Below are 71699 nucleotides of genomic sequence, written 5' to 3'. Positions count from 1 at the left end.
GTGCTTGTAGCTGCTAGCCACAGAATTTTTAAGTCAAAGTATCAGGTGTAAAAGTGTTTGCAAGCTGAAGCCAAAAAAAGCACCCACACACACACGCACATGATGTAACATGTTACCTGGTCTGTGCTCGGCGTGTCTGAAATATCATTCATGCTTCTGCTCTGGGCAGGATCTGTAAATGAAACACACAACTGAATTAACATTTCTGACATAGTTGGTAAAACAAAGAACTGAGAGGCTTCAGTGTCTCACTGGAATTTTATTAAGTAATAGCTGACTAAGGATTGTGATATCGCAGGAACAGAGAGATCATTCAAGTATGACCAGTATGTGTGCTGGGACCAGTTGTTTCTGTGGGGGATTAAATTCTAATGACTCATTTCCCTTTTTTTCTCCTCAAAGCAGATTTGGGAACAAATAAAATCGAACAAAGAGAGAACAACAACATACCACACAGAGCCCGAAATCTCTTTCATAATCCTCTACACACTGAAAATAAAGTTGCACACAATAAGACCAAAATCTCTAATGTAAACACACATTATGACCAATGCGTTGTAGTTATGGTAAGAATACGTACACACATGCAAAGTTTTGTAATCGAATTAGCTCAGATCAGTGTTATTGATTAAAAACAGAAGAAAGCACAGAAGTTGAAGAAGTGAATTGAATAGAGTTGTAAATCTGAAGGCCGGTCCATCCCGGCTGATCGGAGCCACGCTTTGTTTGAAGAAGTCAAGTTGCTTCTGTCGGGCTGCAGATGCAGTTTGCTAAGACGAAGGAACAGTGGACTTTAAAACTCTTGGTCCCTGCTGCTACGGGCCTTCAGAAAAACTTTGTGTGATCGTTATAGATTGTCTTCATGGCATATCTGTGTTTATCGTCTGTAGTTTGCCTGTTGTTTATGGCTGTGCAACAGATTGCCCTTTAGGGATAAAGATATCCTTGAGCCTTGATCCTTGAGTTAGCTTGCGTAGTCAAGTGATTCCAAACCTAGTGGTCCACCCCCATAAAGGGTCGCCAGGTATATCTGAGGCTTCATGAGATCATAATTGCCACTACAGGTTTGTAGGTAGTTGTATAATGGGAAGGAATGTGTGTGTGTTTATGTGGTGTATTTAGACTCACGCAGGCGGCCCAGACTGCCTGACTGCCGAGAGCGCAGGTCTTCTGTGGAGCGGTGGATCCCAGAGGCTGAACTAGTGCTACGATTCAGATTAATATGAGGACTACGGTCTGACAGAGCAGCAGCGGATGTGAAAAAAAGATGAGCACAGAAGAGGAGATTTTACAAGGAAAGTTAAACAGGTGGCAGAAATCAAAGGAAGAATTGTAGAATGTAATCAGAAGGTTTGATTCCTTTGCTGATTGCTGATTGGTAGTTAAAATGTAAGAAAAACGTACTTGTAGCTGTGTTCGAGGACTTTCCAATATCCGCCAGCGAGCGGTGGATCGGTTTCTTGGTCTGGTGACGATGCTTCCTGAGCAACACAAAGCTGATCTTTTCCTTCAGCTCAGGTGCAACCAGACCGTCAGCGATCTGCCGATCCACAATGTCATCTGTAAAGTTAACAGCAGTTGAAAAGTTGAAAACACATGAACAATTAAGGAGATGTCCCTCTTCAGGGGTCGTACTTAGTGTTGGGGTTGCAGCTTTGAGCCATTTTGATTGGTGGAATACTTGCAGCAATGTATTTCAGACCACTTTTTAAAAATCAGCATTTATGAACCAGTATTTTTGTCTTTTGTTCCTCTTTTGAAGCATCTACATATTACCTGCAAGCACCAAAAGGCTGACAGACAATCAAGTGAACAAACGAGCATGTAACTGCTAAAGAGCCACATATCGTCCTCAGGAGTTGGTGGAGAACAAAAAAAGAGCTAAAAGAGTGGACTCAGATTCATCAGGAGGACACAAACGAAATGTAAATGAATAAATGAGCATTGCTCTGTGTGTATGCTGGATGTGTAACTAGGAAACTGTTTGCTAACATGTTAATGAGTGTTTCCTAACATGGCCAAAACAACAGCGACAATTTGTCAATGTTTTCAGCCGACTCAGCTGAGCGACTGTACACAATTAGAATCAATGGTTAATGTTTAATGGGCAGTGGTAAAACCACAAAGGGATTGATGTCCACCATTACATGCATCACATTATTTGCTTTTAGTACAACAGTACATTGACGCCTCAAAATACAACAACAGGGTTCTCTCACGTTACATGTTATCAACTGTTGGTGCATAGCATGAAATTGGGGCACAGGTTTTGTTGCACATCTAATCTTTCAGATAACAAAGTTCATCACTGCTGTCTCGGGTCTGTACGTACTTTAACTGTATGAAATCAGACCTCAGTGAATAATGGTGTTTTCTTCTAGCAGCATTGATTTGTTTAGTTCTGATGTGTTGATACAATCTGTCAGACTCACCCACTATCTGTGGCAGTGAGTAGCCCTCCAGGTCGAGCAGAATGCTTCCTGTCTGCAGACAGGTCCTGAGCTCGAACAGGCTGTGCAGGGTCAGCGTGGAGACATGAGGCTTGCTCCATCTTTCTCCTCCCTCTTCAACCTTTTCCTCAAACTTCACCCACCTGCAGAGGTAATTCAAGGGGAAAAGATTGATAGATTCATCCAACTTCAGGAGTGCAAACCAGCAGGATACTGGTAGCTTTAATCACACGTAGTGTTAAAGGCCTGTCACACGGCACCAGTGAAGTCCCCCCCTAAACCTCTAAATCCTTTCAAAGGTGACCCCAAATCCTAAACTAATGAAAGCTTTGAGGCCTGCATGTTTGTGTGTATGTCAGTGTGCATACCTTGCAGACTCTTTCCACTCTAACTCGTCCCCCTCATGCTGTAGTGTGTCCATCTCAGTGAATATTGTGGGTGTTGGGGTGCTGTCATCCTCCCCCAGGATGTGGCGCAGCCTCTCTGCTGCAGGTGATACTGCAATAATGGAGCCAAACAGGAGACATTAAATCCACATTTGAGCAATGTCGGACGGAAAACAACCTGACGTGGACATGAGCAAAGATAAACGCTAGAGCAATCATGCTAATCTAAGATTAGGCAATTTTATGAGACGGTAACAACATTGTGATCCAGTGAGTAAGATAACCAACAACTGTTCAATCAATATATCAATATGAGAGCATCATACTTATGACAAATTTTCCATCTTTAGTCTGGGCTGGCCTCGTGGACGTAAATGTCGGTTGCTCCACCACTTTGGTTTATGCTGAAAAATCTCAACAACCTTTGGTGGGATTGTCTTAAAGTTTTGCAGACATTTGTGTCAGGGGACCTCCGGTTGTTTCCTCTGTCGCTAACACCAAGTTTTCACATACTCACTAAAATAGCTTGATGTACTGAATATCAGGCACAAATATTATACATCAGACCATCATGTCATGTTACAGAGAGTAGAATTGCATTAAACTGATTTAAATCATATTTATCAGTTTGTAAATGCTACAGGTAGGACCCCAAAGTTAGTCACAGAGTTCCACCAGGTACGATCCTCAAATCAATTCCATTTAGCTTATACATGCTTCCTCTCGGTAATATCATCAAGATATCCTCCATAAATCTTCTTTGGTATGCAGACGATACCCAATTAAACTTATGAATAAAGGCTGATAAACCATTTATCTTTTACTAAACTCAGACAAAAGGGAAGTTATGTGCTTGGCCCCAAACACCTAAGAGACACTTTATCTAATAATACTCCCATAGATAACATCACCCTGGCCTCCAGAACCACCATAAGGAATCAGGATATGTCCCTCATCTCCACACAGAACAAATATCGAAGACCACCACATTTTGTCTCAAAACGGTGCAAAACTAGTCCATGCATATACTGCTTCTCGGCTGAAATATTACAATTCCCTATTATCAGACGGCCCTAATAAGTAGAGAATCTCCAGCTGGTCCAAAATGCTGCTGCACATGTACTGACAAGTACTGGGGAAAGAGATCTTATTTCCCTTTTATTCTGCCAAAACACAGTAAAAGATTTGAATCAGTTTTCCATTTCCTTCGAAACATTGGACATTTTCCAAAAGTCCTTTGTTGAATTACATCCCACGACATTAAAAATAAAAAAAGAATTGATAACACAATGTCAATATAGATTTGCTTTTCAAAGCCAGACATGATAAACAGCTCTGTATAATACAAATAATCCATATTAGCATTTGTTAACAAGCAACCGGGGAGTCAGTTCATCTAATGACGATCTGATTTCTAATCAGCCAGCACCTTTTTCTAATTTTACTCGCAGCAGATCAATCCCCATCAACATCCGAGCCCCAAGGCTCTTCTGGCTTGGATTGGTTTGTTTTTTGTCTATGAGCACACAGCAGCATTTTGGTTTCCTGTTTCTCAGTTTGTTCTTTTTGTTCCCAAAGATTTCCAAAACGACAAAAACACACAAGCTCATAGATCTGAATGGTTCCAGTTTCAACCTCAAGTGTCAGAAGCGCCATGTGACATGCACAATATCAATCAACGCTTCTACTTTCAGGGGACAATTATGTAATCTATGTTAACAACACTGGGTGTTTATTTATAATACAATACAATGTTCCACCATGCCCACCACACTGCTGCTGTTTCCATCACTCTCTCTGCTCCATCACATCAGGTCAGGTCACATCAGGAGGTCTGCTAAGGTTCATAGTTTGAGTACTTATGCATGTCTGATCTCAGACCAGCCAATGTAATCCCAGGGGGGGAGGTCGTGATGTGTTGTTTTTGCACTGTTTCAGATCATTAGCGGGCCATTAGTAAAACACAAATGCCTTCCTGACATTAAGACACTTTCTGGTGTAATAAACCTGGGCCCTTTTTCTACATATTGTAAGGTCTAAAGGACGATTAGATACAAATAGTTTTAGAATTGCTCCTGTAGATTATTTCAGCTCTGTAAAGGCAGCAAATTAATCTTTCAGGACAAATGCACCCGGTCATAATACATCAACTTAAAGTGCTTGTTTTTATCACTCTAATAACATTATAGAACAGATCCCTGCATACATAGACCTTTTAGTTACGGTAAGATCTTTTTCTTTAAACAGAGACACCTGTTACATTTCTCTCATCAAGGCACCTGAGTCCATAGGAATAAATAGTCTACCTTCTTCCACACAAAAATGGTGCTTGTCTTACTGCACTTTAACGATTGGTCAGCATGCTTGTGATATTATGTTGTGTTTGATCAGAGCACCAAAAAAGAAAGGTAGTGGTAGCTTCACACCAGCAACTCCTGTGCTCTTGAACAAAAAAGGTCTATCTCTGCAAGGATCTACTGGAGCAAGTCTTAAATGCATTGATCATGTACCAGCAAAAAAAGATCGTAAACATTTCATGTTTTCAATCATTTATCTGTTTTCAGTACATCTATACAATTTTGGGATTATAATCACAGCATGTCACAGGAATGAACTCTAGTTTACATGTAGCTAGTGATCATTGTTTTACCAGCCGCTACACATTAGTACAGCATGTATCTACTCTCCTCTTTCAGGCTTTCCAAACTTCTCTTTTGCCATTTTTACCTATATGGGAACCAGGTAGGGTCCAACGGGACACCCCGGGGTCCTCCATGGTCACTGGATCCTCGGATGCAAAAGAATAAGACCCACTGGAGAAAGATCTTAGGTTTGCTTCAGCCGAGAAAAAGAACAAGACGTGTAGCTTCCTGTCCTCTTGTTGAGGCTGAGTGTCCTTAGCTCTTCACCATGAGTGAAGAAACACAATTTCACCGCTTCTTACATTCGTCCTTCCTGCTTGTTTCTCCACTTTGATGCTTCAGCGCTGAATTCTTTGAGTAGAACTCCACAGCCAGTTTTGTTTTTTCAATTAGCCATGTATGATGTGTGTGGGAATAGTCATCTAAGGGGTCAGACCTGCGCCATTCAATCAGTCCTCTGAAAGCTGTGGCAGAAATCCACTGAAATCTCCAAGGCAGCAAAGAGCCAGAGGCTTTAAGAGGGTTGACACACACCACAGGGCCCTCTAGTACTCTCCTCCGAGAAGTCCATGCGCACACACACTCTCACACTCACACACTCAGACAAACACACACATGCAAGAAAAGCAAGGCCATCCTCACCAACATAGTTCAACTTTCTTGCTCTGATGACCCCAACAGTCCTTTTTGTAATTATCCATCCCAGGCCTGGTTTACACTCTTGGTATGACTCCTGGCTCGATTAGGAAATAATACAAAGCATACCACACACAAAATACTCACAGTCACCCCAAATAACACGCACACACACATGCACACACAGCTTGGAGTTCCTCAGCTCTAATCAGCTTACAGGCTTCAGACTTCATGGCCCCCTGGGAACGCTGACCATGCTGCAAAATATTCATCACATACGTGCATGCAGTAGGAACTTCTGACTCACAGTCTAACACTAGAGGACCTTTGATTATTTACCTATATGGGAAGATCAAGTCTGGTCATATACCTCTAACCAGTGTGTGTGCAGCACAGAAGGTCCAAGTAGGTTTGATGTGTATTTTGTTTTACTGAAATAAAAAATGTTATTAAAGTTGGAGGTTTATTACCAGAGCTACAAGAATGCAGTCAGGCTAGCTGCTCATTGAGGCTGTATTTAAACACAGCTTTGTACCAAATGCTAACAGTAGCATTCTGAAATGGTCACAGTGACTGTTAGATTAAATCAGGTTTTTTCGTGGTAGCACGCTGATGTTTGCTAAACAAGTGTATTTGAGGCTGATGGGAACTCAGATGGAAAACAAAGTTCTGGACAAATTGACAATAGCTTAGCACGTACGGGAAAACCACAAAGTTATTGCATGTCCATACAACCATCTGTCCATTTTCTTCTACCTATCTCGGGCCAGGGTCGAGCTGGCTAAGCAATGCAGTTGCCTTGGCTGTTAATGCAGAAGCAAGTTTTCCAGGTTCCCAAGGCCTTCCCATTTAAATTAGACATGTAATCCCCAAAGGGTGTTCTGGGTCTACCTCGGGGTCTCCTAGCTATCTGATGTGCCAAGAAACCTCCAGAGGCATCCTAATCACATGCCCAAATCTCCTACTGTTTTTTCTTTCAACACAGAGGAACAGCAGCTCTTCTGTGAGCTGTATCCAGATGTCAGTTCCCTAACCTATCTCTGAAGCAGAGCGCAGACACCATGCAGAAGAAACCTGTTTTCGGTTTATCTCTGTCTTTTAATTACTAACCAAAGTTAATTATCATATAGAGGGGATGGAAAATGATCTGAACTTGTAAGTTCAAAGCGTTGACTTCCAGCTCGGCATCCTCTTCGCCCTGAAAAGCTGGTTCAATGCCAGCATTACTGCTGTTGAGCATCAATCCCTGACAATCCCAAGCTCATTTTACTCACTTGAGAACCCTAGATATTTACTTGAGGACAATCCTTTATTTCCTGATGAAGAAACATGGAATTTACACTTAGCTGTAAACTTCCCCAGTGCCTGCCTGGAAGTTATTGCAAAGAACAGAGACAATTCTGAAGTCCCTAAACTGGATACTCTCCTCCACCAGGCTGCACCTTTAGAGAGACCCAACATCCTCCGAAAAGGTGTTGGACTTTGTGCCAGGGATACAGACCCATCTCACTATTTGGTGTATAAGAATGGGATGACTCTTAGCAACAGCTCTGTTCCCCCATTGTCCCTGGAGGACATGGTCACAAGCCTACTTCAAGTCCATAAAACACAAGGATAAATGTAGACTGGATGGGCAACGTAAAGTCTACTCAGCGACCCTTCAAGTGTTAGAGAGGTGGTTCACCTTTTTCACAGCCAGAACGGAATCAACATTGTTCCTCCTGCACAATGCCTGCCAGTGCCCTCGCATACATTTTCCGGGGGAGGTTGAGCAGTTTGATACCCTGATGACTATAAAGCACTTGATTTCCCTGCCTAAAAATGGGAAACACCACCCTGGCACTGTGCTCAACACCCATGCAACAATGAAGAGTCAGGTTAGGGAAGGCCATACAGTGTCCAGACCTTTCAGCCTCTCAGGGGGTATCTCATCTAATCTTAGTACCTTGCTAGGATTAGCAAGGTAGGCAAGGACTAGGATTCATTCTCTGAACCATGAATGTCTGTTGAAAATTATCAAAGGCATACTCTCGCGCATAACTTTGTCAATAAATGGAATGCTTATCTTATACAGACATTCAGCTTCTAACCTGAGGGGTCGGAGTGCTCCTGATGCTCTGTGCTGCCCTCGTCATCGTCAGAGCGCTCCTCTCTGTCATGGTAATATCCCCGGTGCGAGTGTTCACGGTGTGTGTGGCGCTCATAGTGTGTGTGCCGCGTGTCGCGCTCAGCATCACTGACGTGGGAATGATGTCTGCGCCTTTTTCGTCTGTGGGAAACTGGAACACCAATATAGACTGGCTGGCCGTCTGAGGAAAGGACAGAGAGAATGTAGGTAAGAATGTAAGTGCCAAATCAATGCAGTAACAGATTCTGGAGGGATGTGAAAGCAGAGTCAGACAGAATATCACAAACAGAGGAAAACAGAAAGGTCTACAGTTCTTCAATGGTTTAGAGTGAGCAGATTGCTAAGCCCCGGATGTGCTGCTTGTAGTGTTGTCCAGAACAGCGGTATGTGCTGAGCTCATTCAGAGTGCATGCCAATTTGGAGCAACCAGTTCCTTGTATACTTTGCCATACATTCAACATTACGGCTTTTTTACTGGGGTTCCACTTTCTCACCGTCCTCATCATCGTTGCGCCTGTGACCTCTACTTCTCCCTCGCTGCCAGTCATGGTGATCCATCCTGGAATAGACGTGCAAGGAAAATCAGAGGTTTATGGTTTTAATAAGCATGCGTGTACGTAGTCATTTCTCCGGACAGGGAATCCTCCCGGCCTCACAGTGACTCTGTAAGTTTCTGGTCCACATGGCAACACATGTGCCAACACATGTGCCACTGCAACCTCAACAGATCAATGTATGACAAGAGGAAAACTCAATGGAAAACCCAAGCAGCCCTTCAGGGCCGGACTGCAGCTCAAACCATGGAAACCTCAGGAAGCAGTTAGCATTACCACCTAACCCTTTCACCTTACCTTAGACAATACATCCTATCCAACCAGAGCCACCTGGGACCTTTAAGACATTTATAATGTTCTTCCTCCTTATCATAGTACTTAACTTACTAAGCTAAATATAAGAGTATCAGTATTAAAATGCACTGATTACCAAAAGTAATTAGGCTCAATTTCAAAATTGTTCTTGTAATACGATCAGATAAATGTAGTGGATTAAAAAGCACAAAGTACAATGGAGAATAATTAAGTATAGTGCATTGCAGGAATTGAGTAACTCATGTTACATAACACTAAATTTAGGTTCCAGTTGCACCCATGATGAAAAAACCAAAGCAACTTGCTTCTTCTGTTTCCCCACTCAAACAACACCTGGACATGTTCTCTTAAATATTATGTGCACATGGCGACAGTAACCGAGCACACATTACGCACGTTTCTCCCCCTAAAGCTGATTTGGGGGGAGTTTTCTAGGCTGATCAATAGATGTCATTTCTGATTGCTAAGTAGTCCCTGAAGCCTGATCAGTGACTGTGAAGGTCAGTCACATGAGTGCAGTCATGCGCACACACACTAATGGGCACGCGCACATGCACACAGACACATGCACACACACACAAACTTAGAGAGCAATGAGAACCATTCTTAGTATATGATTATTTACACATTTTCTAAACTAGTTAACACTTCAGAATACAAGGTTTCAGGAAGTAGTGTTCTGCTCAATTCAGTCCCCTTAAAATGATCTTAATGCTTATTTTTCTGATCTTTTTTTTAATTATAATTATTGTGTAGAACAGCCTCTCAAACCTCAGAATGCCACGGCCCAATTTCAAATCTAAAAATCTCCTGTTGCCCACCCAATCCTTTAACCTGTAAATCACAACACCTGAGACCAGGCGAATATATTTTTGTTTTGTAAGCAACAGAACAGAACAGAACATGTGCAAACTCCTAAATTGTTTGACCTCTGACTGCCTACACTCTGATCAATCACCTGACAGCTCTGCGCCTAAATGTCTGAGAGATTCTGGCATGAATTTTATAATGCAATGTCCAAGGTCCTTCAGTGTACACATATTCTTTAACATGGTATTCATTATGTATTGCATCTTATTACTACAGCTTTTGTCAACTAATGGTCACTCCATTGGTCACTCCAAGTGTTCTTCCTGCTATGTGTCCTACACGAGTCCTTTGATGGTGCTGCGTCCATGAAGCCAACGAGACTCTGCACAGACCATCAGAGCCGCCTTCTCCAGAACACAAATGGAGGTAGCTATCTTTTATTACAGGACCAACAAGGAAGCATTTAACATCCTACGTTACACTCTGAGCCCAACTTTGTCCCATGGTTAACAGCCAAGGCCACCTCTGAAAGGGAACAAGTAATCGATCTTCGTCTAGGCCCTGGCTCGTGAATTTGGCTTGGGAAGAAGCCAACATCCTCTGGTCAATAATTCGTGGCAAATTAGCCTCCAAGTTTCCTGATGTAACTCAAAGAGGCGACATCTCGCTTGATTTAAGATCAGACCGAGGGAATGAGCAGCATTTAGCAGAAGTCTTGCCTAAATATTTGAACATGTTTTGTTTATTCTCATGCGTGTAATGAAAAATAAACTCATTATTTTAACTCATTTTGTTTTCCTAATAAAACGAATATGACCTTTGTTCAAAGGTGGATGATATTTGGGATATACTAAAAGATATACAGTTAATATCAAAGTCTTAATAGGTACCTTCAAAAACAAAATAATCAGTATGAGGGGAAATAAATGAGCATACATGGTTTAATCAGAGAGCTACAAATCAGTGTCAGAACAACAATAGAAAGTTTAACTACCATCTTAATAAACTGAGTTGTAAATGTTTCTTACCTGACTTGAAAGACGAAGTGAAGAAAACCAAAATAAAGACGTGACTGAAGTAATTTTATGATGTTAAACTTAAGTACACTAATAAAGCAAAAAGAAAATAACAGATCGCAACAAGATTCAGTTTTAATCTGTGGAGCAAAACCCTGCAGACCAACAAGCTGCTCTCAGTGACTGTATCGGCAATCTGAGTATTGGGTACCGGATGTGGCTGGGCTGTCACTTTGTGTGTGTGTGTGTGTGTGTGTGTGTGTGTGTGTGTGTGTGTGTGTGTGTGTGTGCGTGTGTGTGTGTGTGGAGTAACAGTGTGTAGAGTGTGATTGGTGTTGGGCATCCATTCACATTTCCCCCCGGCCTCGATTTGGAGGACACCACTGATGATGATCAGCAGTGGAAAGAGACAAACATTTATTCCACTGCAGTAACTAAAGTGTAATTTTGAGATACTTTAACTTCACTTGAGTAATCGTACAGTATTTTATACTTCTTCTCCAGTATGTTTCAAAGGAAATGCAGGCTAGTTTACTCCACTGCAACAATTTAACACCTGAAGTCTCCTGTAACCTTCCAGATTTCACAGGTTGAATATTTTCCATACAAGAGAAGAAATCTGGGCTGCGTGGTGGTGCAGTTTTTAGTGTGGTGGTGCAGTTTTTGGTGTGGTGGTGCAGTTTTTAGCGTGGTGAAGTTAAAAAGTTCTAGACTTGTAGTTTAGAATAAAATGGTAAGTTCATGGTCTGTAGGCTTATACTGTTTATATTTGATTGGGGATAAAAACAGTGTACATTCATTAGAAATGTCATAAATACTGACTAAAATCAAGTCATTTAAAATAATTAAAATCAGTTATATGTAAACAAAAACAGCTAAGATGCTAAAAGAGTGTTTAATATTAATGATTACTTTTAATTAAGATGTAGCCATGTTTATCTGTAATCTACTAAGTGATCTGAGCTAGATCGTCTGGGATCGATTGTTTTTGTCTCCGCCCACGTACCTGGGAGATCCGCTGTGTTTTCCTCATTCTACTAAACACTACTGTTGAGGAAACATCGGGGGGTGTGACACTGTCGCCTCACAGCTAGAAGGTTCCTGGTTCGAATCCCGGTTCTGACGTAGTGGGCCTTTCTGTGTGGAGTTTGCATGTTCTCCCCATGCATGCGTGGGTCCCTCCGGGTACTGCTCGTTAGGTTGATTGGTGACTCTAAATTGCCTGTAGGTGTGAATGTGAGCGTGAAAGGTTGTCTGTGTCTGTCACCCAATGACAGCTGGGATAGGGTTCAGCCCTCCGCGACCCTGAACACGATAAGCGGTATAGATTCCACTTATGAGGGTTTTCGGAGGTTAGTTTTGTGTCTTTATTTTGCATCAAGCAGAAAAGGATTGAGAACAAAACTTTCAAATTTGGGATCATAACTTTTGCCTCATTTGCAAACTTTTGGTGGCGTTTGAAAGCAAGTTTGTTTAATTGAAACAAAACAAATTGAAACAACATTTGATGGCCTTGTAGATTGTTTGTCTCCAAATTAATTTTCTTCCTGCTGTGTGAAATGTTTTGCAGAATAAAGACACAAAATGAACCGAATTATAAACCACTTTCACAAAACACAACAGTATTTCAGATTACAGAAAGGTGAGACAACACTTCCTGTTTGTGATTGGACAGAACCCAAGTCTGTTTTGTGAAATGTTTTTGTGTTTTGACCTTCAGGGCCACCGTACCAGCCACCACTTAAACCTTTGATGCACCCTCTTCCCCTCTGCCTAGACACAGACAACTAATCTGCTAAACAAAGTGTGGCTTCGTAGAGTTTGTGCCGTCAGCTTTAACTGCTCCAAACCGCCCTGTGTTGCTTAAAGTTCCTGCCTCTTTGTGCTTTGATTTGAATGTTTTTCTGTATGAACAGATTGTGTAAACAAATTCCCCAAAATGAGGCTTGATGAGGCTTCAATGGATCCACGCTCACATATCAGCCACATGATGGAGCCATGCTCAACGTGGCTGCATCAGTCAAACCAGCTGAGTGCAGCTGACTCCCGCTTGAACAGTAACACCACACGTCACCACTAGATGGTGCTAATAAACTGTTTTCCTGTAAAGTAGATGGAGCAGTCGATGGAGCAGTAGATGATTAGTGTGGGTGCTGCAGTGAAACCTGGCTCTGATGTTGACAGTAATCCTCTTACTTTTCTAACCAGCAGAATAAATTAGATGCATTAAAGGCTTTGTGTGGTCTGCTGCAGAGAGATGATCGGAGTGAAAACAATCCAGGAAGGAAAAAGACAAAGAGAAACATTGATCAGAATTTTAAAAGAAGTTCTGGTGTTTTTAAAATTGAGCCTTATTTTTTTACACGTTGACTAAAAGGTACAAAAAACTTTTGGGATTGCTCCAGTAGATTTCTTCAGCCAGAAGCCACATAACAGACTGTGAAGGCTGCAACGAACGTCCACTAAAAGTTCTTGTTGTTTCCACTGACAGGCTCAGATTGTTATTCAAAGTGTGTGACAACATTACAGAAAGGATCCCTGCAGAGATAGACCTTTTTGTTACAGAGGAAGATGATTTTTTGAAGCCAGAGACAGCTGTTGCATCGCTGTCTTCAAAGCCACCAGACTCCATTAAGAAAAACAGTAATTTTACCTTCTTTTAAATCTGAGCCTGTCAGTAGAAACAACAAGAACTTTTAGTGGACGCACTTTGTGTTCATTTTCCTGCTAGGATTACGTCGCAGCCATTACAGCTTGTTTCATATCTAAATGACATGACTGTTACACACAGTGGAGTGTTTTTATACTTAAAGTGACGATCTCAAAGATTTCACTTCCCAGTTTAACCAGACGTCCACAGTCGGCTCCGGTCGTATCTCTTGATTTTCCTGGCTGACGGTCGCTTTCCTTTTCAGACTGTTTGCTTCATCTGAGCGTCGAGTTTGTTTCTTCTTCTTTGGATTTTCACTTCTTGTTGAAGTTGTATCTGTAGTCATCCATCTTTTCTTTGTTTGTTCAGCCATAGTAGATTACTGTTTACTCGCAACACTTGCAGAGAGCGGAAAAGCAGCCGCTTAGCTCCGCCTACCCTCTCTGGCAGACCAACCACTGCTGGCTGATGGAAAACGCGTCACTAACTGGGCGCCGCCACAGACACCCAGCCCATAATAATACTATATACTGCAAATGCAAAGGCTTTCATCAGTGGGCCGTCGGCTCAGTCACCATGTGTTACCTCATTCAGAGAGAGAGAGAGACTTAATCTCGAAGATTTCATTAAAATAAATGTCTGTTATTACTTTAAGTAAAGGCACTGAACACGTCATCGATCACTGTAGGAAACAAAAGGTCCAAAGATAAAGATTATTTAATGACATCAGTATGGACTCTTTGGGCGTATGAATTATCAATCCTCTTTTTTCATTCCTCGTTTCTTTGTGCATTAAATCATTTTTTTAATGCATTCATCCGAGTGTCGGGACTGAAAATATTCCATATTCCTGCCTTTCGCTCTCCTCTCCCTCCGTCAGTGGATCTGTTCATCACCTCGGTGTTCTTTATCGTCGCTCTTCAACAGGAGCTCTTTCACATGGTATTAATCTCTGCGCCTCTGTTTAATGAATCAACCACTTTGCATATCAGATAGATAAGGCTCCATCCTTTGTTTGAAGAGTCTTCTGGAGAATAATCGGATGTGACCGTGTCAATCTGACTCTCTCACACACACACACACACACACACACACACACACACACAGTTTTTCATATCTGATGCTACATGCAGAGCGAGGATCGACACCTCGGGGCAGCTGATTTCTGTTGGTTTGCTCCTCTCTCAGTCCCCGCTCATGCATGTGCACAAACCCATGTGAAGCACAGTGTGATATCTTTAATGAGAAATGTGGCTGATTATTTTCTGACGATTTTCAAAGTTTAATTTCACCAAAGCTTTTTAACTGTTCTGGTTTAGTCTCAAACTGTTTATTCATCATATTTTCTCCCAGATGACTCAGAAGTCTCAGAAACACGTCGCAGTGCTCGTGTTTTATTCACTTATAATTAAGTCTTCATCTCATTAAGTATATAAAAGCACGACTGCAGGGCACTAACTTCATATTCTGCAGCGTTATACTTCTGCTCCGCTACATTTCAGAGGCAAATATTAACTAAGGTAACTTTGCATATAAATGATACAAAATATATAAACCTCATCATGATGCATATTTATAGGTTAAGATAGAAAACACTTTATTGATCCCTGAGGGTAATTTAACAAGCTACCCAGCTAATTATTAGCCCTTTAAATGAGCCTGACCTCTGCCAGATACTTACAATCAATTACAAATAATGAATGAAGACAACTTTCATGATCACGTGCTAATGCATGCTTTAATTTAGGATAAGATTTATTCAAAGAGTTGAGCAATACGGGATTTTAAAGACGGACACTGATTCCAATGTAAGCCAGCGTCCTGGAGTCTCCTTGCTGTGTCCTTAATAATAATTAATAAAATAATAAACGTCGATGTAACAGTCAGAACTGAGCGCTGCCATAACACACACACACACACACACACACACACACACACACACAGTACCTCAGGAACAGGATTGTATGTCTTATTAAATATAGAACAGTCTGTTACAGCAGTTATGAAGGAGGAAAGATCCTGAATGAATTCAGTCTGTTTATCAAACTCGGTGCTGACAAATTTGGAACGATGTTCGAGCGCTGCTCGGACGGAGACGGGCGGAGTTTGTAGCTGTGATAACAAGGAGATGCAGAAGTTACCAACGGAGCATAGCATCATGCTGGAAAGGGGGCGGAGATTAGTGTGTTGGCACGTGTTTCGTGTTCCCATCAATGCCAATCGAAGCCGAGGCGATAATTACCCGGGTCTACTGCAGAGTCATGTGACCCGGGTCTGAATGCCGATTGTAACCTTTCCCACTAAGCAAAAAAGCCGGATGTTAGCCGGTGTTAGCGGGTTTTTTGACCATGTGAAAGCGGATATAGAAACAGGCTTAACTGACCTTATGAGTGTGGGCGTCGGCAGCATGGCATGTCCTGCTCTGTGATATCACAGTGATCAGCCTGTTAACACGAGAACACCAGCTTTGTTATCTCGAGATTAATAAATTGAGATCTAAAGAAAGCAACTGAAGTGACTCGATATCACGGGAACAGTAAATAAAATGTATGGATGCATGTCCGCTCAGGGCTTCCGTACAACAACAACAGTCAGACCTGCTGTCCAGGGTGTGTTGTATTTGAAGACCTTGCGTTGTTTGTAGCGAATAAAAATACAATAAATGATATAAATATATTGTTTTTAGTGTTATCTTATCTGACTCACTTTGTTCTGAACTCTCATCTCATCTCATTTGAAAGATGCTCTTCGTCCTCCTCTTCCTCTCTAACCTCCTCCTCTCTCAGATTACATTCACAGCCGTCCTGCTGCGTCGACACGTTCTCGTTCAATTCTCACTTTTTAATTTGAGTTTGAGATGAAAGCAGCTGCTGAGGCGGACAAATGAAGCGCTGAAGGAGGCTGCCTGTCACTCTCCTGTGATTCTGCTTCTCGTCGCTGTTAATGTCACATCGTCTCGTCGTCACCTGCTCAGACTTGAGTTTGCCTACCTGCGCCGTGGTGTCACATACGGCAGCTGGCTGCGAGGGGAGCAGGTGACGGATGAGATTGAATTCCTGTTTTCCCTGAAGAGGAGTCTAATGAGTCCGATGTGATGCGACAGACAGGCGGGTTGTAGTTGAGCTGATGAAGCCACATATCTGTTTTTCCATTACTTTAGTGAGCCGACGCAATCTGACCACACGGACCCAATCTACTGACCTCATCGTCAGTCTGCCTGTGATTCACTGCAGACAGAGACGCTCCAATAATTAGCTTTAGATGCATGTTTGCTAATCTTGATTTGACCATTGAGAGACTCGATGCATCACACGTGGAAGCATCAAATCAATAAACACGAGACAACGAGCCAATTAAAAAACAGAAATAATGACAGAGGTGGAAAATGTGCGCTCAGCATGTGTTGTCCTCTGGATCATACTGTCCTCCACACCTCGACTCAGGGTTTAGACGCAGTAAATGAAAGTAACAATCTAAAACTTTTTCATGTAAATAAATGTCTGTAAGTCTCTATGGCTGAATAAGGTAACACATGGTGACTGAGCGTATGGCCCACTGATGAAAGCCTTTGCATTTGCAGTATATAGTATTATTATGGGCTGGGTGTCTGTGGCGGCGCCCAGTTAGTGACACGTTCTCCATCAGCCAGCAGTGGTTGGTCTGCCAGAGAGGGTAGGCGGAGCTAAGCGGCTGCTTCTCCGCTCTCTGCAAGTGTTGCGAGTAAACAGTAATCTACTATGGCTGAACAAACAAAGAAAAGATGGATGACTACAGATACAACTTCAACAAGAAGTGAAAATCCAAAGAAGAAGAAACAAACTCGACGCTCAGATGAAGCAAACAGTCTGAAAAGGAAAGCGACCGTCAGCCAGGAAAATCAAGAGTTAGGAGCGTGACAGAGGGAGCCAGACGTAGACGTCTGGTTAAATTGGGAAGAGCTCTCTTATTTATCAATTATTGCTGGTAGGAGGCACTCAAGAGCATAATAAATGGAAACTTTGATTTCGTATGTTTAAGGGGCATTGTTTACAGGGAGCAGAGTGAAGGGTTTCTGTCTCATCATAAAGGCTTTTATTTCTGCTACAACACACTGGATATTATGTTAAATACAATTATTAAAATAATGTAAAAGGAAAAGCAAAAAATCCGACGTGCTGTGTTTTTAACCTTCTGATAAAGCCATGACAGCCTGAGTTGCCCTTTCTACCTGTTTTGTCCGTCCCATTCGCTGGCTGTTTTCCTTTGTTTCAGGTGGTTGTGGACGGAGCTCAGACCTCGTCAGGAAGGCTGCATGCCCGAGCAGGAGGACTCAGGAGGCCGTAAAGCAGACTGCAGGTTGTTCTCAGTTTCTTCCCTGTCCTGCAGACGTCGTCTGGTCTCCCTCTTCTGTCACATTCAGTTGAACCAGGTTGCGACGCTAGCTAAATCAAATCTGCCGTCTTCAGGAGTCATTTCAGCCGCTAAACTCAGCCAGAAATGAGCAGCAGCTTTTGTTTATTTTTGCCTGAAATCAAGATCAGATTATTTTCCAAATGAATTGATGAATTTTGATGGTAAATCTGTAAAATGTTACATTATAAGAGTACAAGAACGGAAAGTTTGAGCGTAGCAGCACAAGCTAACTGGGGCTAACAGACCACAAGACGTTACAGTGTGTGTTAAACATTCATTGACTGTTTGAAATACACATTGATGTAAAATTTAAAGGTTAGAAACATTGTTAAATTCAAATCTCACAACAACATGATAATTAATAACTCTCAGTCCACTGACTGGGTTTCTTCCGGAGCTTTCAGCCCCGTCTCGTGTCCCTGATCAGCAGGTGTAACAGACACTGAAGAATAGAATTAATGAGGCTAATAAGCAGCAGCACAAATTTAGGCGAATATAATGTTATTTGTTAAATAATGATATTCTAATCTTAATATTCTCATACTCAGGACATGAAAATCCATCTCATTATATAAAGCATCCCATAAATCATCAGATTGACTCAGAGCGCTTCACACTAATCCTGCTGAGATCGTATTAGGAGGTCCAGATAGATGATGCTGCGTCTCAGGGTCACACGGAGTGATTTACAGCGGCTGACACCGGCCAGACAGGACCGGGACTAATCATGGGGAAGGGGTGTGTGTGTGTAGTGGGTGTGTGAGGGGGGAGTGAGCAGTGAGGGTGGGGGGGAGTTGTTGGGAGTCACACAGCCTGAAGAATGAACGTCCTGTGAGCTGCGTCGTGCGTTTTGGTGCGGGGAATTCTCCAGGAGCGCGCGCGTCTTCACGGTGCGTAAAGACGGTTCCAACGGAAAATTATGGGAATTCCGCCTCTGACATTTACACCAGAGCTGCTCCTTTTCCTCCTCGAGCGGAACCCGTGCCAGTAACAGGACACTCATCTATTTATAACATCCAAATCGCCGTACGAGCGGATGCCAAAAAGATGGACACTCTCTATAACGCCTCCGATTTGAGCCCCACGGACGGAACAAACGTGTCCGTTAACGGCAGCGACGGCTTCAACCAGTTCGTCCAGCCGGTGTGGCAGATCACTCTGTGGGCTGTGGCTTATTGCAGCATCGTGGCGGTGTCTGTGGTCGGTAACATGGTGGTGATCTGGATTATTCTGGCGCACAAACGCATGAGGACCGTCACCAATTACTTCCTGGTGAGTATTTAATCAGGTGTTTGGTTTGAGAAGATGATCAAACTTTTGAACTCTTTTGGTGGAATTACCTTTGATTTAAGTGCATTCATTAAAACCATCTTGAACTTCCTCCCGCATGAAAGAAAACGTGTTCAATGAATCTTCTCCAGCAAGAATCAGATCCAACATCCGAGGCATCCGACCTGCTGCAGAGAGGCTGATGGACTGCATCAGTCTTTAATTTAAACACATCTTCTATTCATTAACACACCAAATAAATAAACGGTATTGACTTTCTGCCACATGTAGGAGCCAATTAAGTGAATTAATGCAATCACCCCAACTCTCTGCTCCTGCAGGAACGCAGAGAGCTAATTTTCACCCTCTTAAAGAGCACGGATGATGCATTAAACATGAACGCTGAGAAAACGTCTTTCAACAACTTTTTAAGTGAAAGTAGAGAAAAGTGTGTGTTGACTTTGATTAGCTCAGAATTGAACTCATTGGTCTGTTTTTATCAATAAATCTGTTGTTTTCTTGATCATTTATTTGGTCTTGAAAATATGAAAGTGATAAATATCCAACGTCACAATTTTACAAAGCCATAAATCATGTCTGAAAATCAACTCAAAATCCAAACATGTTGGTTTACTGCAGCAATACGGAAGCCCTGAGTGGACATGCATCATACATGTTATTTACTCTGTTTCCCAACGTTTTCTGAGATCTCGACTTATTTACACTGAACCACCGTAAGATGATCAGAACTCGTATCCTCAGAGATGCAAAGCACAAAACAAACACAGAAACAGGCTGAAGTGACCTCATCAGTGTGAGCATGTCCTGCTCTGTGACATCAGTGAGCAGCCTGTTGGTCTGTTTCTACATCGACAGAAAATGATCACAAGATATCTCAAGATAAATAAGTCAAGATCTCGAGAAGGAGGAGGAAGGAGAGGAAAACAGAGTAAATATAATGTATGGATGAATGTCCAATTTGGGCTTCCGTAGTGCCAGAAGTCAGAAAAGTATAGAATGATTCCATCTGAGGATCTGGAGTCAGATCAGTTTGCAAATCTAAACTCAGACGATTGACTGTCAGAGAACCATCAAACCTCACACATCCTCTGCGAGCGAGCGGGACAAACGCTCCAATAAAGCTGTCTATTGGCTAAACGAGCTGTTTGTCTTCTTACATAACTTCCTGTCGATCCGTGACAAGAGGCCAAATAAAGTGTGTAAAAACTGAATGACACTGAAGTCAGTTGGCATGAAAGGCTCATTTTGCTCTGCACGCGTGCATTCATTCATTATGCTGGATTCACTGTGTGAATGTGTACAGTCTCCTTAGAGACTCTGTGGTCTGAGGCCGGATTAGGAGGCTCATGAAAGGGAGACGATTACACCAGAGCTTCGTTAGAGCCGTACGATCTGATAGTACATCTCCAGCATGCAGCGCTGCAGAGAGATTGAAGAGACAGTGAAGATGCCCTGTGTTGTTTAAAATCAAATCAATATGTTGAATATCCAAGAAGTCAGTTTGGGGATGTAAGTGACTTAAATCGTGGAGACTTCACATCTTCCTGGAGGCACTGACTGTCTGCCCTGAATTCAATCTCTGAGGCAGCCTCCATCAGTGCTCTGTCCTGTCCCCAACAAACAATCAGATCCACTCGAGTATTTAAAGCTTCTGAAGAGTCTTAAAAAAACATTTAATTCAGTTTCCTCAATAAAAAGACCAAAGAAGACAAAACATGTCTATGAGCCTGTTACGTTAACTCTTGTTTGCTGCAGGCATTAATGCCGGCTTTTAATGTTTCTGTATGCGGCTCACGCTGCTGGGAGACGCGTTACATCCATGAACAGGATTAAAGGATCATTGTGACAGTGAGTTTGAGCTGCGGGGGGGCGTTCGATCGTGCTTTTGTTTCAGGCGGCATCTAACGCAAACACTTTGATTCCTGCAGCCTGGAAGCTCCTCAACTCCTCGTGCACCAGTGATGATAAGAGCTTTTCTGCAGCTTCTCTTATCACCACTTCAGCTGTGCTTGTATAAACTGTTGGGTCATTTATAAGAAAACAGCTCATTTTATAAACTCTTGTATGTAAAAAGTCATTAAGACGAGTACCAGGTTCAGTATTTCCACCAGAGATGTACAGTGGTGACGTAGAAGCAGAAAGTACATAAATGAATAAGTTGTGCTTAATTAGAACGACTGAATAACCAAGTACAAACATGTGAAACTGTCTGCTCGTGTGTGTCGAGGTGAGAGTGTGCTCAGTTACTCCTGTGACTCTCCTGCAGGTGAACTTGGCCTTCGCAGAGGCCGGCATGGCAGCGTTCAACACAGTGATCAACTTCGCCTACGCCGTCCACAACGAGTGGTACTTTGGTTTGGATTACTGCCGCTTCCACAACTTCTTCCCCATCGCAGCCATATTTGCCAGCATTTACTCCATGACGGCCATCGCTCTGGACAGGTGAGTGGAGGGTTATGGCTCGAGGTCCTTTATGTCGCATGTTGTCGCAGCAGGTACAAGCACAGTGAAATTAATTGGCCTTCATCCACCAGCTGCACTTGTATTAGCTAAAGTGCATGTGGATGTTTAAGAACAGCTCGATGCAGAGAGAGAGAGACGGTCATTCAGGAGTTTATGAGTTAATTGGCTTCAGTGCAGAAAGCTTCTCCTCATCCTCTCAGTCCTCGCCTGGAGGGAGAGACTCCGGCGGCCTGAGGCAGCCACTGGAACAGACCGTGATCTGGGTGGTGATCCGGTCCGCTCTCTTTTTACACCGCCTGATGTAGATGTCCTGGAGGGTGAAGCTCCTTCTTGTCCTGGGAGGCAGGTGGTGATGGTGTGCGCTGACCAGGCCAGATATTTCTACCTGAGACTCTTGTGGTGCATGCTCAGTCTTTCTGAAGTCCTCCAGCATCGTCTTTGTTTTGGAGACACTCCGCAGGTCCAGGTTATTGTCCTTGCACCGTGATGTCTGCCCCCCCACCTGGCTCACCTCACTCTGATTGTTTTATGGGACGATAAACGACTCCAGACGAGCTCCTTTTCACACGTTTATCTCCACAGTAGCTTCATAAATCCACCACAGGACTGAGACTGAAATGAGAATGTGCACCTTCAGGCTACGCTGGCTCTGTAGAAGATCCTTTACACTGGTGCAATACAGAGGAAACATAATGTAATATATATCTGCATTGTGTCCTGAAAACTTATGAACAAGAAAGACCGTCTCGAGCAGTGGCTCTCAACTGGTGGGTTGGGACCCAAAAGTGGGTCGCAGATGTATGCTTGAAAAAATAGTCTATGCTGCGCTTTTATTTTGAAGGAGTGAGTTTCCTATGAGATGCATGAGGCATAAGTGTAGTTTATTCACGCTCCATGTATCCACTGAGCTACCGTTACAGTTACACTCTTGAAACAGTAGCTGCCTTTATGCTGCACTTTTATACTTTATCTCTGTTGAAAAAAGGCGGCTAACTGAATGAATTGCAGAGAGAATATGTTCTTGTTATGCAAACTGCACAGATTTTAATTAAATACATTTGACTGGTTTGAAATGTGGGTCGCAATTGGTCAGTGAGGAGGTGGTGGTGGGTCCTGAGGTGGTCCAGAGCCGGGCTAGCAGCTCCATCAGGCTGAGCTACATGCTAAAGGCAGCATGCTAACGTGGCCTCAGTGAAAGGACTAACATCCAGGATACATTTGTTTACCTTTAGATTGTATACAAGGATTTCTATAGAAGTCTATGAGAAGACGGTCCTCCTCCTCTCCTTGTTCCCTCAGTAAACATGTTCCTAATGACTTTGTGGTCTCAGAGTTTCAAGTCTTCTTCAACACAGCATGATGTTCATTTAGTCACTGATGCTCCCGTTGAGAGTCACACAGACCAGAAAGCAGGGGAGGGTTTAGGGCGGGGCTACCTGTGATTGACAAGTTGCTACCACAGTGAGCTGTCTACGAGGATGTCTAAATATTTTGCGACGACCAAAATGTAAAACTGGATGCCAACATCCACAAACCAAAGGCTGACGTCACTTCCGCTTCTTATATTCAGTCTGTGATGAAAACACTGATGATTCATATAGAAATAAAGACAGTTTACTGCCGTTGTAAAATCAATAGGAATCAGCAGTAAATGATTTGTAGGTGAAGGTTGGAGTCAGAATCCACCAGGACACATGAGGACTGATTTAAGAGGTTAATCATGAATAAATCTAACAGGAAATGTCACTAAATGTTTGTATCTCCTGCGTGTAGGTACATGGCGATCATCCATCCCCTGCAGCAGAGGCTGACGTCCACAGAGACGCGCGTGGTGATCGCTGTGATCTGGATGCTCGCTCTGATTCTCGCCTTCCCTCAGTACTACTTCTCGTCCACGGCCGTGCTGCCGGGACGCACCGTCTGCTACATAGACTGGCCCGAATACGCCACAGTGGACATCAAGAAGATGTGAGTAACACAATGTGAGGCCTCTGAACCTGATCGATCGATAGGAGACAGAGGTGTTGTTTGCTATCAACACTTAAAGCTCTGAAGAGATTGTGCAACACTCCTGAGGGTGCTCTCACCTCTCTGTGGGCGAAACATGCAATCTCTTATTATTAGGCCACTTTGGAGCAGCAGTAACAACCTCACAACACTGACCTGTCGTTACCGCTTCAAGTAAAAACACTAGGAAACATTAGCAGCCATGTTTCGGTCAAACAGTAGACCAGTGACTTTTTGGAGACTTGTCATCACAGTGATTACTTGGCGATTGGATGACGTGCTTCTAGTCCCGAATACAGAAAGTAAAAACAAACTGACATTTCTACGTACAGTAACTGTGAGTGAACACATTTCACAAGCGATACAGCAACTTTCGAGGTGTTAAAGCAGAAGTATGTGTGATCTTAGTTTGGAGCCAGCTAACTGTTTATGTCTGCTCTCAGTTAATGCTAATGTGGGGTTCACACATTCAACATAATCAGCCGATTTTGGGAACGATTTCCTCCTTCAGACAAAAGTCCTGATTGTTTGACGTTTCTAAAGATGATCTCTCAGATGTTCCTGTTGGTGTGACGGATGTTCAGAGCGATTTTACTTCCTCGATCTGCTCGGAAGAACGTCACGGCCGCACAGATTTCAAATATTAAACATGTTCAATATTTACGATCTGATATCCTGTCGTGTGTGTGGGGGGACCCCGAGGACAGCCGAGCACGCTCTCTGTGGATCGTCACGTGGAACCAAACGATAGCCAATTAAGGAAGCGAGCTGACTGAAGGAAGAACTACTCCTGCTCCAGCAGTACTTAGATTGTAACCCGCTCTAGCAGCTGCTATGTGAAGTATTTAATGTCCATAATACTCCATGCTTACCGTGTATATCCTCCGGCAGCGACACCTCCTTGATGTAAACGAGGCTTGATCTCGTGTCCTCCCGTACCGGACAGAGAACCTGCTGCTGCAGGGAGGCTGCAGCCCGCTGAACCGGCGTCATAATCACTTCCTGTGGGATTAATTTAGTAAATGAAAAAATAGACCCTGCAGCTGAAACGAGTCGTGCTCAGGTGATGAATCTGTCCACGAGGATCGTTCTCATGTGCGCTCCATTTCTTCTGGAAATATCTGTGGAGCTAAAAGAGGGAAAAGGGCATTTGATGAATCTGCAGCCGAATGTAATCTCGTACAGACTGCCTCCCTCACCGCCCGCTCAACCCCGCTGCAAATTAAAGCATCTTTTATTTAGTGCATCTGATTCCTCTCAGCGTCTTTGCAGACAACGAGATGTGTATTCACTTTCAGACTGGTGTGTGTATTCGAGTGTGTGTGTGTTTGAATTAATGTAAACATCTGGTGCATGATCCAACAGAGGACAGGCCTCTGACAGCTCTTTGTTTGCAGAGTGTAATATATTCATATAAGCAGCAAACCAAATATAATTAGACTGATGCCATGCTAACACACATGCTAACCTAGCAATTTTGCATCCAAGTACATCTTGAATGTTTTCGGCTCCAAAAGACGAATGGGTACAAAACATTTCGGGATTGCTCGAGTAGATTGCTTCAGCCAGCAGCTGCAAAACAAAGTCAAACAATCAGACAATCAAAGTACGTCCCCTGAAAGTGGTTTTCTTCATGTCTGACAACTTGACAGAAAGGAGACAGACCTTTTTTTTAAAAGAGAAAGACGTTTCTTTTAACCAGAAACAGCTGCGTCATCGCTCTCTGCAAAGCAACCAGACTCCACTGAGAAAACCGTTATTTTACCGTGCAGTAGGCGAGAGTTTCTCATCTACTGCTGCCTGGATCAGTTTGTTTTATTAGTGTTATTGTTCAACTTTGGAGTTTTAAATGGTTTCATAGGGTCCAACATGACACAAATGATCAAACTCTTTATATCAGCAGTAGACCAGCAACTCCTGTCGTCTGTGAGATAGAATTGCTGTTTTTGTCAATGGAGTCTGGCGGCTTTAAAGAGAGTGATCTAACGTCAGTTTCTGGTGTAATAAATCCTCTTCCCCTTCAACGAAAAAGTCTATCTCTGTAGGGATCCTTTCTGTGATGTTGTCAGACACTTTGATAACATTCTGTGCAACAATCTTTTGTACCCGTAAGTCAGAGTCGTTGGAATACAGCCCGGGTTTATGAATACTAGAATTCCCCTTTTAATTAACGTTATAAAAAATGTCTTCTGGCAGAATTTCTCGTGCAAAACACACGACTGCTATCCTTTTTCTCATTTCCTAGATACTATGTGTGTGTGACCCTGCTGATCTACTTCCTGCCACTTTGCATTATGGGATGTGCCTACACGACTGTCGGTGTCACCCTCTGGGCGAGTGCAATTCCTGGAGACTCGTCTGAACACTACAAAGAACAGCTCATTGCCAAACGCAAGGTGACGCAAGCCCACGCACACACTCTTGTGGCCTCCTGCTCCATCACTGCACTCATCACTCATGGCATTTAATTTGATGGCCTTTTAATCCCGACAGATTATTTTAAACCCGGCAGCGTCTCCTTTGTTTTTCTGTGGCAGGTGGTGAAGATGATGATCGTGGTGGTGTGTACTTTCGCTGTCTGCTGGCTGCCCTATCACGTCTACTTCTTACTGCACCAGTTCTTCCCTGATTGGTTCGAACAGCTCTACATCCAACAGGTCTATCTGGCCGTCATGTGGCTGGCCATGAGCTCCACCATGTACAACCCCATCATCTACTACTGCCTGAACAGCAGGTGGGAAAGTTTGAATGTCTTCCTGCCATAATGACAATCTGTCTGTGTGTGGGTGTTAATCTGTCTCAATGATATGTGTTTCGATCTGTTCCTGTGGCACGTAATCTGTGTTTGTGTAATCCTGTCGGCCGCTTTAATCCACCCTGTTATGAAATGTGTGTCTTTCCATCGGCAGGTTCAGAGCCGGTTTCCAGCAGGTGTTCTGCTGCTGTTCTCCCACCGTGGGCAAGGAGGAGCTGGAGCTCAAATCCCCGCGCTACCTGCAGACCCAGGTGTGTGCACAGTTCAGACCACACGCAGGTATATAGTGTGAAAAACCTCTGCAGATGTTCTCTGTTTCTCTGGGGTGCAGCGGTCGTTCTTGCTGCACCAGCGTTTGACGTATTTGTTGGCCTAGAATAAATAAAGACTATTTTAGCTTCTAGTCTTTGCCTTCGCCTCTTTTTGAAAGCTAGCTATCAAACTAAAGATGGCGTCCAAAGTGTTTGTCCGACACTGACTGTGTTGTATAAGGAAAAGCCAACAACGTTATTTCTCTTGCTTTGTTGTTCTCAACTAGCAAAAAAAATCATACACTCTCATCTTTCTGTCCTGAAGCCGAGTGCAGCCGCTGGGCGTAAAACAGTAGGTCTTTTCTCTTACGCCCGACTTGATTCAAATTTACACCGAGTGCACCGAGCCTGACTCACACTGGTTTATGATGCGCGTCCACGTGAACACACGTCTCCACTCACTAACTTCTCCCATCAAGTTCTCTTCAGAAGATTTGGACAACACAAAAGTAAAGGAAAATAAGTTAAACAGACAGTGAAATAAGGAAACTCAGAGTTTGTTCAGAGCAAACCTGAACAACAAACACACAAAACAAAAGATATCGACAGGGAAATTAATCACCGCTGCAATCACTAATGATAATCAGGCCGTTGTCCGATGAACATTTATCCCCCACGGTGTTTTGAAAGGCCCCACTGGCATAGAATCAGAGCCAATCAGCACCTGCAGGGCGGGGACAGCGCCGCGTCTCTGTCCGACACATACTGTAGCTGAGGGGAGAGCGCTTCAGTTAATTCAAGCACAAAACCTTTCATTCTCTCTCTCTTGTCTGAACGCCCCTTCCTTTTATATCCTGTAAACGAGACGTGCCGCCATTGTGTTTGTTTTACCGTAGATTTAAGTCTGACTTTCTAAACTTAAGCCTGCTCCATCCTAGGCGTAAAGATACCGGGGTGCAACAAGTCTCATGGTGCACAGGGCGTAACTTAAAGTCTGTTGTTACCTTCAGCTCTAGGTCGGACGTAACGTACCCAGGCGTACACCCGGCTGGTGCACTCAGCTCCTGATGTCTTTGGGCTCACATGTGTGCGTAGTTGTCGTCCACTACAAGAGATAAAACCATCAGTTCTTGCACCAAACACCTGTTCGCGCTCGCTATGCCCCAAGTCTGTTGGGTCTAGCTGTTATTGAGGTTATACTGTGTCGTTAACACTGAATAACATGCATGAAGATTTAAATGTGTTGAATATTTCTGACAGGGTCCTCAATAAAGGAAACATGATAACAAATCAGGAATGAAGGTGGTATTAAGTGAATCTATCTGTAACCCAACCATCTCTCCCTCCAGGTGAGCATATACCGAGCCAGTCGCATGGAGACGGTTGTTTCCACCTCCGTCCCTCCTGCAGCAGCCGAGCACAATAAGGCGGAGCTGCCGTCCTGCACGTCTCACAGCGAGTCTCATGTGGAGTTCACAGTCAACGGCTCGGGCTCGGAGGCGTTCACCAAGAGTGCCAACAGTCCCAGTCCGCAGTGAAGACAACACCGTCAAGGGAACAAAGTGTTGATGTGCAACGGGCAGCGGCTCCAGCCTGCCACCGACTCACGGTTAGGCAGTCGGACGCAGACGCTCAGCTGCTCTGACCATCCAGCCAAGTGACTTAAACCCTGCGGACTCCTGGATCATCGTGGAACAACTTAAGTACATTTACAAAACGTACTTTACGTTACTTGGGATTTATCTTTTTAATCTTCTACTCAACATTTCAGAGACTATTGCTGTTATTATTTGGGCCCATTCTCAAATGTCAGGTGCCTCTGAGTCTTTGGCATTCCAACCAACGAGACTTTAAAACTCTCATGATTTCATTTGAGTAACTAAGAGACACAATCGACACAAACCAGCCGATATTGGCTCTATTTTTTAAAAAGATTTTGGGGTCTAAATGACTGACTGGTACAAAAAGTTTTGGAATTAGTCCGGTAGACGTCGTCAGCTGTCAGCAACAAAACAAGATGTACTGGCTGCAACATAATCCTTGATGGGTCAAAGGTCGTCCACTAAAAGTTCTTGTTGTTTCCACTGACAGGCTCAGATTGTTATTCTAAGTGTGTGACAACATGACAGAAAGGATCCCTACAGAGATAGACCTTTTTGTTACAGAGGAAGATGATTTATTTAACCACAGACAGACGTTACATCGCTCTCTGCACACACACCAGACTCCATTGACAAAAACAGCAATTTTAACTTACAGAACACTGTTTGTGTGTGTTTTGTGTGTGTTACACAAATATTGTGCTGTATTGAACCAACCCTTTGAAACACCAAAGTCTCAAAATCACACTAACAAAACAATCTATCGAAATAACCGATAGACCAGCAGCTCCTGTCCTGTGAGGTTAAATCACTGTTTTTATGAATGGAGTCTGGTGTGTTTGCAGAGAGCGATGTAACGTCTGTCTGTGGTTAAAACAATCATCTTCCTCTGTAACAAAAAGGTCTATCTCTGTAGGGATCCTTTCTGTCATGTTGTCACACACTTAGAATAACAATCTGAGCCTGTCAGTGGAAACAACAAGAACTTTAAGTGGACGACCTTTGATCGGAAGCATTTTGCAAGATTACATTGCAGCCTGTTTTACTGGATTTATTGATGCAATTCCAAAACTTTTTGTACCCCAAAATACATAAAAAATGAGGCCCAGGTTTGGAGAATTCCCCTGACCTGTTGGGTGTGAATCAGAGTCCTGATAGGCGCAGTATAAACTCTGCAGTCGACCTCACTCCGGCGTGTTTCATTATTCGACATGTGTGCCGCTCTGTCACTTCACCGCCGGCATACTCGGGCCGGTTTTGGAAAGCGCGAACCCCCGCTTCCCCTTGGCAACAGTGTCACGTCAAGTTGAGTTTGTGACGCTGTGCTTGTGTTGTGTGGAAACAGGCCGACGGATCCTGTGCGTGTGTGCGTGCGCGTGTGTGTGTTTGTGTGTGTGGATGTAGCACCTGTTGGACAGGATTAGCCCCTTGTTTTGACAATGTGTGGAGCAGGGTTCAGCGTGCAGCAGCCAGGTCGCAGGGCAGCTAAATATAGAGGATGAGACGGGGAAACGGAGACACATACAGAGGGATTGATGAAGAGCTGAAGGAAAGAACAGGATAGGAAAACATTCACCACAGCGAGGACCCCGTGTGCTGAAATGCATCTCTTTAGGAGCTGGGGGAGGTGGAGCGTCACCGGGGAGGAATGATGCTATTTAAACCTCGCAGACAACAGCTGCACGGCCAAACAAAGTCCACGTAGTGCACAGATTAACCTGTTTAACTGCTCTACATCTCTGTGAGTGCATGATGAGTGTTCAGTGTGTGAGGACCAAATATTAACATGTCATGTGGAACGAGGACATTTATTGGTCAGTGCGAGAAACAACACATCAACTGTGGAAGTGCTTGACAGTCTTTTTACTTCCTGTCTATACAGGAAGTGACACCGTTGTGCTGTATATATTAAAACCTTTATTTGCATTTATCAAATATCTGATGACTTTATAATCTAAAGTAAGAACAAACGATCAGTTCTCGTGTGATCAGAGGTAATCAGAAGTGTTTTATATCTATGATATGATATTATAACAGGTCTGTTTTATTGTGTGTTAATACGTATTTCTTCACATGGGAGGCCGATGGAGTCAAATCAACTTTCCCACCCAAATTAGCGCGTTGTTGCAGGTTTTTCAGACCCGGGAAGACCCGAGGAGGAATTTGTAGTTCAGATGACAAGGAGTCGCAGAAGTTAGCGACAGAGCATAGCATCGCGCCGGAGAGGGGGCGGAGGTCAGCGTCTCGACGCAGGTTTGTGTTCCCATCAATGCCGATCGGAGCCGAGGAGATGATCCGGGTGTTAGCGTGTTTTTTGACCAGTGGGAAAGCGGCTAAATAAAGGTCAAAAATATTTTGAGCTCGCAAAATACTGTTCACAAATAATGTTCGCAGCCATTTGCGCCCTGATTGGACAGTTAAGCTTCCTCTGATTGGCTGGTTAGCTGAGGCATAAAAAAACTTGTCGCTTCAGGTTCACACATGCAGATAGGACATGTGTCCATCTGTAACTCAGACTTGTGAAAGTTAAAAATATCGTGGCACAAATTTTAGTTTCTACAGCTACAAAAACAAAATCTTTTCTGTGAGCTCAAAACATTTCTGCACCTGAAAACAAATTCACAAACTTGAATGTGTGAGGAAGTTTTTTTTTAACGCATTCACAAATTTAGAAACTTGAAACACAAGTGCAGGCTGTGAACGTTCGTTTGAGAGCTGCATGTCTTTCTGACCGTTGTTTGACTCCATAGAGACCCACCAACGCACGCTGTCAAGTTTCCTGTGTCTGTTATTGTGTTAAAAAACGGATTCTTTGTGTTAAATAATCGATAGAATATATGTTACATTATAAAGTTTTTATTTGTGTTTGTAAACTTCAGGTAAGTGCCAAAATGTTTCACTGTAACTGTGTTTATATGAATAAATATCAGAAGGCTGAACGCTGAGATGTACACGCATGACTCTGAACACGTCTGATAACTTTGTAATACTTTCAGAAAGTCAGTTCAAGTATCATAAATGTTTTTTTTACAAAAGCTGAATCATGATGGAGTCAAAGTGTCTTTTGTCTTTTGTCATGAATAAATGTTTTTCCATCACAGAGGCGTCTGCTGGTTCTCTTCTCAGAGCTAGTGTCACGTTTACTCTGCTGGTGTCAGTGACGGAGGTTCGTTTACTCGTGTTCTGGACTGAAGCAATGTTTTCACTCTGTTGGTACAAACATCTGCCTGAAACACACACACGCACAAACAGGACTCTCTGAACATGCACTAATGGAGAGATGTCAGAGTGAGGGGGCTGCACGAGGACACGCCCCCCGAGCAGTTGGGGGATCCGGTGCCTTGCTCAAGGACGCCTCGACAGCGCTCAGGAAATGAACTGGCTCCTCTCCAGCTACTGGCCCAAAGCCACGCTTGGTCCGGACCGGGACTTGAGCCAGCCACCCTCCGGTTCCCAAGCCCAGGCCCTGCAGACTGAGCTACAGTGCGCCCCCAAATGGTTACATATAGAAAGTGCACCTTCATAATCAGGTGTATTTCTTATAAGAGGCCTGTTCATCTTGTTTCCATGGAGACTGAAGTCTTTTTTTCAGCCTGAATGACAGTTGACCTTTTCTTGCTGTGGAGTAAAGGCTGTTTATATTTCTGATTTCAGCTTCTTTCTGACTTTTATTTTACTGAAGTGACTCTTTTTGTTTTCTCATAACTTTTACCTCGAGGACTCGAACTGTCCCTTTAATTTGAATGTATGCATATAAAAAATAGGACACAATATTTCTGTTTGGTTTCGATGACTCTTTGCTGTCTTTAAACTCAGCAGTGATTTATTATTCAGTGTTTGTGTTGATCGACTCTGACCTGATTGGATGAGTGGGACCGGTTGCAGCCGCTCCCTATTAAAGACAAATGGTTCGCCTGATGAAGGTCTCGTACCGAAACAGGAGTTTACACGTCTGTTGTTGTTTGACCTCTTCCTCTCCTACGCACCTGAAACGGGTGTACGAAGAGTTTTTTCAACACTCTAAATATTGTCATTTAAATCTTGAATTAGTTTAATTAAACAATCAATAGTTTAATGGAATGAAAATGTGCTTAAACGAACATTGATTAATTTACTGATAAATAACCTCTTAAATACCTGCTGTAGCTAATTTGATACACACATATTTGAGACACACACAGAGACGATTTTCCATTACAAAGGTCTAAAATATGAAGTTATTATTTGTTGCTTTAATCAAGTAAATATTCCTCTTCAAGTCCAGAAATACATTAAATATTTTTTTGCTTTAACTTTTTCAAAATTTAAAATCCTCGTGTGACTTTTTGATGTTTGATGGCTCTGATATTCTGCCCCCTGGTGGATCATCTGTGCACTGCATGCGTCTGTTTGTATTCAACAGGTTTTAAAGAAAGAAACGATTACACTGATGTTGTAGAGGTCTCAAAAACCTGTGTATCAAACATGATACGCTTGGTTCTTTAATTAGAATCTATGTAAATTTTCTCTCCGTCACTGAAAGGAAACAGAGAACTGTCCGAGTGTTTCTGAATAAACCTTTGATTTGTATTTATGGGACCGGCTGATGTGTCTTCTGCTACTTCAACACCAGATTTGATCTTTCCCTCCGCGCTCTGATCCTCCTCTGGTGATCTGTTCTTTCTTGTAAAAGAGAAACAGGACAAAGAGGGAAGACACGATGCTGCTGCAGCACAATAACACCTTTCCACAGCTCCACCTAGCGGTGCAAACACAAACCGCACCCTGCAAGTTCCCAACTGATCTCAAATGTCCGACACTCAAGTCTAAAGATCAGACCTTCAGGCTCCCTGTCCCGCCGGACGTCAGTGTGATATAAAACATGTAACATGCTTCTACATAAACACGCCAACATGAAAGAGTTCCCCCAGACTTTGACTTCCAACCTGCTGCGTGTCTCTCAGGAGAAGTGTCAGTCATTATCACAGCAGATAAAGCTGCAGGGCAGATAAAGAGGTCAAACTCCTCTGCGTTCATAACATCACACGACACAGGAGGGAGACAATGTGTGGATAACACGGCCTCACCTGAACAACAGAAAACCTTTTATACTAGAAGGACAATTAAAGGCCGGATAAAGAGACGTTTGTTGCCTCTTTATAGAAATCCTACTGATGATATTAAAGTGCTCGTACTTCAAAGAGGCTTAAAGTCTCTGTCAAAGCTTCCAGAGACGAGCGAGCTCAGACCTCCAGACATGGACTGTAGTGTGTTCACTAAGAGCAGACATGGGCGGGAAGAGATTAGCATTAGATTATTAATATGTCTGTACCACAGGCTGTATAAAAAGATGGCTAACGTGAAGTGAGTCCAAACCCTCTCTGTCGCCCCCTGCTGACTGGCTGCAGCTCATAAAGCCCGCCTCCTCCATGTTAACAGATGGGACATGAGTCAAACTATAAAATCAAAATACACGTCAAATACATTTTTCTCAAACATGGTTTCTGTCATTATAGTTAGTTCTTAAGTAAGTTTACTTTTAATTAGTTATTTGATGCTGTAAAAAGGGGGTGTGGCCTCATGATTGACAGCACTGAACGGCGAGAGGAGACGTAACTAACACTAACACTACAGTCATTGAACTTTCCATCAGCGTGAATATCTGCTTCAGACCGACACAAGAAGCTGTTCTGCTGCAGACTGAGCCCACCTGAGGGTCCAACACGCCAAGGACACCTGAGGGCTCCAACACGCCAAGGACACCTGAGGGCTCCAACACGCCAAGGACACCTGAGGGCTCCAACACGCCAAGGACACCTGAGGGCTCCAACACGCCAAGGACACAAGGTAAAGGTGTGTGTCGGGTAGAGGAAGGGGCGGGACATCGATACTGCGGCTCCACCAGCCGATCTCTGCTGCACACACTTTGGATACAGATGAGCAGGATGGCAGCGCCCGCTCCGGGGGGGGTTTAGCTTCACTTTTGTCCAACTAGAGGAGGTGGAGACGCGTCGGCCATCTTTATAAACAGTCAGTGGTTAGCACTAATAAGCAATTGTTGCTTCCTGCTCCTTCTGTACCTGACTTGTTAGCTTAGCTCTTTAACGAGTTAACTAAAGAGCTAATGATTTAGCCTTGGATGTAAAACAACTCCCCAGTAATGACCTTAATCTGTTCCTACTTTGCTCACTGCAAACGTTTTCTGTTCCAGCCCTCTTAGCTTGTATCATGTTCATATTGTAAAGCTCCATTCGGCTCATGGAGGACAAAAGAGATCACACTGTCATTTATTTATTTCATTTATTACCTCCACGTTTTTTCATTTGAAAAGAAAAGGTTTCATTCAGTCAGGTTCATACGATACATTCACACCTTTACAGAGGACAGTAGTATACAAGGAGGAGTGCGTCCGCTGGGCTCGACTCAGAGGACTGTTCGATGCCTGAGTTTCATCTCTGGGATCCTTCGTGCACATGAGCTCAGAGGATGTTTCCCCCTTAACAAAAGGCACTTTGACATTAAAATACAGTACGATGTGCAGGTCATAGACGGAGAAAGAGCCTTCTGCCCTTTAGGTTCCCTTGTAACTGTCTGCTGCTGCTCCTGATGAAGACTGCACAGTGACTGTGGAACACTGAGGGGAGCAAAGAGACACGTAGTGGGTTTTTCTTTGGGATTTCTTCATACAAAAAGTGGTTCAGAGAGACAGAGCGTCTTCAGCGGCTCTGCCTGAAGAGACAAAAAGTCTCAACCCCGACCGCCTCGACACAAACACGTCTAAACGTGTCGGGCTGAGGGTTTCATAAACTCTACAGTACAGTAAAATGTGGCGGAGCTTCACAGGAAGCAGAGCGAGGAGAGCACCGTGTCAGTGTTTCAGTTCAGGATTCTAAAACCATGTTTGCAGTGAGTGAGTCCACAACACCAGCTGTGTGTGTGTTTCATGTGTGTGTGTGCGTGTCAGTATCATCTTGTAGTAGAGGGTCTTTCTCTTCCGTTGTCCTGCTCCTGTTTCCACCGGTCGCGGCGCCGCCTTCACATCTCTTTCTCTGTGTCGGGAGGGAACGAAGACAGAGAGTTAGCGAGCTGAACACGACATGAGACTTTAAACCTTTGAAACCTTTAAACAGGAGATAATAATCCATCAGGCATGTGACCACGGAGACGGCTTTTATTTCACATCCTGGTTTAAGGAACCTGTAGAAGCCCTTGATGCTGCTTAAAGGGATAGTTCGGATTTATGGACACTGAGTTGAACTACTTCTGAACTCCGACCACGGGACTCGGTGAGTGAGCTTTGCATCCACTACACTACTAGCAAACCTTTCATACAACTTGGTGTCTAAAAATCTGAGCTTTCCCTTTAATGGAGCGCTCCTGCATCACCTGAACCAGGTTTCTCACAGCACTTTGTTGGTACAGAACATGACATCATGGATAGTGACAATTCAAGACAGTTCATGCAGACTGAATGTTCTGTGATACACAGAGATCATGTGATAGAATATGTAACATCTGGAATGAACCTCGAGTGAATAAGAAAGCTGCTCATTGTGTCGTAACAAAGGTTCACTCACATCCTCGTCACACATGCGCAGGTGTTGGAACAAAAGGGATGAGTACAGTTTATATACAGTGTATGCCTTTGTGCGCACCCACCTGAGTTATGTAAGTTATATTTCTCCTTTGTGTCGTGGTCGTGTGAGCCTTTTATCTGCTCTTTATCGGAGGCCTAAAAAAATGACCAAACGTCTCACAAATCAGAAAACACAAAAAACAAACAGCTGCTGGTTTTAATCGTGAAAGCTGCAGCGTCGGCGTGATTTTAGATCGTGGATGCGCAGAGATATTAGAAGTCATGCAAGGAGTCGTTTTAACCAAGCGGTTAAATTTAGTGTCTTTTCATACAAATCGCAGACAGTGGAGTGTGAAGGCATTCGCTCTGTTTGCCCCCGCAGACAGATCATCATGCAACAGGATGAAGAGGAAAGATAATCAAAGAGACGAAAGATTTGAAATCGACCAGCTGAGACTCAAAGATCAACAGTCAGTGTTTCTGCTGCGTCATGAAGGACGTATGTGATCGTCTCTGCCTCACAGAAACACAAGAACCTGACGAGCTGTAGCTCTCCATCAAAGCACATCAGAGCACAGAGTCAGCTGGTGACACGGATCAGTCGTATCTTATCGTACAAATTTAACTTGTCTTTGTTTTTACTTTTCACAGCTCAAAGTCTTAAATATTCATGAAGCTTGTGCTGTTCGACCAGCAGTGAAAGATATCATGTAGACAGTTAGAAAGGGCCATGAGAGTGAAACACTGGTTTGCCAAAGACTTCTTTGTTACTGTGGTGTTATGTTTTATTTTTAAAACATATTAAAATGTTCATAACTCACAAAGAAGCAAAAAAAACTTTTTCTAAAAAACATTTTTTATTCAGATTTCCTCATTTTTAATCTACGTGAAGGAGCCACAGCCCATCCCTGAACCGCAACACTAGCAGAAGAAATTAAACTGTTTCAGCATTTTGAGGATAAATGAGAAATTTCTAAAATAAAGTTGAAAAAAAAGTTCCTCATTTAGTCTTAAAATTTTAACTTTAATTTAGAAAAGAAAAAAACACATTATTGAATTATAATTTTTTTTGTCTTCTTTTCTCACATTAAAACATAAACACACCTCCCTCCTCTCTTTTCTTTTCTTCAGCCTGGCACTTTAATCTTTCGTAGCAAAACAAAACATTTTAAAAACTTAATTAATTCATTAAACTCTCACACACAGAGTTATTGGCTGTCGCTCAGCAACTACCTGAAAGCTAAAACTCTCAGAGGGCGTCCACGCTCGAACCTGTCGAGTCTCTGCTGCAGGAAAACGATCTCAATCAATAATCAAACTCGAGTCCAACTCGGAGGCGACTCCTTCAATTTGGAAAAAGGAGGGAAATATTCTTAAGATTAGTCTTAAAGACAAAATCAGCTTCCCTTAAAAAATCAAACTGACACAGTTCAGATGAAATCAGGATCAGAGTTCGGCGAATGATTTGGATGATTGATTTCTTAGCGACAGAGTTTTACAAACCCCGGGGTTGTACACTGTGGAGATTTCAGCGTTAGTCGGAGCCTTCTGCGAACACAAAACACCAACAAAGGTATGAGATGAAATCTTTGACTGTTTCACTGAAACCCCGTCACCTGCCGGTTCACCTCTCTGACCTCACCGACGCTTCAGACCATAAAGCACTTCAGCGGTGTTGTGATGACATCACACGCTCGTTAACGTTAACTGGTTTATGGTTTTATACGACATGAAGGGTTTTATAACAAATCACATTAAACGAGCTCGTGTTGTTGACATGCTGGTCTTTCTTAGAAAGAGTTTATGAGAGGGTTGATACCACAGTCATCGAGAATCAGGTGGTAGCTGTTAGCTTAGCATACAGACTACAAACCTTTTTAAAGGGCCAGGCTTACACTTACGAATTAACACTTATTTCACGTTGGTTTATTGCTGAATGAGTTCACCAGCCAGCTACATCCACACATCCGGTTTAAAAGATTTTAAAGTGGGTTAGATAGAGATAGCAGGGATAGCATGTTAGCACGTTAGCATGTTAGCATCGGAGCAGGTGTGTTTGTGAGGTTTCAAACCACTTCTTTATGTTTCTTATTGTCAATAAAAAAACAATTTGGTCAACAATTAATTGACCAAATTTTGCTGCCTAAAATAGAGAACCCAATATGGATTCATCCGCCGCTGAAAATAGTCCCTAATAAAAACACTATTGTCTCCTGTTTTGACTTAAATATATAAACATACATATATTAAAAATTTCGTTGCAAAAAACGACGGAAAATTATCCCGGATAAAAAAAGTATTAAAATGAATTTGACGCTGCACCAACGTTCTGTGAAATGTCTTCATTAAAAGGAAGCACAAAACAACTTTAGACGAGTCACATGTTGCAGATAAATAAAGTAACTTTCAGTGCGGACTCTCCTGCTCCGGCTCCGGCTCCTCTCCGCCTGTGTGAGGACACACATGCACCATGCTGCATGCAGTTAAAGAGGTGTACTGAGGCGCACTGGCCTGCGTGCTGTGCGGCAGCTTTACCTTCAGTTTGTGATGCACCAGGGAGGCGATCAGTATCGTCAGCAGGCCGAGGGCGATGAAGCCGTACTGCATGTACTCCATCACAGCGGGGAGAACAACCAGGTTCGTGTAGAAGGTGGAGAGGATGGGGCCGTCTATGTAGCCGCTCTGAGGAGGGAGGAAATGCAAGAAAGACACGATATGATGACACACTGGTCATATCGCAGGATAGAGAAGTTAAACTCTTTCGTGTGTTGAGTGTTGAGCATCTTACCTCCTCGAACCAGATCATCGGCATCACCACCTCAGAGATCTTTCCAGTTTCTCTACAAGGACACAAACACTCAACTTCAAACTCCAAGGCTGCATGGTGGGAAAAACAGGAAACCTCCAGCAGCATATGATACTGTACAATGAATACATATAAACACAATACATGACAAATGTGCGGGCAATATAATAGTTTAGGGAATAAGTTCCTTACGTAATGGCCGACACTCTCTTCATGTAGAGGTTGAGCTGCAGACGGATGGATACGTTCAGCGGGACGCCTGTTTGCTGGAAAGAGACATCGACAGATCTCAAGGGGGGAATAAAAAAAGTTTTCAATCATCAAACAGAAACTTTAACGTGGGAACGCGTGAATCTCATCCCAGCTATTAAGAAAACGTTCCCATGTCGGGCGGCACAGCAGACAAAAGAGGGAAATCCTCCTGATTCTTTCATCATCTTTTGATGATCTTAGAGAACCAGCATCCACTTCAAGCATCAAATAATTCACCCAAGGACTCCTCTGTGGCAGCAACATGTAGGATGTAACAATAAAATCATTGTTGTACAATTTTGGCTTAAACTGCAAATAATAAGGGACAGTGTGTCAGCCGGATGGGCGTAATGCAGCAGGACGTCGCAGCGCAAACTTTAGGACCTTCGCCTGCAGCAGGAAGACACCGAGCGCCCTGTAAAATTAAAGTTCACTTATTAGTTTAGCGTAAACAAAGAAAGGGCCGAGGGCGGGAGTCAAACCCGGGCCGCCGAATCGAGGACGATGGCCTCTCTGGATGCTCCGCCGAGCACCAATCGGCACCAATCTTTTTGATGTCAGACATAAATTACTCCGTCTAAATTTCAATATATTTTCACACTATTTAGTTGTTCAGTAAAAAGTTTTGACGTTCTGTTTGAGACTTTATCAACAGTCGAGTAAAAGTCATGTGAAAATCTGCAGGAAGTCTGGACACGGTTGCAGACGTTCCAGCAGTGAAGAAGTAAAAATCGAAACGCATCTTTGTAAATCGATGATACAAAATCACCTCAGCTGCATCCGTCCTGACTGAACAATTTATGTGTCTCAGTTGGGAGGTTGGTGTTTGATCCCTGACTGCTACGGTCACGTCGAAGTGTAATTCGGCAAGAACCAAATCGCTCCTGGAGGTAGAGCCATCGGTGCCTGAATGACTAGATCCTGATTAGAGACTTTCCATAGCAGCCTTCGCCATCAGAGTAAGGTTAGTGAACTATTTGAGTGCAGTCCATTTACCATTTAAACCCTGCAGAGTCTACAGCAACTTCAAACCGTGCACTTCATCTCCCTGCTGCCGTAACAGCCTCCACTCTTCTGGTTTCAGGCTCTGCACCTGATTTGGGGATTTGCTCCCGTTTGCTCCCGAAAAGATTGTTTAGAAAGTTTGTACAAAGTCATTGTTGGAGTCCATCCCTGGGTGTTCGACGGGAACCTTGGAAGAACGGAGCTGGCTTTGCACGTTGCAGCACTTTCACGTTGAAACAGGAAACGGACAAGCTGCTGCCATAAACTTGGACAGTCTATTGTAAATATTGTGCTCTGTAGCATGAAGGTTTTCCTTCACTGAGACAAAAGGGCAGAGTGCAAACCATCAGGATTAGAACGTCCTAACGCTCATCAGATAAATGTTTCCTTAATGTAGCACAGCCTGCATGTAAACCGGAGAAAACACACAGGCAGGAAATCAAACAATGTATATAAACGCTTAAAGGAACAAATCAAATCAACAGATTTCAGATAAATCTTGCGTCACTAATCCTCTGAACAATATAACGTCTCCTTCGTCCTGTATCTGTCCCCCTGCAGCCTCAGCATGCCACAACGTTTCCTCTGACATCTGGACCCTCAGCTGCACAAACACCGGACTTTGATGTTTAGTAACGTCAGGACAGTGAGAGCCGGATGCGAACCATTTAGTGCCTGAACCTACAGGAAATTAAAATGTCCCTGAGCCCGAAAACATTCTCCGCAGTTACTACAAAGGGAATGGTTTAGGGAGACTCTTCGAAGACTTTCATATCTGCAGAAATGTAAGAGGGTAATTTGTTTGCATGTGAGTCAGAATGCTGAGAGATTTGGTGTGAAGGGCGACAAAGAGCAGTGAAAGCTCGATAGGAAGTCGCTTTAGATGAGTGACCTGTGCTGCTGCTGCTTTCTCGCATGATTTGGCAACCTGTAAGTCCACTCTATCAAGCAAAGCCCCGAGAGAGGGATTAACGACCTTTGGACAGACATTAAGAGTGGTATTAGAAACCTTATGAAAGACTAATAGGTTTAAATTTTTGCAATTACTTCAGTAGATCCCTTGATGCAGCTGCTGTGAGACGGACGTGAGTCTCTCAAAGCAAATCTGCAACTAAGTCCACCAAAAGTTCTTGTTCTTCCACTGACGGGCTCAGATTGTTCTTCTTAGTGTGTGACATCACAGAAAGGATCCCTACAGAGACACACATGTGTGTTACAGAGTTATGTCCTTTTATCAATTCTCATTGCTCTCTTCAAAGCCACCAGACTCCATTGTCATTTTGTAGCGCTGAACACAAGATGTGCACGTCAACCGCAGCCCTGATTGGTTAGTTTGTTTCTTATTGTGTGACTTGCTTGTGTTAAATTGTAAGTTCAGATTCAAAACAATATTTGTGTAAAACACAAGACCACCAAGAAACCGTCCCAATCAGGGAGTCACTGACCAGCAGCTAGCCAGCTGAAGTGGCTGTTTTTACCAAAGGAGTCTGGTGGCTTTGAAGAGCGATGGAACAGCTGCTTCTGGTTTTACAAACAGCATCTTCCTCTGTAACAAAAAGGTCTATCTCTGTAGGGATCCTTCCTGTAATGTTGTCACACACTTAGAATAACAATCTGAGCCTGTCAGTGGAAACAACAAGAACTTGTCGAGGATGCACTTGCCCCAAAGGATGACTCTGCAGCCATTACTGCCTGTTTTGCAACTTTTTGCGCCTGTAAAAAAAGCATCCGAGTTTAAAGACACCAGAATTCCTCTTAAACTTTTTACCCTTGCAGACAGTTTTCTGCATTTCTCAGCAAATGTGCAAGAAGTGCTGTACATATGTTATGTCATCCAATCTATACCCCCCCCGAAAATCCTTTCCCCCCCCATATTAAATCAGGTCCATACGACCACCACCACCGCTGCCCGCTCACGTTTCCTTATGAAAACACCGACCGATCCATGTTCATCATTCCATGTCTGATAATTAGATTGAATCCATCAGTAAAGAATGAACACAATGTTCAATGTTGTTAAAACGAACCCACCCCGAGCTGAAAAAGGGCCTTATACCCGTCTGACACGAAGCTGCCTCATTCTGTAACAGCTGTTTTAGATCGCTTTAGCTGCACTTTGTGTCAGCGGTTAATGTGATCAATATTTAAAATGTGTCGATGCAAACATACATGTGGCCGTCCTCTTTGAAGGACCGCAGATTAGTCTGCCCATAAAGCAGATTTCAGAGCTCTTGTCTCAACATGTGGCTCTGATCAAAGCTAATATGGGATGAAGTCAGGGGGATAGAGAGAGGACGGAGGAGAGACGTGCAGCTGGTGCCAGACAGCAGCTAGAACTGACAGGGTGCTGACAGTGCTGATATATGACAGACGTGATTGGCCCGTACGTTTTCATGGTGTACCCTCTCATCTCTTTTTATGGAGTGACTTATTGCTGTTTTTTATTAATTAAACCTGCATGGAAATTTCAAGTCGGTTGAGTTAGACACTGACCAGTTAAGACTAGAGCCCGACTGATATACTGGGTAGCCGATATCGTCCCCTGATACGGGCCTACCTGTTCTGGTATAACAACTATTTTTTCAGAGCACAAAATACAGAAAACAAGGCTTCGAGTGATTTCAAAATGGTGTCTTCACCGAGTTTATCCAGCAGAGCAAAATATCATTACGGCAATATATCGTCTTCCTGACTCATGCAATACAATTATCGATACTCTGGCGACAAATATCGCTCATTTAATTTACAAATAAATGGATAAAATAACAGATTTCCTGCATTGTTGACTCGCGCGTCACGACTCCATGACTCCTCGAAGTGGAAAGCGTCGAATAACTCGACCAAAGACGGTGGTAACGTGAACGGAAATTAATTATTTGATCGTAGAATCTCTGTATCTTGATATTATCGCTATCGCGGGCCACGTAACGCATCGAGTTACCCTGCGATTCCCACCCCTAACTATAAAAGCTTTATCATATAGGACAGCTGAAGAGAGACAGGAAATGTGGGGAGCAGAGAGTGGGACATCCACGAAATGATCGGCTGACCTGGAGTCGGTCCCGCAATCAGTGCGTCGAGTAGTGCAGCCTCCACGCATGGGGCGCCCGCTCCACCAACCAACCCAAACCAAAGCTCCTTATTATATGTTTTATTTAACTGTGTAAGAAGCTGCCTCCTGAACACCGTTGCATATTGACACAAGCCTGTAGAAATGGTCTGTTTTCATTCAAGCTCAAAAAGTCCCAAAACTGACCGTCACAATAGTGTGCTGGGATTTTTCATGTATCATTATTGGTCTCAGGACTCCCTGGTTGGGAGGCAGGTTTAGCTCAGTCGGTAGGGCAGGCGCCCCAGAGACAGAGATGAGGTCCTTGTCGCAGCGGCTGCTGGTTCCTTACCGACCTTGGCCCTTTGGTGCACGTCCACCCCACTCTTCTCCTCCCCATATTTCCTCTTCACTGTCCTATCCAATAAAGGCAAAGGCCAAAAAAAATCTTGGTTAGCCAGTTGGGCTCTAAACTTTTTTTAGCTGCAACCGACTGAAACCGTTTAACTTGCACAATCTAAAAGGACCTTTTGCTATCTTAAAGTGCTCATCTAAGCACCATCCCACGTTGTTTGGAGGTCAATGAGCCACACACACCAGGAATCGCTACTGAAGAGTGAGGATGTCACACCCAACACAGCTCCAAGGTTTTCCTTCACCACCTGAAACAGCACCATAAAAACCAACGGCAACTGTATCAATCGATCTGGACTTCTTGGAATCGATTGTGTTCTAGGAACGAGATGTCATCGACAACCTGTTCTGTTATCAAACCAGATTATTTTATTGGAGCCATATACAGTCCTCTAACAGCCCTAACCTCTCACAAGTAACTGCAATTATGGCAATTTCCAATTACCTTATCACAACATGTGTAACAGCCGAACACGGTGCCAGGGACGTTTACACAGGGAGAGTTGCATAAGGACTGAAGAACGAGCTGAATCATGGCGGAGTCATATCCAACTTATCAGTCCCTGTCACCGTTTACAGCAGGTCAATTATCATCAGTACACGTTCACTCAGCTACAGAATCACCGAGTTCATTCAGGGACGTTTCCTTTGACATGAAAAACACACAATAACTTTTCCCCATACTGTCAGCAGCAGGACAACCCCAACACTCAGCTGGACTTGATGATAACTGACAGATTGTATGAAGATAAACTTTTCTACACTCTGCTTGTGTACAAAGAATGTGCCTTCAGAGGGACACGCTTATATAACAATAACGGTCCTTATCACAGCTACGCAGACGACATTCTGATTTACTCTGTCACCAAGTGGCTACAGCCTCTTAGATTCAATATATCAAGCGTTAGACAAAGAAATGTGTTAATGTAACTACATTCCCTTCAGTTAAACAAAGTAGAGGTAGGAGTCCCTGTATGTTGGCGTTGCTCAGCCTGATTCGGGAGCTGTAAAGATTGAAACCCAAGTTACAAATTCTTGGTGTTTCAGTCGACTCAGATCTTCTGCAGCCAAATAAAGAACATAACAATATCAACCTTTAATTATATCAAACGAATACCAAGAATCAGAGGGTTCATGTCCAGTCGAGATTTAGGTGAAGTCATTTATGTCTGAATAACCAGCAGGACGGAAGAATGTGATAACAACAAAATATTATGGGAATAAATAAATAGTTAAGGAATTGACTGCAAAACGGTTAACATACAAATAGAGACTATTTCGAGATATGTTTGAGCACAAGTCGTACGAGTTTTTAAAGTATTATGAAATGCAATACTTAATAAATACGATATAAACCTTCACCCACCTTCAACCGCAAAGAGTTTCCAAAAAGATAAAAGAAACTTGACCATGACACAGAACTGATATGTAATCAGTCCATCGCCATGACAGCAACCTCAAGGTCGCTGACAACAACAGCGACACTAAAACAATCAGACGTACCTGCTGCATCACATCGTCGGATCATCCCACCTTCAGGTATAATACGCAAAAATACTCACGATACATATGCAGCTTTAAGGACACAGTAACATAACAAATACATTGATAACTGTTTGTGTGTATGTGCGTGCTTGCTTACTGGGTGAATGTCTATGAAGAGGCCATGTTTATCTTCATTAGGACTGAGGCCGTGCACGTAGTCCAGCAGCACCGGGTCAGCGTTAAAGAAGTGAGGATGAGAGATGAAGACCGGAGAGTCTATAAACACAAGAGAGAAGCTTCACTTATCTTATCAGTTTACGCATCTCCTGCTGATATCAGGTGTCACAAAGTCGAAACAAACAAATTACATACAAGTTTAAAACACCAGAGTGACCCTTTAAGTTAATAGAGGTGTGTATTTGTACTCACTGTGGCGGCAGCTGCTGACGTTGAGCAGGCCGGACTGTCTGCAGGGGCAGAAGCCGTCGTTGGGAGCGTAGTCCGTCCCATTGGCGAATAGGGTCTTGGGCGCAACATACCGATACAGGGGGATCCCTTGCAGCTCGCCTGGACGCTGGTAAACGAGCTCCATAGATCTGGAAAAACACACAGAAAGGATTTTGTAAATGTGCAAAGGAATGAACAAAGACGTGAGAGAGTAGGAACTCTCTTACCTGCAGGCGTCGGGGCTGTAGAAAGGTAGAGTGCTGTCTGGGGTCATGAAGGGAGGCCACATCTGTCCAGCTGTTCCATTGATCATGTTGCACTGAGGAGTCTTCCAGTAGTTCAGCTGTAACCGAGAGGACATTTCTATGAGTGTGGAAAACATACACGGGATAATAAAAGAACGTGTTCATGTAATGTTGACATCACACCTCAGTCAGGCCGTTCCAGGAGTCGACTTTATGGACTTTCCTGATGTCGTTCTTTCCAGTGAAGATGGTGAACAGGCCGGTGTTTGAGTTGTTGAACTATACAAAGATACAGCGGAACATTACAATTCATCTGCACCAGATTATTCATGCACAGACTTGCAATCGTGCTTGGAAAGTTTCTGCTCATTTCAACGTGACTTATTAAAACTGCTAATCCTGTCTCAGAGCAGCATACACTGACCTGCACTGTTTGTTGTCTGATAAACCTACACGCTCACTGGTGCATCTACCACCAAGGCCCCCGTCAGCAAGTACCCGTACCCAGTTACACCGGTTTAACCATGCAATAGAAATGATCCCCCCCACACCCACACTGGTAATTTAGCTAATTCATGGAGTACTTCCAAATGCTAAATGATAAGGCGATAAGGTTGTCAGTACTCGTCTCTCTGGTGTGGACACGATGTTCCAACAAACTAGCGTGCGTCACACATGAATCAAGAAGTTCAGAAAGCTTCAGCCGATTCTAACTTTGAGAACGCTTCAAATAAACCCTGAAAACTGGGAGATTTTAGTCTTTGCACTTTAAGCACACTCACTTTTCCAGTGTGGATATCCTACACCCTCAAACCCTGCGGTGCACTTGGACACGCATATGTTTCTGGTCTCCATGTCGCCGTCTCTCTCGTGATAGAACGGTAAATCCGCTCACTGTGAGCGTAACAAACCTAATCAAACACTTACTTCAGCAAAGAGGCCGAACTTCCCAGACGACGGCAGCATGCCGGGCAGGTATTTATTGAGGAAATCAACCAGTCCGCTGTCATAGCCCCACATCAGCTCCCCTACGGTCTTGGTCAGGAAGGGCCCCTCTTTGAAGGTCTTGAATGTGGCGCTGATCATCAAACGCACAGCAAAGGGAAGGTTCTCCATCATCACTGCGGCGCCCTGAAAGCACACATGGCAGTGAGGAAAGTTGAACAGAGGATCATGAGTGAATTAAGGAGAGAGCGTGCGTGTCGAGCGAGGGAACATCATGTCCTACCAGCACCAACATGTTCGGGATGGTGACGACGTCAGACTCGTTCCCTGCAGACATGGTCGGCTCAAAGAAGTACCGTCTGTACTCCCTGTAGGAGACTGTGTTGTTGGGGTGAAATGTGATGTTTTCTTTCTGGATGCGCTTTCTAAAATAAGACAAAAAAACCCCACGATTACACACTCATTCTGCAATGGCTTAACGGTGACTGGGCAAAGTATGGTGGCCCTTAGAGCCAAGATTAAGGGTTTCCAGGGGACTCTTAGAAGTAAGAAAAACGCCCAGATACATGTCGATTCCAGTAATCTAAGTCAGCTATCTCTAAACTGTTTCAAACAAGAGATTAAACCACAGACAGTGTCGAAGAATTGGAACCTCAAGTTTGTCATTTTTGCTTCCGCCATCTTTTTTTAGGACCAGAAGTGGATGAGAGGGTGGAGCTGGAGAGTAGCACAACTAGTTGCTGCTAACGCCACTCTACGTTGGTATACACCATTGTTAGCATGGTGTCATGGTAACTGAGAATGCTAATTAAAAAAATGTCAATGTCAATCACAGGTAGCCCCGCCCTAAACCCTCCCCTGCTTTCTGGTCTGTGTGACTCTCAATGGGAGCGTCAGTGACTAAATGTATGAAACTAGAGATTGAGACCATAACCTCATTAGGAACATGTTTACTAAGAGTACAGAGGACTTATATAAAGCCTGTTTTATAGACGGATTAGGCAGGGGGCATGTCCTTGATAGATGTCTATATAAGACTTTCCTGGAAGATAATTACCGTGTTATAAACCCAGCTCCATCGTGTACATTTAATGTTTGATTTATTTGTTATATGAATATATAATGTGGCCCGTGCTCATGACGCCAAACCTTTGGCCTTCAGTTCAAGGTTCACAGTTGGACACAGGTTCTTCTAATGTGATAAAGTGATAAAGAGGATCAGATAAGATAGGATGGATGTCAGGAGGAGAGGACAACACTTCTTCAGCTCTGACCAAGATGTGTCCACAGCAGCAGGCAGCACAAAGTAGCAATGATAGTTTAATCAATGATCACACAGTTCCTGACGCCCCCGAGGGATCATGTTTACGTAGGTTACTGAAGGTTAGGAGTCAAACTGCACGTGAACACATGTTTAACCAGAAAGTAAACAAGCGCACATTTTAAGTTGAAAACAGCAGATAGGATCCTGCTCTGAACCCAGGATTGATTTTCAGAAAGAATAGCTCCATCATGTATAGTTTGTTTGCATCAGTAGTGTTTTAAACACAGCAGTAACATCGCTTATGTTTGTTAGTGGTGTGAAGGAGCCGTTTTAACTGCTAATTTCAATCACACAGTTTAGAAAAGTGTTCTAAGGAGAGGGGTCCTTTTTAATGATTATTTTAATACCACACTCCTGATTTCACTTGCAGTACTTTTATAAAAAGGACTAGATGGCGGGGCATTGCTGTGTTTTTGCTGCTTCTCTTTCGCGTCGAAAGGAGCCAGTTGAGGCGGTTCGGGCATCTGGTTAGGATGCCTCCTGAGCGCCTCCCTTTGGAGGTTTACCAGGCACGTCCAACTGGAAGGAGACCCCGGGGCAGACCCAGAGCTCGCTGGAGGGACTATATATCCCGTCTGACCTGGGAACGCCTCAGAATCCCCCATGTTGCTGGTGAGTGGGACACCTGGGTCACCTTGCTGAGCCTGCTGCCACAGTGACTCGGCCCTGGATCAGCAGAAAATAATGGATGGATGGGATGGATGTTTTTGTCTCTGCTGCTACCAAACAGTTGCTAAACTGCCTTTTGTTGTCTTAGTAACGACGACAAAGAAAGATCTATCTTTCTGACGTTCGAGAAGAAGACTGCCAGCTGACAACATGGATGTAAAGGCTGCTCGGATTAAAAAAATAGTTTAATCTGCTCTGCAAAGGAAATGCATCAAAGATATTAGTTAGAGCGATAGGACGTTTTATTTTTGCTATTTTGACAAATAAATCCACAGGGCGTCTTTTATCTTCTTTTACATACCACTAATCAGAGTCTGATGTATGCAATCAATAACACCATTGATTTTTCATTCATTGAAGTGTAATGATACCGAGGACTGAGTAACAAGGGATGTCCAGATCGGATTATTGGGCTAATAACCGATCAGTACGGGTTTTTTATCTTGTAAAATAAGAAGTTTGGATGCAGACATGTGTCCTCTCGATTCACAGCTTTATCTTCAGGCATGTGTGTTAGAGTGATTACATGTCGTAAGTGTGGCAGCTGTTTGTTCAGGCAGCTGAAAAACAGCCGTTATCGGCACGAACACTGTGAACTTTAATGCTAATTCATGTAACAGGATGGAGGAACATGTTAGAGCAAACATTACACAAAAAATCTCCACTGACCAAATCTGACAAGATTAGATAAGGCATGAAGGAAATGTTCGATTTACACCTGTGAGGAGGTCACGTGACCTTTGACCTCTCTGAACACCTTTATCTCTTGCTCTATAGGTGTAAACAAACAGCGCAACACACACACACACACACACACACACACACACACACACACTGCTGTTCAACCCTGCCGACTCTGTTACTTCCTTGGATGCCGGCTCAGAGAGACATGACTCCGAGGCGTAACAGAGGCGTAATAATCCCGCCTTGAACTGGCGGTGTAAAAGGGGCTAGTATTACGAGGTGGACTAATGATGCATTCATGAGCACATGGGATTGTCCCATTTCCTAAGTTGTGTAGTCATTCTTCCAGCTTCCGTCTCCTCACAAGCTTTAAGCCGTAATCTGGAAACAACTTGGTCGCTAACAAAGATTTGTTGTATTTTATTGCTTCGTAAATATCCAGGTCCCTCTACATAGACAGCAACAAACAGCTGCGATGTTAAACCACGTTACAAATATATCCGAGCGTAAAAAAAACTATTTTTTCTGCATAATCAGGCCTCAACTTTGTCGACTTGGTAAGCTGTGTGACTTAATTTAAAAAGTTGGGTTGGGTTAGGGGACTTTAACGTAAATGTTCCCAGTCAGGGTGAATAATCACTGGTTTTGTTTTTTTCATAGGATTTGTTGAAGGCTGCTAACATAAAGAATACGTGAGACTTATTTCCAGGCTTTATCTGCAGCCTCTTTCCTCTAAAGTGTTCCAATAATGTGCATTGTCTGCAGAAAGAGACGAGCAAGCAGACTCACAGAAGTCTCAGTCTCCTCCTGCCTGAACTTTTCTTTGCATCCATCCTGTCTGCTGTTACATAAGAACTGGGTTAACACATGGTTTCGATACGATGTACTGGAGGATATTTTGTCAGCAATAAAAAAACTAAGTGTACAGACCCACTGCCCCTCCTCCCTTCCCTCTCTCGGTTTCACATATGGAAAAGTTACATAAACTTTTGGGATGTTTTCCATTGGGCCAGTTGGACAGAGTTCAATTTCATGAATGTATACTGACCTACATTCTGCATGTAGGGCACATACTGTTCCTAAAAAGGGAGCCAGTGAGACACAAAGACGTATGCATACATTACAGAGTCAGCAACATGTGGCCAGTCTGGAAATTGTGTGAAATGGCGAACAAAAGAAATAAAGACAGGTTGTCTACATTAGTGTCAAAATGTGTGAAATTTTGCAGACAGGTTTGATTGATGAAGGTAGAAATCAAAATAGCCAAATCAGAGAAGATGACCTAAAAAACTCATCTTGCAACACATTTACGGGCAGCAGGACAAAGTGTACTCACAGGCAAAAGCATGGTTTACGGTTTGGCATGCTACTCAGTGAGGTGCTGGTGGATGTTTTAGCACTGTGTACCTGTACACGTAAGGTCCCTTCTGCTCCACCATGGGCTTCTCTCCCTTCAGGATCTCCTGCGGGTTGAGGATGTTGAAGAAGTAGACGGACATGAAGAAGGGCACGGGGACGTCCTTCCACATGGTGTAGGACATCTCGTTCTTTGGGTCGATCACTGTGTTCTGACAGGAGAGAAAGAAGGGAAACAATATAAAACAGGGATGCAGGAACCTGCTGTTTGTATGAGCAATGTACCTGCAGATTTGTTTCTCAATTAATGGAAAGAAAACTTGATAAATGCCTGAAGAAATGTGTTTTATTCTGTAAGATTGGTGAACAAACCAGAGTGAAAAAAACCTACAATACATCTAAAACTTCTGAGAAAAAACACATCCAGCAGAAATGCAAGAAAATAGTTGAATATAATCTGTGAAAAATCTTCTTTTTGCCGGTTTTTCTCCACCAGAAGTCTTCTTATATAAATCTATTTCTCCAAATTAAATTATGGAGGCATTGTTACAGCTGTGCTCCCTCTGGGAGGTTCTGTACTGGAGCGAACACACACATGGATTACATAACATCATGTTAAAGGGGTCTTTATGATTCAGCACCAGCGCTGCGTCCTTGACCTACATTACTAAGCTGATTTCACTTCACGTGGTTCGATTCCTTATTAAGAATAATTTTTGATACTAAAACACTTTTTAAAATCTGCATCTTTTTATCTCTTTTCAGATGTAAACAGCAGCATCACTCAGCAGGTTGATGAGAGAGGAAACAGTTCATCAGCCTTTATTTAATCATTCAACCTTCCACATTTAAACATGTGATCTCATTGATGGTTCAGATGAATTTAAGTTTAAGTTTATAAAATGTAAAAAAGAAACAACTGATAAATCCCTGTGATCGTTTCCCAGAGCCCGAGGAGAAAACTTGACACAGATTTTGATGTCTGATCAGCAGTCGTAAACTCTAAAATAACTCAATTTATACTCATATAAAGTAGAAAGAGGAAGGAAATCTTCACAAATTTAAATCTTCAGTTAGCAGATTTACTTTAAACTGTTTTGACACTTGGCTGGAGCTTATTTGAAGCTCTTTTATCACACATTTTCTCTGTACAAAATGTAAAATGTGACCTAATAGCATAATAAACATTCCCATTTGAATTCACACACCTTTTTCCCCCACAAAGTCATGACAGACAGTTTTGTCACTCTTTTAGTGTATAAGAAAAGTCGTCTCAGAGATGGTCTGATGTGAAATTCAGCTAGTGGCATTTTCATTTGATTATTTTCTGCATTTTCTACAGCACTGAGCAGCTATAACTTACCTTGAATATACGCTTCAGCTCAATAAAAGCAGAAACATCTGATATAAGAATACACACAAGACAAGAAACCCATATTATGTGCTCATACATACATTTCTATTTATTTTTTAAGCTTTAAATATGTGATTTTTCACATTATTGTTTAAGCACAGCTTTAGGAGCATGTCACTGTATTTCACAACACAGTATATCGCTCTGTATGTGAAAAATAGACCTTTGCATCCTTTAAATGTGCATTCACATGAGTGTTAATTATACGTTCAGAGCTTTTTTTTTTTTTTGCATGCACGCGTATTTAATCGACCGTTATTTTCCTCGAGAGGCAGTTTGACACGTCTTCTGTTACTTAAAGGTTAAAGAAGTTGACTCAGCAGATTACAACACAGGTTTCAACGTGCCAATGATCATCAGGGACGCTGCTTACCTTCACTATCTGGTCGTCGATGATTATCGGTCCCACGAAAGCAAGAACCGTCCCGAAGAACACCGTGAGGACACCTGCCACCACGAACCCGACAGCGACTTTGGCTTTATTGATAGCCATGATTTGATATTGACAGCTGATCGTCTGTAGCCCGGTGTATTAGCTTGTTTATGTGCAGTTAGCTGCGCGGCTAAACAAAGTAAGCTGGCTGTTAACTTGTACAACAACGTCTCAGCTCTAAATACTGTCGTAATGAGCTAAAGTCCACCGTCCCCGCCGGCTTTTCGCACCTCTGATCAATATTGTTGACATGGCTTCTATTGTGATCCTATTTATAGTTTATAGTCCTCTGCTAGTCACGCCTCCAGCTGCAGCGAGGATTCTGGGAAATGTAGTTCCCGCGCATTCTACACTCAAGCGACTAGATAGTCACATATTAACAGTTAAAAAAAGTGCTGCGATTCTCCCGATTTTCAGATATTAAGAGTGGAAGAATTACTTAGATAAACTAGCAATACAATCATGTAAAATACTGCATTCAGATATAAATCCTGCTTCAGGAAAACTAAAATATCAATTTATATTTAAAGTATTATATTAAAAGTGAGTTATTTTGCAGTTGTCTCCTGTGCCTGATATCTGATATTTTTTATCTGTTAATATGAGAGAGCATTATTTACTGTTGGAGCTGAAGGTGGAGCTAGTTTCAACTATTCTGTAGTTAGATTGTTCAGTCCAGTTGTTCCTAACCTAGGGTCCATGCACCTCCAGAGGGTCATCAGATAAATATGAGCGGTTGTGAGAGGGGAGAGGAAAGAAGTTTTTATTTTGGACTTTTCTCTCGTTTTTTTGTGCTTTTTTGTGCAATAGTAGCTTTGACCTCTTTGTGCATCAAATGATCATTTAATTAAAAATATGTGACACTTAGCCTTCTAGAAGGTTCTGGAAAGTAGTCTAAGCACATTTACTCAAATTCTGTACTTAACTACCTTATCTAAATTGTCTACATATTTATTCAACTCTTTCATATTTGTTCATATCCTGTATTATATTGGTTTATGTAATATTTATGTTTCCACTTCCATATTTTTCGTACACCATTAGACCATGATGAAATCCTTGTAATATAAAACTTAGTTGGTGATAAATGTGATCCTGATTCAGAAGGACATTCGTCACCGTTTTCTCCAGTAAAAGTCAAAGTCCTGATTTTAACTTTAATCACTGATTTTTCTTTCTACACTTGCCTAATTTTAGGCTAATTATTGCTGCTTAAGTTAATTATCATAATAATACCACTAAAGAGAACACTACTGTAGGCCTACAGTAATTTCAACATAAAACAGAGGGGAATGATATCCAGTTAAAAATGACACATTTACAGCACAAAACTAGGAGAACTCATGGGTAAATTATTACAACTTTTAAGGGTAAAACACTCATAATATTAATTACAAAAAGTGACTGAGCAGGTGAATGTCCCAACATGTTATTTACTGGACTATAATACCTCGAAGAAGCACTTACAATGGGCTAAGAGCTTTTATCTTTATGGACACAGAGTCAACAAACAAACATTTATACACAGTAACACATTAAAACGTAAGTTAGTAAAAGTAAGAATTCATCGCTCATCGCATTTTTTAGATGTTTTGGCGCCATAAACCCACCAGCTGTGCCTTCTGTATTTGTGCAACAGCTTTCATGCTCCGGGTGATACATTAACAACGGTAAAGAATAAACGGATGGCATAGTCGGACATTAAAGACCTTAATGTGTGTGTGTGTGTGTGTGTGTGTGTGTGTGTGTGTGTGTGTGTGTGTGTGTGTGTGTGTGTGTGTGTGTGTGTGTGTGAAGCTGCAGCATCAGAGCTTCATCTGCACAGAATCAAACTGCAGCACAAGTTTTATTTTGAAAATTAGGTGCACGCAGATTAATAAACATGTAAATATGACTCCTGTGCAAAGTTGTGTTTGAATTCTTTAAATAAACTACTTGTGATCAATATATATTAAAAAAAAAAAGACGAAGAAGAAGAACAATAAAACTTTATATTTACCAAAAAATTATCAGAATTCAACGTTTCTAACCTGATTTTTCACTATTTCAAAGTTGTAAAATTAATCAAACTCACCTTTATGATTTGGTCGTTCATCACGGCTGGTCCCACGAACAGAAGCACCACTCCAAAGACCACCGTCAGAGCCCCCGCCACTATAAATCCAATGGCCACTTTGACTTTATTTATAGCCATGGCTGCTATTGAAGATCGATTCTGCCTAATTAAAGGACAAACTGATGTTTTCTCTGAGTCTTTGGAGCCAAAAATATGAATGAACGTGTTTTAAATTCGAGCCATTCGGAGTGATGGATTCAGAGGAGGCTGCCGACACAGCGCGTGCTGTCTGTGTTTATATCCCGCAGGCCACGCCCCCTCCTCACACCGGGGGGCGTGCGCACATTTACTGCATTTTTTAGTGAAGTGCATCAAATTCAAAGTCACATTTTAGTCAGATGACAGTTTGTATGTCACTTTGTGTGATTTTAAGGAGAAGTGAAACATGTACGAATCTTAATCTCTTATTCTAACAAGATTCTTTTAACACTGAGGCTCCTGGTGTGGTCTGCTTATAACAACATGTATCTTAGCAAACTGTTAACCTCACCTCAAGTTACTGAAACTCTTCATGAAGCCTCAGAATGAGCTGGTTAGACCGAAACTCTGAGAGCAACCTGTAGGAGATGTGGGGAGGCTGTCCGCTGAAATTACACTCAGCTGTGTTTCTAATTATTCCTGTGGTGGAATTTTCCTGTTTCAGGCTTTAGGGTAAGAAGAGATGTGTTAAGACATCTACACCTCCTTGTAAAATGATGTGCTAGTAACCTCTCACAAGTGCAGGCCCTCTGCTGTGCGTAAAGTACGTTTCTGTTGATTTTGTTTTATGTGACTTTATATTATTGTAATCATTTATCTGTTTGATTTATATTGATTGGAGTAAAGAGTCAAGGAGAAGAATATGTATCTTTCTAAACGTAAACTCCATGTAACCACTGACGAGTTCAAACTGCTGTAGAAACATGCCGTTTGACTGTACAACTTGCTACCTCCATCTAGGTTAGAGCAATTTAGTCTTTGAGTCAGGGGACAAAAAAGGGCTTTCCCTCTACGTCATTAAAGGTTTCCCTCGTCTTTCCTGACTAGAGCAGAAAGCGCAAGGGGTCTTTTTTTCATCATTTCACGCTACAAAAGGGATGGTGGGGTTTGGTTCTTTGTAGGACAGTAGGTGACCTACGACCTCTGGGGATGGCTCCTAATGACACTGTTGGTGTTGGTAATTAACTGTATTAAAGATCTAGTAGTCCAGAGCTATCTCACTGAGGCTTTGCGGGTCTTGGGAACAGGGTTCATAGGCCATGTACTGTCAGAGAAGGTCTGAGGAGAAGGTTGTTGTATGGAAAGATGTTCAATTTGGATACTGGAATCTACAGGTGTGATAATTCTTTCAAATATAATCTTGATGTGATCATTATAACCAGTGTGATTTGATTCATGTAAGAGTGTTTTGATTACTACGTATTTCATGTAAAGTGTATGTTATTTCGATTCTACAGACCTGTCCGAGTTAACTCGCGTTAGTCAATTTGGTAATTAGTGTTGATCTCCTGATCAAACAGGGTTCTGTGGTAGAATTTTCCTGATTCAGGCTTTAGGGTAGAAGAGATGTGACATCTTCGGTGGCCCAGAGTACTCGGATGGCAGGCCTCAAGGGAGAGTGTTCAACAGGTTCAAGATGACCCCTGGCCGTATCGGTCGTAAATCCCACTGTAGGACAGGAGACGATATGCACCATTTGCTGCATGGCCTTCAAGTTATATTGTTGACAGGGTGGCTCCATGCCCATATTTCACCTCCAAAGTTCCCCTCCCTACACTTATTCTCGTCTCTCTGCCTTTTGAGGCGGCACATCTTATTTGTCCAGGTAAGATTGCTTATTCGGTATTTCTAAGATTAGACTGCTAGCTTTAGTAAATGTCTTTCTCGGGGAGATAGTAAGTAGACACCAAGCGGAAGTGCAAAAAAACGCAGTTCCTCGAGTGGCCACTTGAGGCTCCAGAAAACAAGAAATAACATTACGGCAGGTGTCCATTTTTACAGCTGAAATAAACATGTTTACAGCCTGGTACAAAAAACAGTTTTGTTATTAATAGCTAATTTTATTGTTCAAGATAACTGTACGGGGGGTGAATTTTTTTTTATAACACACCCGTTTTAATTATATTAAGCCTTAAATCATAGGGGCCGGATCACTTGATTGACAGGTGGATCCTGCTGGCTGTCTGCTAGACGTCAACACAGACACACAGACACCGAGCTTAACTTCACCTGTTTGTGTTGTTGGAGACTTTTGGGGATTTTTTCATTCAAAGTTTGGACAAATAATCTCTCTGTGGGATTTATGGAACTTTATGGCCGTGCAGGAAGTCTGAGCTCCAGCTTTTCGGTGAGTTAAATGTTAGTGTTACTGTATTGAAATTTTTTTAGCACTACGTAGCAGGTATACTGTGCTCCCTTTAGCTGCTTGTTAGCCTGTGCAGTGTTTCTCAAACATTTATTTAATCGTCGGTCAGTAAAGAGGAGTCAGGATTTGTTAGCTTTTCCCCGGAGAGATTACAGCGGACTGCAGTGATGAGCAGAGCGGTTATTTTACGTTTCCCGTTACGTGTCGGCTCGCCGCTCTCTCACCGGGCGAGCGAGCAGCGAGTCCGCTACTTCTTTAGTCTGATAACTGATCACCTGCAGTCAGTCACCGACAGAATCTCCTCCTGGGAAAGTCAAACTAGCTCTTTCATTATTTATACAGTCTATGGCTAATAACCGCTAGCTACGCTGAGGAGCATATAGCTAGCTTCATAGCCGTAGCTGGCTGATTCATGCGGCCCTCCTATAGAGCTCTGTCGCGCTCCGCCTCTTTGCCTGCCTCTGGATTAGCCGGCTCTGGAATTTCCAATATGGCGACCCCCAACGGCGGCGCAATTCGGGCTTCAAAACGCTTCAACTGTTCCTGCAGGAGGCCCTTTGTGTTCATTTGAGTGAAGCTGTAAAAACGCTCAACATGTGTGTTATTTTAAAGGATTGTTATGAGTTGGTGGGACTTTTTTTTGCACACTGTTTGCGCAGAAACTTGATCTGTCCAGTAATCGTGGAACAACTCGCACCCTGACAGCTGAGTGCGTGCAAGTCTCTCACCTGCAGAACATCATCTGTGGCACCCTGCAGTGTAAGATCTCTGGACTATATCTAACCTACAAACCGACCATCATCTCTGTCGCCCTCTCTCTCTGCATCGTGTGTTTCCACTATGTGCCTGTCATTCAGCGTATACACGTTCTGGCCCCTATGTGACGACATAATAACCTCCGGACTTCCCCCTCGGCCTCACCAACTGTTTGATTTTAAAGATGTGTTATGATTTTTGGCTTTTTCTGCGCCATGCTCCAGCACTGAAACTTAATCACTTCAGTATATGTTAGAGTATGTTCTCACTCTGCAGCTGCCTGAGGGTCTTAAACTGGTTGTTTCAACCTCATTTCTATCAAGAGCTTGATGTACTGTACGTTAAAAAAACACTCCTCTATGTTCTCTGTGTCTCGCGGCATCCGGATGAAGGTGCTAAATCCAGCACAATTCCTAAACTCTAATACAACCCACAGGTGTGCTTCCTGACTTAGGACCCCTACCTCAGGCAGCTTCTCACATCTTCATACTGGACAAACCTTTTAATCTTGGTTAACGTCGGTAAACATTTGCATTTTGTTCAGTTTTTGGCACCAAAACGTCCCCGTTGAGTTTAGTAAAAAGGTCCTGGTTTGTGTTTAAATAAGCTATGCTAATGTCACGGGTGTGATCTTTTTAAAAGTATCACAGACGAGGATTCCCGGTTCGGTTGTTTATTCTGGTGATGGACAAATAAGGCAATCGCTGGGATGTTCTCGAACATGCATTCAGGATGTTAGAGATACAGAAACACACACATACACGCAGCTTGGCAAGTGGCTAACTTAGCTAGCAGCACAGCATACATGCTAATGTAATCGTAGAACAAATATAGTTCTCCAAATACACGTCTCTGTCCATGTCTGAACTACTCCAGGTACACAAAATGTTAAAATAATCTGCACAATGCCGTGAACATGACCTGCCTCTTACATTGGTAAGTCAGTCCCTAGTGGACAACCACGCAAATATATTTAAAGTGACAGAACACTGACCAAAATATATGTGTATAAATACATAATACATAGAGTGCTGTGCTAAAGTTTTAGGCAGGTGTGAAAAAATGCTGTAAACTAAGAATGCTTTCAAAAATATAAATAATGAATGTTTATTTTTGTGAGCGAACAAATGAAAAATCCAAATCAATATTTGGTGTTACTACGCTTTGCTTTCAAACCAGCATCAATGCTTACAGGTACACCTGCACTCAGTCAGGGGTTTTGTAGGATCAAAGTCAGGTGTATGATCAACCAATTATACCAAACAGGTGCTAATGTTCATCAATGTCACATGTAGGTTGAAACACAGTCATTAAGTGAAACAGAAACAGCTGGGTAGGAGGCTTGGGTGAGGAACAGCCATCTCTGCTACCAAGGTGAGGTTGTGGAAGTCACAGGTCAGAGGTCAGACACCATGGCAAGACTGAGCACAGCAACAAGACACAAGGTAGTTATACTGCATCAGCAAGGTCTCTCCCAGACAAAGATTTCAAAGCACACTGGGGATCCAGGATGTGCTGTTCAAGCTCTTCTGAAGAAGCACAAAGAAACGGGCGACGTTAAGGATCGTAGACGCTCGTAGTCGGCCAAGGAAACTTAGTGCAGCAGATGAAAAACACATCGAGCTTATTTCCTTTCCAAATGGGAAGATGTCCAGCAGTGCCATCAGCTCAGAACTGGCAGAAACCAGTGGGACCCAGGTACACCCATCTACTGTCCATCTACTGTCCATCTACTGTACAGTCTGGCCACAAGTGGTCTTCATGGAAGAGCTGCAGCCAAAAAGCCTCCGACATGGAAACAAGGCCAAGCGACTCAACGATGCACGAAAACATAGGAACTGGGCTGCAGAGAAATGGCAGCAGGTGCTCTGGACTGATGAGTCAGAAGGTGAAATATTTGGCTGCAGCAGAAGGCAGTTTGTACAGACAAGGAGACATTTCACAGTGTTTTGCTGAGTGGATGTTCAGCCGTCGTATTTGAGCCAGATTATAATGTGAGATAAAACATCCTTTAAACAAATCAGTGTGATACCTGACCAGCCAAGTCTCTCTGGGTTATGTAGTTCCTGAATCTTCTTATAATCGAACTCAAACACAAATCTGTTTATAGTTTACAGTTTATAGTTGGCATTTACCCAGTTTACACTTAGAAGCAGCCGTTTCCAGTGTAAAAACTATTTTAACAGCACACAGACGGAGTTTGGAGCATTTAGCAGCTAAAGAGAGGGATGTTTCCCCCAGGAGGTGGTGGAGAACACAAACAGAGTTAAAAGAGAGGGAATGTTGGACTTATATCCGTCTCCTGACCAGAAACAGATCAATATTTTAGATAAGTTCAGATAAATATTTCTTTGTGTCTGCTGGATGTTTAAATATAAAAGTTTTATGGTTCTAATAATGTCAGAGCTGTTTCCCAATAAGTCTGTTATTGTCTTCCACGGCTGATGTTCTCATATTCTGCAACCAATCACGGAACCCGGAAAAGGACAGGGAGATGTCACGGTCTGACGAGCACTGAAAACATGACGGTCTCTCTCTTCTGCAGCCTTGTTTGACTTTTCAGATAAAAAGAAGTTTTCAAAGAACCAGAGCTGAAATCCGTCGTGCTAATTATCCACCAGGAGCAGTTTAATCAGCACAGTCAGGTGTACGCCTCACATGTCCTTATTAAGAGTTTGCTAGTTTTAAACAGGAACTCTCTCATGAATCCATTTTTGCATGTTATACAATTAGGAAACAAACACATTTCCACCCATTGTTTCCTTCAGGGTGGTCCATGATAACCCTGCAGACTACAGGCTATAATTATGATTGAATGTTGTCAGCCATCGCGATGAAGGCCACGGATCTAACACGTTCATCGTGGCCTCTGATTTTCTGCCAGCAGGGAAGTTGTGCCAAAATGCTCCTTATAAAACACTGGTGCAACAGGAAATAACATTATCCATTATATCACAGATTTATTATGGTGATCTGTATTTTACACGGTGGGTTTGGAGGGTCTTCTCTGCAAGCGAGACGTAAAGTTCGCTGGTGTATTTACATCCATAAACCTGAGTTTTAATCATCGGTTTCAGTGGGGAATGAAGGCGGAGTGTGACGACAGGTGGTGGCGTTAACGTTACAGCAGCCAGTGAGGCTAAACGGGACTCGGGGGTGATTTGTAGAAAAGGCTGCAAAGTTACAAGTGTGTTAATAACTGGAGATAGACCGATATGGTTTTTTCAGGGCCGATACCGATACCGATTATTAGTAGTCAAGGAGGCCGATAACCGATATTTGGAGCCGATATTCATTTGCAGTAAAAGTGAAAATGTTGGTGTCAAAACTTTGAATAATAAAAACTCCAACACTTAACTTTGTTTAAATGCCTTTAAGCACATGTTTATTAAACAAACAAACAAAAGGTGCAGGGAGTTCCCAGGGTCAGCAGCATCTCTTATAAAGTTAACTGAAAATGTAAATAAATAAATAACTTCCTGAAGTTTTATAAAGTAAATAAAACAAGTTAAATAAAATTTGCAAAGAAATGAACTCTTATCGGCTGTCGGATAAAAAAAAAAAAGGCCGATGCCGATATGCGTCAAAATGCCGAATATCGGCACCGATAATCGGTCTATCCCTATTAATAACTATTATTAAGTGCCGTTAATTATGTGGGGTCTTTTGTTTTGACGTACTGCTGGTTATTGGATTATATCGTTCAGATAATACGATTGGGCGCTTACCCACAGGCTCGCTGTATTCAGTGACATCATCCACATTAATAAGCAGGCTGCTGCACGATGAGTGGTGGATGAGTGAGGGACAGTGCGGTGCAATAACTTGTGAAGAGTGATGTGTGCGTAAATACATAAGAGTATTTTTCTACTGAATGACCGTATTTCTTGTGTTAATGTAGAAACACTTAATGTCAGCCAATCCTGATCAGGATTCGGCCCTTTGATGTTGACTATGTGATGTTTCCAAATCTGTTTTAGTAATGTTATTGTTGAGCTTGGGTCTGACGTGAATGGTGTTAGTCATATTGTGGCCGTCTGTGCTTTGATCACTCGGTGACGGATGTAGCACATCCATAGGTTTTCAAAATAAAGGTCTCCTGCCGGTTGGGCAGCGGGAGATTTAATTTTAGCCGTAAATAACAGGAAGTGTTAGGGTCACATTGGCAGTAACTTCACAGAATGTATTTATGAGAGAGAATCTCGTGTAATGAGTGTTCATCACTTCTCTGTTCATATGAGTGTACCACACAGCCTGTCACTACTAAGGAGGAAATAAAGCAGCATCAACCATCGCTCGCCTCTTCAATACACACTCTTGAGCTCTGGCCTTAAGTGGTGTTCTGGCCGACACACTGACTTGAATCTAGTGATAAACCCCAACCAGCACCCGGATCAAGCGGTTTCCTATTATCTCCACTACATGATTTGACACGGAGGGGATGGGGAGATGAGTGAGAGGGAGGTCAGGCGTCTGTTTGTGCCCGTCTCTGGAGGCCTGAGCGGGAATTCACTGGGGGAAGCCCCGAGATGCTTGGAGCCAAACCCCAGCAGGGAAACCACTGCGCTGTGCACTGTCCTCAAACTGAGCTCTGCTGGAGCACGTCCGCTGTGTTGACTGGAGTTGCAGCATTTTTCTTTTGCATGTGTTTTTGTGTTTGTATCGTTTCTGCTTTGCAGCATATTTGATGTTAATGCAATTTTATTTTTCATCGCAATGGTGGATCATGGAGCATATTAGACCTCCACTGACGTGACTCTCTGTCTCTATGGCTCTGGATACTTTGTTCAGGGAGCAGGCGGGGCTGCTCCTCTGCTGCTCGCCCGCTGTCCTCACCTACGTCCGCAGCGTGCACCTGCTTTCAAACACCTCGTCATCGGCCTCATAAGGACAGTCCTTGTAACACATTGCCAACAAAATTGACATTGACCTGATGCGGTCAGCCGCATGCTAGGTTTTGACCTCGTCTTGTGGGCCTCTTGCGGCACGTTTCTCTCGTTGCATTTATTTTGGTACCTTGCATGTGTTTTTGAATTTGCAGCCAAAACCGTTGCAGCACGATGGCCCTTGACGGCCACCGTAGAAAGTTGCTATATAAATAAAGTTTTAGTTTAGTCAATAAATAAATATCTAAGCTTTATCTGCCTTAATTTCAAGTCTATTTAACATTGAATTATGATGAAAATAAAATAAACATGTTACTTTCCTGCAGAGCTGCAGCTCAGAGTTTTAGGACGAAGACATCATTGAATCAAACGTTTGATAACAGAAACCTGAAAATATAAATTTAACACCAAAAACTTGCAGGAACTGTGGCACCACATGACCTTTTAATCTGATCTTTTACTTCCCGTCTGCATGTGAAGAACCTTGAGTCTCAACGAAAACTCGGAAATATAACTTTCATAACGTCCTTTTCAGTTCAGTGTTACGCAGGCAGTCGACGACCCGGGAGCCGTTTTTAAACTTTCTTTTTGGCAATCAAATCAAAAACAATGACAAATCCTGTTTCCCACTGTCGATCCCGAGCTGACCTTGAACCTCTCATTCATGCCCTCGCCTCCTCTCTGAATGCTGCCTCAGTTTCCTCTGCTCCATCCTCTTCATCTTAACCTTCATCTTTTATCGTTTTTAAGCTCTGTCCGCTATGAGTCCTCAGGGAACACACCTGAACAATTTCATTCATAAATCCTTTTTTTTCTGCGTCATTTGAACGCCTCACAGCAGTTACAAAATCCTTAAATGATCTCCTCCGTGATGGACCGCTTCCTGGTCTCACAATAACCACATTAAAATGATAAACGGGGTTACTGTAGGACACGAGATGACGCATTTAAATCAGTCTGAAAATATATTTTACTGCTGTCGCATTTAAAGGAACAGTTCAGAAGAATACTCTTAATCACTTACATGTTGGAAGTTAGATAAGAAAATTTAACCTACTTTCACATATTCACACCAACTACGAAGCTAGAGCCAGGAGGTAGCTAGCTAGCTTAGCATAAACACTGGAAACAGCTAGCCTGGTTTTGTCTTAAGTAACAAAATCTACCTGTAAGCAACACTTACAGCCTCGTCTCCTCATGCACTGCACTCCTGAACTTATCTCCACTTATCTCGAGTTGTTAGAGCGGTGCCCTCTAACAGGAATGTCTGCATCAGTTGAACCAGACTTGAAGCAGACTTTACCCCCGCAGCCCCCCGGTACAAAGTCTGATGTCCCATTGTGCCGATTATGAATGTTATTTATCTGGAGCATTCACAGCGAGCATATGATATCGCTGATGATGCACTGAGTTTAGCTGCTTCAGACATTTTGCTGCATGCCTGCCTCGTTCATAGATCATTAAAAACACATGTATTGATTTGGACGCAACAATAGTTATCATCCCGGACACACTCCACCCAGTTGTCCCGCAGTATTTCCTGTACTGAAGCCTAATGTGAGCAGTTTTTATTCATCCTGATGCGTCTATATGAGCTGTATGAGCAAAGTTTTTATACTTCTGTTAACCCTTACATTTCCCCGAAGAATCTGTGTCACTCTAAATTAAATTGGCAGAAATTTGGTGGTCTAATGATTTGGGATTTTTTCTTTAAATGAACGGAAACTGAGAGGTTAAAACTGCAACGTCGTAAAAACCTTGAAGAAGGTAAATCAAGAGCAAACGTGCAACAAGGGATTTTAAAGCTGCTGTTTGGTTTTGAAGTTCCGTCAGGTGCAGGTGCGTAGCGACGACCACTCGACGGTGATACTGGATGATACATGATGGAGGCACCGACGGCAACGGTGTCGGCACCAGATACTCCAGTGACAGATGGTGGTGGTGACGAGTTGTTTTTCTTCAGGCGACTGCAATTAAAAATAAAGTTCAGAATTCTGGAAATTGTGATCACTGTCTTTTTTACTGACATCATTTACTAATACTTTTTACTTTCAATACTTGAAGGAGGAATTGTCCCGCTGTCAGTCAAAGCTGGTGTTCTCTGTTCTTTGAAATTGGCGCCATAGCTGAGGAGCAAGTTGTGAAAACAGCACGTGGTTTCACCCATTCTACATTCCTACAACTCCCAGCGTGCATTGCGCCCCTCCCTCTAAAAGGAACGGCCCAGCGAGAGACGCTGGAGTTAATTACTACCGTTTCGCTGAAGGCAACGGCTCAGAGCGGTTCAGAATCTGAAATACGACGAGAACATACCGGTGGATCGTCTAAAAACTCTTCAGGTCTGCAGTCGACATTTCAAACCTGACGATTCTGAACGAGACATGACATCGGAGGCGGCGTCCTCGATTGAGGAAGTGTAGTTTAGCGAGCTCCCTGACCTTTGCCAGATGACATGTTTGACGTAGTCTGGTGGAGGTTTTCCAGGGCCCGTTGGAGAAGCAGATAGCGCCCTCCAAAGGCACAGAGTGAATTTTCCCTACCATAAGGTAATTAGCTCCCGGTAATAGCACGATAGGACTGAGGTTGAAAATCGGTGAACTGGCCCTTTAAGTACAATTAATATGAGAAAAATACTTTTGATACTTAAGTTCAGTAAAGATCAGAAGACTTTTGCTCCAGTGATATTAGAACAGCTGACTTTCACTTCTACCAAAGTCATGTTCCAGTTCGATATCTGAACTTTTACTCAGGTGTAGCTTTCATGTACGTCATCCACCCCTGTTTCCTGCTGCCACCGGGTCGTTGGACTGTTCAAAGAAAGAAGGAGGAGAGTTTTCACGACTCACACATGTACAGGACAAGATCAGCAACGAGGGCAGACGTACTGTTTGTCCACAGGGGGCGCCAACATCCACGCAACATGAAGGTTCCTCACAGGAGCTTTACATTTGTGTCTCACATGGAGAATCTCCTGCTGTGGACACTTTAGATCTTGTTTGTCTAATTAATACCAAGGTTGCGCTAACTGCTACACCTTGCATGCTGCCTGTTCTTTCATATTTGGCAGGAGCAGGGACAGTTTGGGGGGAAAGATGACTGAGTGTGCAGGGCTGTGGTGTGAGACGGGCGCATAAAGACACTAGAATAAACTGCCGTGTATGCAAGGAGGGACCGATAGGCCGATGTCAGCTACAGGCCCAAAAATGTTGTGCTACGTTCCTGAGCATTAGAGATGTGTCTGTCTGATCCAGCCCTGCTCCTAAAGAGCTACCGCCCTGCATGTTTTAGGTTTCTCTGTACTCTAACACGTCTGATTTGAATGATCAACCAACTGAAGCGTCTCAGGGGATTGATCATGAGCATAACATTCAAATCAGGTGTGTTCGAGCATGACGAAGCCTAAAACATGCAGGACGGTCGCTCTCCAGGAGCAGGGCTGGAGACCTGTGGAATCAAATTTAGGCCAGGCTTTAGGTCTGTGTGCAAAGAACAGCCAGAAGACAGTTAGCCTAGCTTAGCAGAAAACACGAAATGCAAGCAGGTAGCCAAACCTGCACTCATTGTTAGGGCTGTATGTTTCCCTGTTCTGTTTGTCCCTTTTCCCCTCCTGTACCTGGCCTTGGAACAGTGTTTAAAACTCACCCACAGAGGCTTTTGGAGAGTGGACGGCTGGCTTGTGCCTCTCAGACGGGGATTTTGTGTCGTGTTATTTTGGTCCTTAGTTGGCCTTTGTTTAATGATTTGGTTGTACGTCTGTCTCATAATAAATCTGAGTGTTTTAAGGTGTTTTAAGTGATATTTTTGGGTCTGTTTGGGGATTGGTTTTTGCCCCACAGAGCCGATTTAGGGTGGGGCGTAAAACTCTTTTACGAAGCTTAAGACAGAGCAAGGCTGTTGTATGTCTTTTAAGGCCACACATCTACGAGCTGTCGAGATCTTTCTCTGGTTGCACTGGGAGAAAGAAGATGAGCACATTAGCCATTGGGACACATCCTCTGGGAACCGCAGATGTCTGAAAGAACTTCATGGCATCCTTCTTACAGGTGATTCAGACTTAAGCAGTGACTTCTCGTGGAGTCTGGACGTCTGTGCATGGAGTCCCCTTACTAGTATTTAGCGATCACGTTGCAGTGCAGCGTGCCGTGTGATCGTTTCTAATTGGTCGTTAGGTAATCGTGACCTCTGAACATCACTCTCTGACCAGCAGGAAAATGTTCGGCATGCCTAAGAATAAAAAGACGTCTCTTTGTGGAGTTATCAAACGTGGCTGCTGAACGTAGCTCCGGGGAATAAAATCGTACAACCCTCAACCGTCGTCTCATCAGTCTTTATTCATGGATTTGGTGGATTTGTGTGATGAAGAGGGGCTCTATGACTGAGCGTACACATGATCTCTTCAAACGTATTAGAGGGACATAAGGGAGAGCTGCAGCGCACCGCAGCCCCTCATCTGACTGCTGTGTGAAATCTGCAGACCTCACATCACTGTACCAGTTCAAAGCCATGCTTGTGTTCGTGCCGGAGCCGGAGTCCTCCTCACATGTCTTCCTTCCTGAATGCTGATGGAGGCGTTTCATAAAGAGGAAGTCTTGACCAAAAGGCCTCGAGCTTCCTCTTGTAATGAACGCCTGTAACACTTGAGCCGTAGCATCATGTGTTTCCACTCTGATGTATAGTCTGACTCACTCTTTGTGCAGGTGACGGACAGTATTCTCTCTTATAGAACATACGAGGAACTCTCTTCTCCGTCACGTTGCTGAAAGCGAGAGGCCGATTTTCTCCACATTACTCACTGACCCAAATATTACAAACAGCACTTTTGTTTTTGAGTTTATAGCTCAGCTTTTTATGAAATGTCCTGAAACACCCGGAGCGAAAAATGCACGTTCACTGAAAGCACACATTTAGTGTTTAAAACGTCCCAGCCTGCACACAAGACGCAAACGTTTGAGGACCTTTTAGGCCCTAATATGACTGAATATTAAAATATATATTATTAAGTGAAATATTTTCTTTAAGATCAGTGATTCACAACCTCTAAAACATGAGCAGTGATGGACCGGCTCTGTGGAAGTAAAGGCCCCTCGAGCCGTATGAACGGGTCATCAAAGCATAGATTATAATACTACTACAACTTATACTACGACTACTACAGCAAGTAAGATGTTTTTGACTCATAAAGTAATGTTTTGCAGCAGTTCTACGCTTTTAAAAGACAAAATCAATAAAAACACACTCTCCCATGATTCTTTGAATTCAGCCAAAGAAAAGGTCAACTGCTGTCTCAAACTGGTGATTAAGCCGGTTATACAAGGCGGAAAGAAAATTAACCCAGGCACCAACCAAAGAGACGGCTGCAGAGAAAGAGAACGAAAGTTCTGCAGATTTTTGATAAAAACTAAAACAAAAAACAGATAAATTCTTGAAAAATGCAGCGTCAGAGGCCTCGTGAGGTCCCAGGACTCCTCAGGTCCGAGGCCCTAGTGAGGTCCCAGGCTTCGTGAGGTCCCAGGCCTCGTCAGGTCCCAGGACTCGTCAGGTCCGAGGCCCTCGTGAGGTCCCAGGCTTCGTGAGGTCCCAGGCCTCCTCAGGTCCCAGGCCAAGTCCGTCACTTCATCTGCCGCTGTGACGTTCCAGCGCTTTGCATTGTGGGATATAGTAGGCGAGGTAGACCAGTCCGATGCATACTGGAGATTTTCTCCGAATCAGTACGACATCCGAGTATTTTTGGCAAACTGCACATTTTGCTTTTGTTTGCACACTACATGCTACATTTAGGCCACGTCATTTTGAGCACTGCACGCATATCTGCAGACTGTCCTGTGGGACTTACCCAGAATTCTTAGCGAACTTGGTGACGTACACAAACTTTGTCCAGCCCAAACTAAGTGTTAACAAATGTTGGTGCATTGAGGTAGTATCAATAAAGTTTGAACAAAAAAAAAGTTTGTTAAAATCTGTAAACATTGTAAAACACACACACACGCTGCAGGTCGGCTTGTTTTCATATTACAGTTAATGGCCCATCTGGTTTCCAACATGTGATGCCATATGCGGTTCTCAAACCCTCACGCCTGACGGCGTTAAAGTCTGTGAGGGTTCAGTGCTCAGGCTTTAGGGTGGAGACGGGGACTGAGCCTTGGTCAGGCTGATCAGCAGCAGCAGCCTGAGCGTGTGCACGTCAGAGCCTCCTTTTCAGGGTTAATCTCGTTAATTGGGAAAAACAAAACTCTTCCGTAGTTTTCTTGTCCTGGTTTTGTTTTTCTTGTAAAGTGAAATCTCATTGGCTGCTGCCACAATCTAATTTCCCCTGTGGATTAAAAAAAGTCATCTTTCTGTCTGCCTGATTGAAAGACATTTATTTATGAGACACCAGCGCTGTGTGCTGTCCACTTGTTTGTGACTGTGTTGTGGCTGTGCTGTGTGTTTAAGGGCAGCTGTTGTGTTCTGTTCATGCCGATACTCGGATGTTTGGGTCAAAGATCAGGCTGGTCTGGTGCAAATGCCAGTCCCCAGTCATGTGACATGTGACACCTTAAAATGAAGCAACATCCACTTGTGACTCCTCATCACAAGTTATTGTGTTTATATGTGTTATAGAAGTTCAAACTATAAATACATGTTCCTGAAAAGGGGAAATTATTCAGAGTTTCGTGAAAACAGGCGGCACTGAGGGAGAGTCATCGCAGACAGGTGAAGAAGGCCAGCTCTGCTCTGGGAGAGAGGAGGATGAGGCTGAGCTACCACCCCTGATGGAGAGCATGTTAGCACCATGCAGGACGCCATGTCTGCTTGTAAACTGAGGTCTACAGACCAGGAAGGATCAGAGAAATGATCCTGCTGATGCGTGAAAAAGCCACAGCGTTAAACAGAGGATGCACCCAGGGCGTTTTTTAATCAGTGGAATTAGTCTCAGCTCACGTGCAACTCAGCAGGAAGACCTTTCCTCAATGCAACCCACGCACTTTCCTGTTTGAAATACTGAGAGTGTTAAATGCGTTCATTTCCGCTCCCCTTGCATGAAATTGTTTCCCCTCCACCGTGATGGAGGTTCTTCAGATTTCTGAAATGCACCTTGGGGAGACGAGGATGGAGGAGAGAGGAGGCTTCAGAGGAGAGAGGAGGCTTCAGAGGAGAGAGGAGCGACAGCACTCAGAGGAAGAAGATCTTTTTTACTTCATTACAAGAGGTAACAACTCTGAAGTCAAAGACGTGCATTCAAAATTAGAATTACAAAAAAATACACAGAAAAATATGATTAAAGTACAAACCCTGCAGATCCTTTTTAATCTATATTCAACTGACTGCAGCACAAAGACGAGATCTTGATTGTTTAAACCTGCAACACGTTCCAAAGAGTTGTGACAGGAGCACGTTCACCACCGTGTGACATCACCTTTTCTGCTAACAGCTCTCTGTAAGCGTCTGCGGACTGAACACACCAAATGTTGAAGTACTGAAAGTGATATTTTTTCCCATTCGTGCTCGTTGTTCATCTTAAGTTGCTCAACAGTGCGGGGTTTCCGTTGTCGTATTTTGCGCTTCATAGTGCACCACACATTTTCAGTGGCAGACAGGTGTGGGCTGCATGCAGGCCGGTCTAGCACCTGCACTCTTTCCCTGCGAGGCCATGCTGCTGTAACTCGTGCAGAATGCAGCTTGGCATTGTCTTTCTGAAACAAGCAGGGACGTCCCTGAAAAAGACGTCAGGATGGAAGCATATGTCGCTCCATAACCTGTATGTACCTCTCACTATAACTGGTGCCACACAGATGTGCAGGTTAGCCGTGCCGTGGGCACTGATACACCCCCATACAGATGCTGGCTTTTGAACTTTGCGTTGATAACAGTCTGGATGGTTCTTTTCCTCTTCAGCCCGGAGGACTCGACGGCCATAATTTCCAAAAACATTGTGAATGTGGACTCGTCAGAGCGCAGCACACTCTTGCACTTCAGCTCAATCCGTCTCAGACGAGCTCGGGCCCAGAGGAGAAGTCGGCGGCGCTTCTGGGCCTTGTTGATATCTGGCTTTCGCTTTGCATCGTCAAGTCTTAACATTTGCAGATGCAGCGACGTGCTGAGTTAACTGACAGTGGTTTTCCGAAGTGTTCCTGAGCCCACCTTGTAATATCCATCACAGAATGATGGCGGTTTTTAATGCACTACCGCCTGAGGGGTCAAAGGTCACGGGCAGTCAGTGTTGGTTTCCGGCCTTGCCCCTTACGTGCAGAGATTTCTCCGGACTCTCTGAATCTTTTGATGATTTTATGGACTGTAGACGGTGAAATCTCTAAACTCCTTGCTGTTGCACGTTGAGGAACGTTGTTCATAAACTGTCCACGCAGTCTTTCACAGAGAGGAGAACCTCGCACCATCAATGACTGTGAACGACTCAGCCTTTCAGGAGCGCTCCTTTTATACCCAATCATGCTACTGTCACCTGTTACCAATTAACCTACAGTATTTACCTGTGGAATGTTCCAGGTGTGTATATTTAAATCAGTTTGAACGTTAAATATCTCGTCTTTGTGCTGCATTCAGTTGAATATTGGTTGAAAAGGATTTGCAAACGTCCCGACTGTTTTGGCGTTGGGGTTTGTACACAAACACAAAGGTTGTTATTTTGCAGAATAAATGCATTTTATGTAGTTGGATTAAAATGTGTATAATTAGCTCATTCTGAAAGCTGTATACTGCTGGGAAGCATGTGAATATCCGCCCAAGGATCTAGCATGTTAGCTGTTAGCATTTAGCTCATGCAGCACGCAGCGTGTGGCTGCAGAGTGTCAGCTGTGTTTCTTCATGTTTGGGCAAATAAAATTAGAATTTCGATCTTTCAGAATCAGATCTCTGTAACTGTTAATTTTAGGTTTAGTTGTTGAAATTAGCTAAAGATTTAACTCTCTTTCTGAAGCATAAGTTGCACAGAGCTCTGCACACACAGATGGCTTATTGTTCTCATGTTCTGTGAGAACACTGAAGCCGCTAAAGCGGCCGATCATCGGTTTGACACGGCTCCAAAATTTGACTGAGAACTTGTTTCAGACTTTATGGATCCACGCAGAGATCAGAACACCAAGTTTTTCTGCTAAAGGCGGAAATCACCAGCTGATGTGTCGGTGGTGAGTGTGTTGACATTTGAAGTACTCCCACAGGAAGTGGAGCAGA

General features: G+C 43.2%; 3 protein-coding genes across 6 annotated transcripts in view; 1 reads left to right on the top strand and 2 right to left on the bottom strand.

The window, feature by feature from the left end:
• Positions 1 to 8800, bottom strand: part of slc4a5b (solute carrier family 4 member 5b) — a 26097-nt gene extending 17297 nt beyond the window's left edge. The window contains exons 1-7 of the mRNA XM_069673357.1: positions 8737 to 8800; positions 8205 to 8423; positions 2819 to 2948; positions 2433 to 2593; positions 1405 to 1560; positions 1129 to 1236; positions 117 to 172 (exon numbers count right to left, since the gene is read on the bottom strand). Coding sequence (XP_069529458.1) covers positions 117 to 172; positions 1129 to 1236; positions 1405 to 1560; positions 2433 to 2593; positions 2819 to 2948; positions 8205 to 8423; positions 8737 to 8800 — 894 coding nt within the window. The remainder of the gene's footprint in view (positions 1 to 116; positions 173 to 1128; positions 1237 to 1404; positions 1561 to 2432; positions 2594 to 2818; positions 2949 to 8204; positions 8424 to 8736) is intronic.
• A 10226-nt stretch (positions 8801 to 19026) lies between these two features.
• On the top strand, positions 19027 to 28293 carry tacr1b (tachykinin receptor 1b). The gene is made up of 7 exons (XM_069673332.1): positions 19027 to 19251; positions 21536 to 21711; positions 23506 to 23700; positions 25985 to 26135; positions 26277 to 26473; positions 26649 to 26745; positions 28095 to 28293. Exons 1-7 carry the CDS (start codon positions 19027 to 19029, stop codon positions 28281 to 28283), a joined length of 1230 nt encoding a protein of 409 aa, XP_069529433.1. The 3' UTR covers positions 28284 to 28293.
• Positions 28294 to 34638: 6345 nt separating this feature from the next.
• On the bottom strand, positions 34639 to 54623 carry scarb1 (scavenger receptor class B, member 1). Of its 4 annotated transcripts, XM_069673176.1 has the most exons (13): positions 52370 to 52612; positions 50634 to 50794; positions 46833 to 46974; positions 46532 to 46735; positions 45788 to 45883; positions 45587 to 45702; positions 45342 to 45508; positions 45070 to 45188; positions 38900 to 38973; positions 38690 to 38741; positions 38437 to 38583; positions 35985 to 36057; positions 35266 to 35374 (listed from the first exon to the last, which is right to left on the bottom strand). In XM_069673176.1, exons 1-13 carry the CDS (start codon positions 52487 to 52489, stop codon positions 35361 to 35363), a joined length of 1485 nt encoding a protein of 494 aa, XP_069529277.1. In that variant the 5' UTR covers positions 52490 to 52612; the 3' UTR covers positions 35266 to 35360. The 4 variants fall into 4 exon arrangements, with proteins under 4 accessions (XP_069529276.1, XP_069529277.1, XP_069529275.1 ...); XM_069673175.1 differs by lacking the exon at positions 35985 to 36057 and having other exon boundaries at positions 34639 to 35374; XM_069673174.1 differs by lacking the exons at positions 35266 to 35374; positions 52370 to 52612 and adding an exon at positions 54504 to 54623 and having other exon boundaries at positions 35764 to 36057.
• Between the last annotated feature and the right edge of the window lie 17076 nt (positions 54624 to 71699).

This window comes from Semicossyphus pulcher, unplaced genomic scaffold (assembly GCF_022749685.1).
Source record: "Semicossyphus pulcher isolate SPU_LCO1_2020_fin unplaced genomic scaffold, fSemPul1.0.p SCAF_22, whole genome shotgun sequence".
Classification (NCBI taxonomy): domain Eukaryota; kingdom Metazoa; phylum Chordata; class Actinopteri; order Labriformes; family Labridae; genus Semicossyphus; species Semicossyphus pulcher.
This window is presented reverse-complemented; position numbering and strand designations above follow the sequence as displayed.

What these genes read in the sequence shown, in the direction of transcription:
- tacr1b (XM_069673332.1), top strand. Translation starts at nt 19,027, where the DNA reads ATGGACACTCTCTATAACGCCTCCGATTTGAGCCCCACGGACGGAACA. An exon ending in CCGTCACCAATTACTTCCTG is followed by an intron (nt 19,252 to 21,535) that starts GTGAGTATTTAA and finishes ACTCTCCTGCAG; the next exon opens with GTGAACTTGGCCTTCGCAGA. An exon ending in CGCGCTACCTGCAGACCCAG is followed by an intron (nt 26,746 to 28,094) that starts GTGTGTGCACAG and finishes CTCTCCCTCCAG; the next exon opens with GTGAGCATATACCGAGCCAG.
- scarb1 (XM_069673174.1), bottom strand. Translation starts at nt 54,623, where the DNA reads ATGGCTATAAATAAAGTCAAAGTGGCCATTGGATTTATAGTGGCGGGG. An exon ending in TCTTCATAGACATTCACCCA is followed by an intron (nt 38,974 to 45,069) that starts GTAAGCAAGCAC and finishes GTCTCTTTCCAG; the next exon opens with CAAACAGGCGTCCCGCTGAA. An exon ending in CGATGATCTGGTTCGAGGAG is followed by an intron (nt 38,584 to 38,689) that starts GTAAGATGCTCA and finishes CTCCCTCCTCAG; the next exon opens with AGCGGCTACATAGACGGCCC.